This window comes from Emydura macquarii, unplaced genomic scaffold, assembly GCF_026122565.2.
Source record: "Emydura macquarii macquarii isolate MOO-44397 ecotype Brisbane River unplaced genomic scaffold, CSIRO-AGI_Emac_v2 contig_3470, whole genome shotgun sequence".
NCBI lineage: Eukaryota > Metazoa > Chordata > Testudines > Chelidae > Emydura > Emydura macquarii.
The window spans coordinates 843,130-915,218 of NW_027133607.1; the positions used below are offsets into that span (position 1 = coordinate 843,130).

A 72,089-nucleotide genomic window follows, 5' to 3' on the forward strand; every position below is an offset into this window, starting at 1 on the left:
TAGAAGGGTTAACTGTTTCCATTTGTCTCCCTGCGGCCATTAAAGCCTAATGACAATTGAAGTGTCAATGTTGTTAATTAGAGAGAAAAGGTAGGGGAGGTAATATCTTTTTATTTTATACTTTACCTCACCCACTTTGTCTCTCGAATGGCTTGTCTTCATGTACAAATCTACAGCAGCACAGCTGCATCACTGTAGCACCTTTATGAAGAAGTTACTACACCAATGAGAGACCTTCTCCTGTTGGCGTGGTTAATCTACCTCCGAGAGGTGGTATCTATGTCGGTGGGAGAAGCTCTCCTGTCAAAATAGTGCTGTCTACCTGAGGATCAGGTCAGTAAAACTGTCATTCAAGGATGTGGATTTTTGACATCCTTGGGCGACATAGTTATACCAAGAGTCCTGTAGCACCTTAAAGACTAACAAATTTCTGTGGGCATAAGCTTTCGTAGGCTGCAACCCACTTCGTCAGAGGTATAGGAGGTATAGATACGTAGGTTGCAGCACATGAAAGCTCATGCCCGCAGAAATTTGTTAGTCTTTAAGGTGCTACAGAACTCTCGTTGTTTTTGCTGTATACAGACTAACACGGCTACCCCTCTGGATAGTTATACCAATATAGGTCGGTACTGTAGATCTGCCCTAATATCCTGGGACCAACACAGCTATAACTACACAGCATAGTGTTGTTTTGTTTTAGGAGAAACATTTATTTATGGCTTGTCTACAGGAGAAAGATTTACTAGTTATACCACTATAACCACTGACATCGTCCCTACCAGATGCACACACTTAGGCCTTCTCTACACTAGCATTTATGCCGGTAAAACGTTTGCTGCTCAGGCACACCCCCTGAGCGACGTTAGTTTTGCCAGCATAAGTGCTAGTGTGGACAGCCCTGTGTCAGTGGGACTTGCTCTCCACTGACATAGCTACCGCCGCTTGTTTGGGTGATTTTATTATATCGGCGGGAGAGCTCACTCCCGTTGACGTATGGCTACACCAGCGCTCTGACAGCAGCACAGCTGTACCAACATAGCTGTGCCACTGCAAGTTTTAAGTATAGACTAGCCCTTATTCTGGTATAAAAGTGGCTTTTTAGGCTTAACTTAGGCCAGGTCTACACTATAAACTTTTGCCAGTATAATAATGTTGGTTAGGAGTGTGAATTTTTATGATCTTTTTATACCAACAACAATCATAGTGTAAATGCAATTATACAGGCAAAAATACATTTGCTAGCTTATTTTGTTTGGGGATTATGTTGCTCTGCACCCCCATGTTCATCTGTATAGTATAATTGTGTATGGTTTAATGCAAAGTATGTTGTGTAAGATGTTTTTTGGAATGCTCATGACATACTGAGCATTATTGTTATAGTAATGTTTGTAGCAATGTCATGTGTATGGTAATGAGGCTTTGCTATGTAATATTCCCAAATATGTATCCTCATGGCTTGAAACATATCCAGGCAACTCTCCAGGAGCAGAGGGGCAGTTCACATCTCGTCAAGGCTTGTATAGGACAAATTCAGTTCAGCTTTCCAGGAGCAAAGGACTGGCCTACACATCAACAGAGATTTAATGGGACTCTCAAGTGAGCCATCCCTCTTCCCTTGGCCAGCTTGGAACCACGATGAGGTAATGCTCACTGACTCAGAACATGGATGAAACCATACAAGGACATTGTTTGTCACTTGACCGTGGGGAGGGAATGAGGGCAAAGCCGGAGAGGGGAGAAGGAACATTTTAAAAAGTGGAGACATTTGCCATGAAATCTTCCACCTCCATCTACAAACACTGCCAAGCAACTGAAGTGCTGACCAAAGGGGAGAACCTGGTTGAAGGGAAACCAGCCAGCCTGTGGTGAGAGTTGCTTAAGTTTGTAAGGTTGCTGAAAGTGTTAATCTTAGCTTAGAATGCATTTTGCTTTTGTTTCCTCTTAACCAAATCTGACTTGCTATCCTTTGACTTATAATCACTTAAAATCCTTCTGTAGTTAATGAATTTGTTTGTTTTATCTAAAGCAGTGCACTTGGTTTTAAGTGTGTGGGAGACTTCACTGGGAATAACAAGGATGATGCGTAAAAAATTCTTTGTTAAACTGAGGAACTTATATGAGCTTACATTGTTCAGTGGGCAGCACTGAATATTGTAAAATGGAAGTTTCTAGGGTTGCGTCTGGGACTGGGAGTATTCGCTGGGGTCATTCTGTTGTATAATCCAAAGAGTGGCCGACTAGAAACACTCACTCAGTTAGGAGTATCTTGCTTGCTGCAGGCTGTGTGTGAACAGCCCAGGCATGGGGGTTCTCACAACAGAGGGTAAGGCGGGCTCCAGGAGTGGGGTGATCCAGCCATTCACCAGTCCAGATTGCACTAGGGGAACCTCACAGGGATATTGATGTAAGAAAGCACATTTTTGCTGGGAGAAGGTGCATCTACGCTACACTGGCAAACTTTTTCTAGTATAAACTAAGCCTTAGACCTTTTCTCAAGTGATAAACTGGAGGAATGTGTTCCAATGTTACCTTCCTAAAGGTATCGCTACACTTCAATGTAAGCCCAGGATTAGTGGGACGTGAGTCAGCTGACCTGTGTTAGGCAACCCTGGAGTTCAGCATCTATATGGTATTTAAACCCTACATTAAGACTTTTCTAACCCGTGCTTGAACTTAGGGCTCTAGCGTCCACACTGAAGTGCCCAGACCTGAGTCCAAGTAACCATAAGCCAGAGTCCTTAGTGCCCCTCCCCCAAAAAATATGGTTGCTGTAGCATAGGATCATGGGAAAACTTTACTGCCTGTCCTGCACGTTACAGGTTTGCTCTCCATTGCAAACTCAGGAGGCTCTCTGATAGAATCATAGGACTGGAAGGGACCTTGAGAGCTCATCTAGTTCAGTCCACTGCACTTATGGCAGGACTAAGTATTATCTGGACCACCCCTGACAGGTGTTTGTCCAACCTGCTCTTAAAAATCTCCAGCGATGGAGATTCCACAACATCCCTAGGCAATTTATTCCAGGGCTTAACTACCTAGACTGTTAGGAAGTTTTTCATAATATCCAAACTAAACTGCCCTTTCTGCAATTTAAGCCCATTGCTTCTTGTCCTGTCCTCTGAGGTTAAGGAGAAAAAATTTTCTCCCTCCTCCTTGTAACGACCTTTTATGTACTTGAAAACTGTTATCGTGCCCCCTCTCAGTCTTCTCTTCTCCAGATTAAACAAACCCAGTTTTTTCACTCATTCCTCATGGGTCATGTTTTCTAGACCTTTAATCATTTTTGTTACTCTCCTCTGCACTTTCTCCCATTTGTCCACATCTCTCCTGAAATGTGGTGCCCAGAACTGGACACAGTACTCTAATTGAGGCCATGTCAGTGGAAGAATTACTCTGTGTCTTGCTTACAGCACTCCTGCTAATACATCCCAGAATGATGTTTGGGTTTGTTTTGGTTTTTTTTGCAACAGTGTTACAAGTGTTGACTGATATTTAGCTTGTGATCCATTATGACCCCCAGATTCCTTGCTTCTGTACTTTTTTCCATTTCCCATTTTGTATGTGTGCAACTGAGTGTGATTACAGATTGGTGATCAGAAGAGAATGGGTTAACCAGACCTGAGCTGCTGCTGTTTGCCAAGTGGGGCAGCTTCTGTTTTCAATAGTGTGGCTTGAAGATTGTTGGGCTAGAGAAGATTAAGGAAATAGTCCCCCAGAATTGTGGGATACTTCCAGATGACTCCCAGGACCCAAGTCAAGTGGGGCTGTGGCTAACCTACAAAGTAACAGGGCTCAGACCTTGGGTCCCAGCTTGACTCATACATATCCTTGTCCAGCTGAGGGTAAGCCGGGAGGGGGTTGATTTTTTTCACATTCCAAGCCAACAGTGCCATGCTGGCAAAACTTTGCAGTGCAGACTGGGCCCTAGTGTACCCTTGGCTTTAGTAGACTGTGTCCAAGATTTACATAACCCAGTCCTTTCCAGTCCGTATTATGCATTGCACACAGAATATTACACATTCTAAGCCTGTTGCCACTGGATCCCTGTAGGTAGTATAGCGAAGTGAGAATCCTGAATTGCTTCAACCTCTGTCAGTGGACTTTCACTCCTCTTTATCTTGAAGTTCCACTCTTTCTAATCAGGGTCCAACATGCTACTTGTTTTGGAATGCAGCTTTTGGCACTGATCTGGCAAGCAGCATTCCAAGTGTATTACGAAGGCCAATTTCTATACAGCCTTCCACTTTATTGCGCTTTATAAATATTAAGAATATGAATTAATATATATGTTAAGGAATTTCATAAGCTACACTGGTGTAAGTCCTGCCTTGTCCCAGCGTATCGTGTCTAAAGTCGAATCAACACACAGTTATGTACCGGTATAACTATTTTGGGTCGGGGTGTGATTATGATGGAAATAGTTATACCGGGACAACCCCTAATGTGAATGATATTATACTGGTATTGCTTATTCCCCGTCCTGTATAGGAACACTTATAACAGTATATTGGTACCACTGCACCTTCATAGTGAGATAACTGCATCCAGGTTAGGGGTTGTATGGCTTTAGCTCTATCTGTATATAGTCTGTGTATGGACGAAGCCTATATTATGGGTTTGCTCATCTCTGTAGTTAGGGGTTAATTTCCCTGGTGCAGACAGGGCCTACGGCCTTGTCTATGCAGGGAATATTATTGGTATAATTATACCAGTATAATTACACTGCTATAATTATATCCGTCTATGTCAGGCCATGCCTACACGACCACTTATGCCAGCAAAATTTATGTCACTCAGGGATGTAGAAAAACCACACCCCTGAACAACAGACGTTTTGCTTGCATAACTGGTAGTGTGCACAGCGCTATGTCAGCGGGAGAGCTTCTCTCACCAACTTAGCTACCGCCACTCATTGAGGTGGTTTTATTATGTCGATGGGAGAGTGCTCTCCCATTGGCATAGAGTGGCGACACAAGCGATCTTTACAGTGGCACAGCTGCCTCAGTACAGCTGTGCTGCTGTAAGCTTGCTAGTGTAGACATAGCCTCAGTGTGCACACTCTTATTCCAGAGCGACACAAATTAAACCAGAAAAAAAGGACTCTTATTCTGGAATAAGAATTATGCCGGTAGAACTATAGTGGTGGAATTATACCAGTATAATTATGCCGGTATCATTCTTCATGTAAACATGCCCTGAGACCAAAATTTTCAAGTGTTCATCCATCAATTCCGTAATGTGTAGAGTGGACAGACTGCTGCTCCCACGCAGAGTCCCACTGACGTCTGTGAGGCTCTGTGCAAATGCAGCAGTCAGCCCACATGTTAGAGATTGGCCTAGTAACAGATGCTTCACTTTTGGGTGCCCAACTTGAGACACCTCAGGCCTAACTTTCAGAGGTACTGAGAACCTGCAGCTCCCTTTGATTTAACTTCACCACAGGGGAAAAACACCCACCACAACATCCACTCTCATCACTTCTGATTTTGCAGTGTCTTAGCCTCCCTCCCCCGTCTCCACCAGGCAAAAGGAAAAGTCAATATGAATTGACAACCAGCTTTGGCTTCCCAGAATTCTCTGGGAGAGCGTCTGTAGACTCATGTTCAGGGCTGGAGTTCTGCTCTGTTGACATGGGCCCTCCCTTTCGGGTTATGTAATCACCGATTAGTCACATAAAGCATTCATTCTAGTCAGTTTGAGTTGGCCTTGTTTCATTTCCAAGAAAAAAAAAAAAGCTACAAAAATGTAGCAGCCCAAGTTTCACATAATTGCACCAGGGTCTGACTAGGACTATGTCACTCAGCAACAAAGCCAGGAGAAAATAACTCTGCAGGCTTGGCCCATCAGTTGGACTCTCCATTCCTGAGCTCCCATTGTTTGAAATGCAGCACTGTGTGACTGCTGTTTTTTTCCACCCCATATGCTGCCGGACTTCTAGTAATATTCCACTGACATCTCAGGCTATACCAGGCCCCTGGTACATACTGGGCTCCTGATAGTACAGCAGATGCATTCTATCTTGACCTCTCTGAAAAGGTTCCGCAGGGGTCAGGCAGCTAAATGGCTTAGTTGGTGACATCTGTGAATGAAAAAGGTGTTTGCTGTTACATTCATTGCGTTTTATGCAACAGGGATTGTGAGCTTGGAACTAGAGCCGCCCATCTGAGTAGTAATGTGTAGAATGACAGGAAAATTTCACTGGGCCTTGCACATCTTTGAGGAACAAAATCCATTTCCTATATTCATGCTAGTGTCTTGTAGCTCACAGAGTGCTGGCTGGATCATTGATATTGAGCTGCACACACAAACTCATCTTTTATAAGAGCCAAGGTAGAAAAAAAATGGAAGTGTCTTTGTACTAAGCTGCATTCTTTTTTGTGTTTGCACAGAAATGATGAAGATAGGCTGATAATTCTTCCTCTTTATAGGGTGAACTCCTGATCGCAATGAAGTCAAACCCAAAAATACTATTGACATCAATGGGCCATGATTTCACCCATGACATCTAAAGTTATCACTGTGTGCCACCATTTACCCTAGGATCACTTCACACGATACTTATGCAGTTTTGTAACATAGCTGAGGTATGTAGAGGATCAAAAAGGATCACATTACCCACCATGAAATGCAACCACCTCTGATATGGAAGATGACAACTGTTTTGACTGCTAAGCTGTTGTATCTCTCATGTGTCCATGTCCCATTACGCTGAATGTTTCTCATTATTCTAGCATCCAAAGCTTCTTAAGTATGTTATCATAATATATCACCTCACATTTACTATAATACAGGTTAATGAAGGATGGATAAAGGGAAGAAAGCAATCTGTGGAAAAGAACTTCATACACCAACTAATAAAGCATTGGTCCAGGGTCCTTCAGATACTGTGTTTGTTACAGCTAGTAAATTGTCATAGTTACATACAGCTCACATCAGTGTAGCCTCTAAGTGGTTATTGATCTAAATTGAATCCTAGAGAGAACTGATAGAACTGAATCCCAGATTAATCAGGCTGGCCTAAGTGCAGAGGGGCTGGAACTCGGGGTGCTGGGGGGGCTGCTGCTCCCCCCGGTTTGAAGTGGTTTCCATTATATACGGGGTTTGCAGTTTGGTTCAATGGCTCTCCGCACCCCCACTATGAAAATTGTTCCAGCACCCCTGCTACGGGGGGTCTCCCTAGTGGACTTCATGGAGTCTTCGGCTTTTCTTTGTTATGGGAAGCTCTGCTTTGTGGAGCGAGAAGGATTGATTTTTTTTTCCTTTTGAAGTGTTCTGGTTCTGGTAGGAAAGCTTTTTCCAAAAGGAAAGACTTGCAGCTAAATTGGTCAAACTGGATCGTTTTAATCCCCTCTGGAAATTCAGTCAGGGTGTTCCAAAAATATTTTAGTAGCTGGTATCTCCTGCAGCAGCCTTTCTTCTCCATTAGAAGGCTGACACACATGAACCCATGACTTGGCTTTTGTGCCCACAAACTCCCACTTGCTACAGGGAATAGCAGAGAGGGGTAACAGTTAGGAGATTTGGAAGTCAAATGAGATATGTAGGTGTTAAGTGTGTGACATGTGCCTTGGCCTGTTAGAGGTAATCATTAGCATTTAAAATGATAGAATCATAGAATATTAGGGTTGGAAAGGACCTCAGGAGGTCATCTAGTCCAACCCCCTACTCAAAGAAGGACCAACCCCAAATAAATCATCCCAGACAGGGCTTTGCCAAGCCAGGCACAGAAGCTGGCACAGTTCCACACCTCCCTCCAGGAGGACAAACAAGGGGAGTTCCAGGCCATTGCCAATGAGGTAAGCTAGTGGCCAAGGTCACACTCCAGGCAGCAGTCGATGCAGCAGACACAGCAGCATGGGTTCTTGCCTCAGGGGTTCTGCTGTCATTGCTGCCAATTTGCTAACTCGACGGGCCGACGTAACAGCCACTAAGAAAATCACCTTCATCGAGAGGTGAGTGAGTGAACGAACAGGCCAGAGACTCAAAGGATGGTTTGGGCAGTGGCTCTCCCTTCCCAAAGTGGTAGTGGCAGCAGTCCATTGTAAAGCGGAGGAATCTGCGATGGGTGGGATGGATGTCCACATGGAAGTAGACACCTTTCTTGTCAGGAGCCGCGAACCATGCTCTGGGGAATAGAGAAGCAACGATTTTGGGAAAAGTAACCATGTGGAAAGGGAATTTGCAGATAAACTGGTTCAGTGCCCAGAGATCCACATTGGGGTGAAGGTCTCCTCCCTTTTTTGATATAAGTAAGTAGGGGGAGTAGAAGACATGGCCCTGATATTGGCATGGGGCCCGCTCTATGGATCCTTTGTTGAGGAGTGTGAAGGCCTCTTGCTGGAGGAGGTCCAGTTATGTCAGGCATGTTCATTTGCCGCATGGAGGGCGGCATGGGGGAAACGTATGGAATGCTATAAAATATCCATTGGGAACGATGTCTAGCACCCAATGATTGGTGATAATCTTGCTCCAGTTATGAGTGAAAAGAGCAAGATGGCCCCCAAAGACAAGTGCGGTAACTTGGGAAGTATAGGGGCTCGGTTCATGGTTCTCAATGTAAGAGTCAAAAGGGGCAACTGGAGGGACGTTGTTGGGAAGTGGACGCAGTGGAAGTGGAGGCAGCCGAGAACCTGGGTTGTTGTGATCATTGCTGGTGGCGCATTTGGTCCTGCTGGCATGGTGGGTAGGGTTGGTGGGTCCGTCGAGTGGGATAGCATGGCCTGAAAGATGGTCTGTTCTGATATTGGGCGGGGTCTGGGGTTTGGAGGCCCAGTAACCAGAGTGTGGCCCGCAAGTCCTTACGGGAGTGTAGGTTCTCATCTGTCTTGTCACTAAATAATTTGTTGTTATCAAACAGGAGGTCTTCCAGAGTGGTTTGCACCTCCAAGGAGAATCCTGAGGTTTGGAGCCAGGAATCTCATCAAATCATAACTCCTGAGGTAAGAACCCACACCGCTGTGTCTGCTGCGTCGACTGCTGCCTGGAGTGTGACCTTGGCCACTAGCTTACCCTCACTGGCAATGGCTTAGAACTCCACTTGTTTGTCCTCCGGGAGGGAGGTGTGGAACTGTGCCAGCTTCATATATGACTTAGTCGTATTTTGCCAGTATGGCCTGATAACTGGCTATGTGGAACTGTAGGCCTCCAGAGGAATATACCTTCTGTTCAATGAGATCCAATATTTTGGCTGCCCAATCTGGTGGGGTGGACCAGAAGTGCCGTTGTCTAGATTCATGGCCACCTGCATCACTAGAGAGTTGGACTGTGGGTGGGTAAAGAGAAAGTCCGTGTCCGTGGCTGGGACGAAGTAGCGTCTTTCAGCATGCTTTGGTGTGGGGCCACAAGACACTGGCACATGCCAAATTGTCTGGGCTGGCTGCAGTATTGCCTTGTGTATGGGGACCGCTATCTGGGGCAGTCCTGCCGGCTGTAAAATATCTCAGAACTCTTCCTGGGGGTCATTCACAGCTTCTGCCATGAGATTGAGGGTTGTGGCCATATGGCATAAAAGGTCTTGATATTGCTCCTGGCCATCTGGTGGGTAGAGCGCCGGGGGAATGAGGGCCTCGTCTGGAGAAGATGATGCTTTGGTTGGTACTGGTGGTTCTACAGGCTCCGTCAGTTCTGCTGGTGCCAGGACCAGAACAGTCCCATGCAGATTTTCGTATACTGAGGGAGTAAAATCCAAGGAGGGGCCATATTGGGGTGGTGGTGCTGTTCTGCCATGATATGGATTCCAATGATGCCAATAGGGCCAGCTATGCTGGGGTACTGGAACCATTGCTCTGCTGGGGGAGCGTACGATGGTTGGGCCAAGCGGTGATGGTACCATGGGCTGTGTGTTAGTGAGAAGGATGGTCCTGGGTCCGAAGACCACTCAGAGTCTGAGTGTTGCTACGGGAAGGTTGGAGCCATCGGGACTGGCGAAGCTGAAGCCATCTGCCTCGGTTCTCTGGGTCTTCTCTGCGGTGTTGCCATTAAGAGTAGAGGTTATCCACCAGAGACAGAGGCCACGCAACGTCCAGCACTCCATACTGTGGCGTGTTCCAACTCTGGCCATGCAACAGTAAGCGGAAACTGAGGGGCATCAACCCACGCAGCCTCATAAGCCCTCAGACGCAACCACGTGGATCACGCACACGTGGGTCGACGGAGACTACTACAAATGGTTCCGGCTTCGGTGCATAATGCACATGTGCATCCTTGCATGGAATCCACATAGGGAGCAGCACTCAAAGAAGAAACACCTCTTGCGCATAATTGGCATATAAAAAGCCAGTGGAATGTGTTACCTCTATCATCTGTAATGTGATTTACAGCAAGGGGAATTTTCTCTTATCTCTCATGACGTCTGAAGCAAAGCCCATGAATTTACTCCTGGGGTTCACAGTATCAGCACTTACTCTTCACTGTACAGAACATATTCCAAGCTCAGTCTCACTAGAAAATCTCTCCTACCATAAATAGAAAACTCCATTAATGGTGAATGGCTCTGTGGATGTGGGGAAAGCGGTGGATGTGATATACCTTGACTTTAGCAAAGCTTTTGATACGGTCTCTCACAGTATTCTTATCAGCAAGTTAAAGAAGTATGGGTTGGATGAATGGACTATAAAATGGGTAGAGAACTGGCTAGAGCATAGGGCTCAATGAGTAGCGATCAATGGCTCCATGTCTAGCTGGCAGCCGGTCACAAGCGGAGTGCCCCAGGGGCCAGTCCTGGGGCCGGCTTTGTTCAACATCTTCATTAATGATCTAGAGGATGGGGTAGATTGCACCCTCAGCAAGTTTGCAGATGACACTAAGCTAGGGGAGTGGTAGATACCCTGGAAGGTAGGGATAGGATACAGAAGGACCTAAACAAACTGGAGGATTGGGCCAAAAGAAATCGATGAGGTTCTACAAGGACAAGTGCAGAGTCCTGCACTTTGGACGGAAGACTCCCATACACAGCTACAGACTGGGGACCGATGAGCTAGGCAGCAGTTCTGCAGAAAAGGACCTCAGGGTTACAGTAGATAAGAAGCTGGATATGAGTCAGCAGTGTGCCCTGGTTGCCAAGAAGGCTAATAGCATATTGGGCTGCATTAGTAGGAGAATTGCCAGCAGATCGCGAGAAGTGATTATTCCCCTCTATTTGGCATTGGTGAGGCCGCTTTGGAGTATTGTGTCCAGTTTTGGGCCCCCCACTACAAAAAGGATGTGGACAAGTTGGAGAGAGTCCAGCGGAGGGCAACAAAAATGATTTTAGGGGGCTGGAGCACAAGACTTATGAGGAGAGGCTGAGGGAACTAGGCTTGTTTAGTCTGCAGAAGAGAAGAATGAGGGGAGATTTGATAGCAGCCTTTAACTACCTGAAAGGGGGTTCCAGTGAGGATGGAGCTAGGCTGTTCTCAGTGGTGGCAGATGACAGAACAAGGGGCAACGGTCTCAAATTGCAGTGGGAAGATCTAGGTTGGACATTAGGAAAAAGTTTTTCACTAGGAGGGCACTGGAATGGATTACCTAGAGAAGTGGTGGAATCTCCATCTTTAGAGGTTTTTAAGCTGCAGCTTGATAAAACCCTCACTGGGATTATTTAGTTGAGGTTAGTCCTGCTTTGAGCAGTGGGTTGGACTAGATGACCTCCTGAGGTCCCTTCCAACTCTATGATTCTATGAAAACTAAACCAAATCAGGTTTATCCCCATTTCAGAAGACAGGAAATGTTCAGAATTAATTAAGTTTGTCAGAAAGCCTAAGGACCAGGTTGATGATCCAGGCCCCCCTGGCAGTAACTTGTGTATTGGAAATAGAAATGTGCTGATGATTGTTTCCTAATAATCTCTCTCTGTTCCCCTCTGTGTCACTGCATTTCAGAAACACCAACACAATGGGTGGTTTATCTGCATTGCCCAATCAGGGTAAACAATTCACTCCTGAGATAGCCTTGTCACATGGGAGCCCAAGTTTTCAGGCTGCTGTTTCCTTCTAGGCAGGCAGTAAAGAATAAAGGTTAGAGAGAGTTAAATATTAGAGAGGAAGGATAGTCCAGTGGTTAAAGGACTTGGGAGACCAGGGTTCAGTGCTCTGCTCCCCAGACTTCCTATGGGCCCTTGGGCAAGTCACTTTCTGCCTTCGTTCCCCAACTGCCTCAGTTTCCCATCTTTAAAATGGGGATAACAGCACTGCCCTGCCTTGCAGGGTTGTTGACTATTAATGCATTAAAGACTGTGAGGTGCTCAGCTACTAAGTAATGGGGGGCTACATAAACATCTTAGATAAATAAAACTTACAAAAGCGGCTTCTTTATGAGGTTCTCAAAGTACTTTAGAACATGACTTGAGCATCCCAAAGCCTTAGGTGGGTAATTAAATAGTTCCATTTTACAGATGGGAAAACTGAGGCACAGAGCGGTTAAGTGATTTGCCCAAGGTTGCACAGGAAGTGAGGGACAGAGCTGAGAGTAGGGCTAAGGCTGCGTCTATTAGCCCAGAGTTGCTAAGCAGAGGCCTCCTTAGGAACAACAGGAACACTGCATTATGTGTGGTAATCACAAGGAGAAGAGGAGACAGCGTGCATAGGACTGAAATGAACTGTGGCTTAACAAGCTTCTAGCATTCAATATGCCAGCTAAATTTGGATGTTCAATAACAGCATTTGGTGTCTCAGTGCTGCTTGCTGCCTGTATTGGCAGAAACCTGTACTCGCTGACTAGCCAACTGCACAAATCGAATACAGCCACACTTTTAGTGGGGATCGTCTACGCTTCTGATGTGGGCCGTGCAAGTGCCTAGGACTAGATGACTTAGGAATGTACTTTCAAATGGGACTTACCCCCCACTAAAAAATACCCTATGGAACATACGTTGACCTAGCGAGGCTCGGTGTGTGAGGTAATATATTTTATTGGACCCAGTTCTGTTGGTGAGAGAGACAAGCTGACGCAGAGTTGAAGAAGAGCGCTGTGTTAGCTCATAGAGCTTGTCTCTGTCACCATCAGAAGTGGGCCCACTAAAAGATATTACTCTCCCACCTTGTCTCTCGCATAGCCTGGGACCAGCATAGCTACAGCAACACTGCAAACATATATTGGTCCGACACTAATTGTATTTCCTCAGTAGACCAGCACTGAGGTGTCTGTGTGAGCCTCTCTTGTTACCTCAAAAAGAAAATGTCTGCGCATCCCTTATCCTTCTTCACTGCAATGACTGAAACAGAACCAGTGGGCCAAAGTAAGTGCTTCCTTCACATACTGGCTTGGGCATGTCACCCCTTCCTGAAAGTCACAAACACAGTCCAGCCCCTACAGATACAAACATAAAACTGAGCTGTTTTCATATCATTTAAACAGTGGCTGTTAGTTTATGTCACTATTTCAGAATCTACAGTTCCCCTCAGAGATACAGGCGTAGCACATAGCTGGGATAGGAAAGTGAAGCTGCTCTGGGTCGGCTACCAACCTGTCTCTTGCTACTCGCAGCATCCGTTTAATCTTCAACCACTGTAGGTGCCTTTGTGCTGCTCTTTATTTTATAGGTAGTTAAGTGGGAGGAGGTAGCCGTGACCTGATGGAAAGTCTGAAGACTGGGGCGTAAACTGCTGATCCTATTACCAAAAATAACCTTTCCTTCCAGTTCCCTAGAGGTAACAACGCATCTGACAATTCAGTCTGTGTTAGCCTGGGGCACGCCAGCTGCCTGGGGACGGCACTTCCTAAAGCAAGAGGAGTCACCCTCAGCTCGGAAGGGAGAGCCCAGTTCTGAGAAATGCTTTAAAAATGCCACGAGGACAAGGGTGTGATCAGTTTGGCAGGGCCTGGGTTTGACTCCCTCAATATGAAGAGAGACCCTCCTTACACCAGGGAAAGAGGAAGAAACCATGCCTATCCGGAGCCAGTTCTGTGAGCAAAACACACTAGAGCCTATGACTAATACATAGTGTAGGAAATGCTTTAAAAATGAGGCTTTGTCAAGAATACTAAACAAAGGGCCAAATTCATAGGGGATGCGAGAGGAGATGTAAATTAGACTCTTTTGCACTCAGCTAGATTATTATTTTTTTAATCAAAATAGTTCAACTAGCACAACCTCTAGAATGGATGCAGTTATAGTAGTGCAAAGCGGTTTAGATCAGTGCAGCTTATTCTGTAAATATGCAGGAATAAGCTATACCGGTATAACTGTGTGCACAAAAATTATACTGTCTCGACAAGCCCTTAGTAAGTGGGTCTGTGTAATGTTTAAATAGGTGTAAGTAAAATGCGAAGAAGGTGGAAGATATGGTAGAAGCTCCTTTAATTCACACTTCCTTGCTGTACTCCTGTCCGAGTCTCACCAACTTAGGCCTGGTCTACACTTAGAACTAATACCAGCATAGCTATGTCAGTCAGGGATGTGAAAAAACCCACACCTCCTAGTGACATAGCTATGCCGACACAATCCCCAGCTGTAGAAGCAGCTATCTCGACAGAAGAGAACTTCTGTTGGCACAGCTAACATCATGTGGGGAAAGGCTGTTCCTATACTGGCAGAAGGCTGCCTCCTTCTGTTGGCATATGGTGCGTCTACACTAAGGGTATGTCTTCACTGACGGCGGCAAATTCGCCAACTGTCAGATTGATCTAAACAGATCGATTGAGAGGTCAGTGAAGACCTGCTCAATCGATCCAGAAGTCGACGCATTAAAATCACCCCCTCAAGTGGCACAGCTCAGTGAAGACGCCATGTTGAAGAGGAGTTACGAAGTCAACGGGAGTTACGCAAGCTACTCTGTGTAGCTAGCGGAACTCCTGTTGACTGCTGCTGAATTTGAAGGTAAGTGTAGACCAGGCCTAAGAGGCTATGCCGCCATAGACTCCGTAGTGTAGACAGCCTTAGATTCCTTATCAGTATAAGGCCTTGTCTACACTGGGTGTTTAGTCACCTGTGTAGTTGCAACATTGCAACTTCCTAGTGTAGACAAGATTTACACCTGTGCATCGTGCTCTATGCAGTTTCAAACAGGCTAAGCTGGACTGGCGCCAATATTGCTGAATCAGTGTAAACAGAGCTTATGTTAACAGTTGGCACCAGTGCAGAGTCGAGGCAGGACTAGAATCCCAGAAGAGACAACGTGGACCAAATTCAGAGTTGATGCATCAGGAGAGGCTGTAAGATACACATTGGTAAGCAGGAGTGAGTCTAAGGTGTTGTAACATACACATTTGGGTCAGGCAGAAAGCAATGTAGACTCTTCACTGAACTTGTCCCACAATTTCACTTCTCCTGCCAACCGATCCCTTCTTTTATAGGACAACACATACATCACCCAAACCACCTGTAGGGGGCTAGGCATGAAAAACACAAGGCATTATCCCGCCACGGGTGGTGTTGCAGCAAGAAATATACTTGAGGATTCTGAAGCTAAACACTTTATTTTGTAGATGTCTCCTGGACAAGGCATGAGCAATGGCTCAAAGCAGTTCTTGAGCGCTTCTGAAGCTTGCTACTCTGTTTGATCCGGGGGTAGTGTATTTCCCATAATATCCTGGTTCTTTCTCTGCTAACCGTAATGGTGATTTTAATGAGACGCCCTAGGAATGTGTTTTGCAATTTCCACCTGGGTGAATTCAGTTATGAGACGCTTCTAGGCGTGCTGTAAATTAGTCATGCTGTTTGTGTTTCTAGCATCAGAAAGCATCAGCCAGCATTGCTGTGCTGAAAATACCTTCTCCATTTCATTCCTCCTAGATGATGAGTCAGGGCAATTCTCAGTGTAGGAAGAAGCCGTGTATTGTGAAGGTAAGAAGACCCCAGTGATTCTGGCTTCTCTGGGACTTTATGCCTACGCAACCATCATACAGGCAATCAAAAGCATTAAAACTTTTTCCTGCTGTTGTAGCAGGCTCATCTAAGGCCATTTGTGTACAGCCCGATAAGCACGCCTGGTGTTTAGAGACCCTGCTCCCGTAATGATTTCTGTGCAGGCAGACACCCTGAGGTGCAGAGCCTATTAGCATTAATGAGGCTCAGTAGGAACTGCAGCCTCTAGGGAACTCGTTGCTGGAGCAGAATGAGAGAGAATAAAATTAGGGCTAGCAGTCTCCTGCTTGCCACTTTCTTTCATGGAGCACATGATTTCTGTACTTGGATGCTCTCTTGGAATGTAGGGCTTGTAATCAAATCTCCCATCTTGATAATGTTTATAGCGTAGGGCGGGAATAAAATGTTTCAAGGATTCTGATTCATTCTCAGTGCAGTCAAACAATACACCTAGTGTTGTGAAACTGAATCATGCGCCATTTATCCAGTACATTATACAATGCAGCCTGCAAAGGGGAGTCATGGTCTCACTGTTCAAAGGTTTTGTGTCATACATTTTTACATTTACTGCATAACATTAATGTGACCTCCCCCCCCATTGTTTGAGACGTTACAAAGTAATCTGCATACATTGCTACAGGAGACAGTAGCAGGAAACTGTCCTGGGTTAGTAAAATCAGTCTGATGACCTCATAGGTTGTTCACTGTCTAATTTAATTTAGGGCCTAAACCACTTTCATTGAAGACAATTGAATTCCCACTGGCCATAGTAGTGCATGATAGAGCCATTCTACCATATCACCATTGTGCTTGACACTTCATGGTATCCCTCTCCTGCCCAAAAATGCAGGCCCTTGTCTGGAGTTGCTTGCAACATCAATTAAACATAAGCAAAATGGGACAATGAAGGACCATAAGTACGTTTTACTGCTGAAATCCTTGTTATGGACTCAATGCACTAATTCCTCTCTGAATTGCTTTATTGTGCTGGGGTGTGTTTGAAATGATGACTGGGGTGGAAGCTAGCAGTGGAAGACTCAGTAAAGTGAGGAAGATAGTTTGGACTATACTGCTATAAGTGGAATGCAGTTTACAAGATTGCAGAGCTCAAAATTACCCTAAGCAGTCATTCTAAACCAGCAAATGCCCACTGGAGATCAGTGAGGCTATGCTAGATGCAACAGCTGAATGCCCAGCTTACTATTTGTCTGCTTTCGGGGGACAAGCTACTCAAACAGATTGTTGCTGTGTTTGTTTTTCCTCACTAATATCTAGCGTGACATTGAATTTTTCTACTTTAAACGGTCATTTTTTCCCATGGCCTGACAACCGCTTTGCTAGCAAGAAGCACCTATGATTCATTTATTTCTTTAAGCTTTTTTTTTTTTTTTTTTTTTTTTTTGGGGGGGGGGGGGGGGAAGGAGGAAAGAGTCGACATGGGATAGCAAAAATAGCAGAGGTGCTGGTGTGATTTTTTTTATAGCAGGTACTTAATATTGCTGCCCCTTTTTGACCCAAGAAGATAATCAAATTTCAGGGTGCAAGGGATGTTCCACTTAGCAGTAAAAGTTGATGGAGTTTGTATTCTCTTTGATGCCATTTTGTTGTTTGTAGGTTCTTATAAAAGTCCTGCTTCTCTGAACACAGGAGGAACCAAGAACAAAATAGGCAGGTTAAGCTAATAGGAGCAAGCTTCATTAGCCAATGGCCCCAAAAGCTCTCTCGCGCTAGCTTTTGCAAGCTCACACTGTGCTCACAAGCTACTGATTGGCTTTCTCACTCAGTTCGAGCTTTTCCAAGCTCACACTGTGCTCACAAGCTACTGATTGGCTTTCTCACTCAGTTCATGTCTGTTGCCAGTTTGTGTGTTCTCTTACAACACCCCACACCCTCGCTCACAGTACCCAGTGGAAGGCTCTGGGCCACTTGGTGCTAGTTTCTGGGTAGACTCTACTAAACTCTGTCCGTCCGCCCCCCAAACTATCTTAAATGAAGGCCATGTTCACCTCTCAATCTGAGGTTTAAGGCAACTGTAACAAGTTTTCACCCAGTTTCTTACATATTGAATCTCTTCACATGACATTTCAGGCTACAATGACATTCTCAGAGGAAAACTTTGTCAATTTAAAATGCCAGCAGAACTCTGAGCTGCTGCTTTCGACACCACCACCCAATGATTATACTGATTTAGAGACAGTAACTGTGCTGGGAAAGGGAGGTGGGGTAAAGAGAATTACCACAGACGGGCTTGTACTCCACATTAAAATAAAGTGCTGATTCAAAATGGTTTAAGAAAAATGTTAACAATTTGGTCAAAAAAAAAAGTTTAAACAAACAGGTAGTAAAGTGACAGTATACTGTGGGAAAATAATGCCTTCATCAGTAACTAGCACCCAAACAAACAGTAGTTAAGTAGATTGCAAACCTACTGATGCGTGAAACATTCTTCTCCTTCCCATACTGGCATCACCTTTTTTTCATTTGATAAGAAGAAGAAAACAAGCCCCAGGACTGAACTAAGCACTGAACATAGGAGGGTTGATTCTCATTTACATTGCTCTGGCAGTGTAAAGGGGTTGTAGAGGATAAGGGCTGCTCTCCACCACCATGCTAGGGCAGCCCACCTACATTGCTCAGAGCTGTGAAAAGGTTCATGCCGTGTGATGTAGTTAAGCTGACCTAAGACTGGGTCTAGACACCGCTAGGTTGACCTAGTTACTGCCTCTTGGAGAGGTGGATTTACTACAGTGATGGAAGAATCTCTCCCCTCACTGTAGCAATTGTCTACTCTGTGCCACTGTAGCGTTTTTAGTGTAGACCTGGCCGGAGTTAAATTGATGACAGTTTTAAACCCCCATTACCCTGCTGGACTTAAGCCTTGTCAACATACAAAAGTTGTATCACTCTAAAGAAGCTTGTAGCAGGGTAGCGATTCTCTCACAGGAAAAGGAATAAGCTCTACTGCTGTAAGCATTTTTATACCAGTGTAACTTTGAAAAAGACAACCAACACCCACCACTAATCAGAATAGCTAGCCCGTTACAAACTGTACACGGGCTAGACCTTAAAGCTTAAGTCCACCTAGCTACACTGCTCAGGGATTTGAAAAATTCACATCTCTGTTAAGTCCCACTGTAGACACTGGAAAATTGACAGAAGAACTCTTCTGTCCACCTAGCTACTGCCTCTCGGAAAGGTGGATTTACCACAGGGCCAGAAGAACCCCGTCCGACACTGCGGTAACAGCCTACAGTACAGCAGCACAGCTGTGTCACTGTAGCATTACTAGTGTTCATGCCCTCTAAGGATTAGCTCCATTAAAACTTGGTGCGTAGCCTGGGCTTTCAATAGGCTTCTACCATCATACAATTATAATGCTAAGGCTGAAATAAATGCATAAGCCCCTTGGTGTAGACTGAGCCCTGGTCTACCCTCACCTGGAAATTCGGCGGCAGTTGACAGGAGTTATGCAAGCTACACATTCCCATCGGCACTATGCCACGTGAGGGGGTGGATTTACTGCGTCGACTTCCTGATCGATTGAGCGGGTCTATACTGACTGCTCAATCGATCCTGAAAGATCAATCTGACGGTGGCGACTTTGCTGCTGTCAGTATAGACATACTCTGAGGCACCCAAGTAAGTGGCCTGATTTTCAGTCGCACTGTAAACCAGCAGCTCCCATGAGCTTTGATGGGTGCTGCAGATGCATGGCACCCGTGCAAATGACACAACTGGCTTAGGCATCTAAACATGGTGTTGCGGGCCTCACTTTAGGCCCCCAAATTTGACAGTCCTGGCTTACGGCATCAACCTGAAAAAGCAATTTCAAACGCAAGCTTCAGGTTTAAGCCATAACACAAACAGTACCTTGTTTTTTTAAAAGAAGGTGAGTTTAATCCTTTTATTCAACCACAGCAGCTCTAACCTGTGCTGGAGATGCAACTTTAAAGTTTTGTGAGAAAATTCTCATTTTCATTCCTGCATTTATCGATATAAGAGTATCCAAGAGAAAGGGAAGAGGAGCAGCACGTACACACAGAAAAAGCCACTAGGAAGAGCCCAGGGCATGTTATTGTATAAATTTGCCATACAGGATCTCACTGTCCTGCCTGAGGAGAAAAATGAAGACGCCCTCTTCTAGGCATACTCCTCTAGTGCCTCCAGGATTATGCTGGCTTCCTACAATACAAGCAGCACGTCCCTGCAGGCCTGGGGATGTTGAGAAGAGTTTATACATACAGAAAATAGTATCAACCCCCCTCTTTAGGAAGTTACTACAATAGCAAAGTGGCAAAGAAAATTATCCAAAAGGCCAGAGTGTAAATATAGCCTTATGAAATGAGTGCTACATTTTTACTGCACCGCATTGTTTTCTGTACATTTGTGGATCTCTGAGTACTAGAATTGGGATCAGATAGGGAAAGGTTCATTCAGGTTCCCAGCTGTATAAGGCCTGGTCTATACTTAAAAGTTAGATCAACCTAGCTCCTTAGCCCGGGGGTAGATGCAGCCAAGTCCACAGAAGAATTCTTCTGTCAACCTCGCTACCATCCTGTGGAGAGGTGGATTAACTACCCTGATAGAGAAACCCCTTTCATTGCTATAGGATGGGTCTACAGCCTGGGTGGCGCAGCTGCGGTGTTGTAGCTGTGACACTGTTGCCCCTGTAGCATAGACATGCCCTCAGTCTCTTCATCTTAGAAAGAAAGGAGTCATGTGTTGCTGAATAATAAAGGAAGAGTTTGAATGAAAAACTCCACTTTCCATCCACTACTGGGTGTTGGGTTTATCTTAGGTAGTTTAATCAGCTGATTCATTATAGTTTTCAGAGCAGTTATTTATGTAAGACAAATTACCATTTTAAAACAAAATCCACAACATTTACATACATATAGTGACATGATACACAACACAGTTTGCATTAATATACAGGTTATTTCATTAGCAGCTATAATCTTAACTTCACATATAATACATGGCTTTACTTTCTACAGTTTCAGGCACACTGGAAAGGTTTTACCAAAGGGACAATGGGTGTGTTAGCATATGAAAATAAATACACCGGGCCACACCCTCAGTTGGTCTATCTTTAGAATTACAAAAATTCATACTAGCCGAGGAGTCAACCTTAACTGAATAATGAAAGGACAAAGTAACACAAGATTTTGCAATCTCTTATACCTTGAAAATATTAAAAACCTTATCCATTTTTGAATGTAATGATTTTACTAAGATACTGCAATTCAGCTTCACTCAATAAAATACTTGGGTAACAAATTGTGTTTTTAAATTAAGATGGTGATCTCACCTGGTAAGAAAAAAAATTAAATGAGCATGATCAATACTTGTTACTGTTGAGAGAAATGTGATTCAACGTGAAGACGGGTTTATAATGCTTGGCATTCATAGTGTTTCTTTACTAGGATTCAAAAGCTAGATGCATAAAAGCTGTGGGACACTTTATTTGATTTGCTTGTAGAGTATTTGAAAAAAAAATGGTTAAGATGATAAAGTTTAATGCATTAGCAATGCATTATTACCCTCACTTATGCCCCTATTCAGGACAGCACGTAAGCATTTACTTAAGTCCCTAGCACATGCTTCAATAGTATCCTGAGCTGGGGCCAGATTTTCAGATCCAGCAGAGCACTTAAATACATGCTGAAAGTTCAGTAGTCTCATTTGCTTCAGTGGATCTAGCCATGTATTGAACTAGGCACCTGCTTAAGTATTTTGCTTGCTTGAGGAATGGTCACTTTTTATTTCAAAATTACTGGACACTTACATGCAGCATCTGTTGCAACAGGGAAAGTGATCTTTTAAATCGAAGCATTAAAAGTCTGAAAAAACCAGTCCCTCATTTAAATAATAAAACCAGCCAGATTCCGTAACATATGCCATTAATTATAAAAACTGATTAAATAATATTTTTTTAAAAAAAGGATTTTATAACTTATGAGGCAGGTAAACGATTATAAAAAGATTTTCCTTCACAAAAGCTTCATTTATAAATTCTACTCAGCAAGTTTAAAGCAACACTTTCTATCACAGGAAATACATAAACATGTTTATCACAGTTGTCAGAGCTTTTATAATAGAGGGTGTGTTTGTCTCTTTTGTAACCACTCCTCTTATTTTCCAAGATTTATAACTCAGCCATTTAAAAAAGGAAAATAATTGCTACAGACTATAAAAAAGAGTGAGAGAGTTTGTTTTTCCCTTTAAAAAGTGAAAAGTTTTGAGTCTTACAAATGTACAAAAATAAAGATGAATAAATGGATTCAGCTTTGTTATTAGATTTCAAACTAGCTTCTAAAGTATTTTGGGATATGAATGGAAGGAGAAAATGAGTTATTTTGTTTAGGAAGAGTAACTGTCACATGGGACATAAATCCCTTCTAACGTTTAAAAATAAATATTTTCAGACCACCTTTAAACTCTACCTGCTGGGCACAGGAAGATGGCAGCTGGACAGAGTTTTGGAAGTCTACATGTGCTGGTAACTCCCTTCATTCTGTTCAATTGTACAAGGATTCTGGTTATAACTTTGGTGGTGGTGCATTAGCAGGGCAGGATCAAATGGACTGATTTTTGCAAAAAAAGGTACATCTCTGAATTGGGAATTATTAGGGCTCAGCACTCTGAGGAGGATCATAGGATAGACTCAGAAAAAACTCACATTCAGTTAATAAAAATAACAGTTCTGAGCCACAGCTGCTCAGTGGAGCAGAACTATCATTTCAGAGCAGCAAGGTTTCCTCCCCTGCACTCTTGTTTAAAGTAAGACATTAAACATAAGGCTCTCACACTCTGGGTACAAAGTTAACGTGTTCCTATGGCTTCTCTGGCAGTCATTTCTGGTATATAAAAGGTTTAGTTCACTGATTGTCAAGTTACTCTTTGGTTGTCAGTGGACTATGACGACACTCTGCAGGTATCCTTGAGAGCTCGCAGGAGCCTTTCACTGTACACACAGTAGGTCACTAAATGCTCAAGAGGCAACTGCTTAGGAGGAGAGGTGACATCCAATTAAATGGCAGAACAACGCTGTTACCCACTACAAGCTTGGGCCTCTGTGTCCAAAAGAAGGCCAACTGGGAAGCCACCCTCTGTACAGAATCACAAGTCAGAGACGTGTTTGGGTTGAGATTTTGGACAGAGTGAGAAGGAAGATTCCATCATCTGTTATGCATTGATGAGGGCAAAGCTGGATAATAAAATACGATAAGGAAAGAAAGGTCATGGCATTTTCTCACACAGGTCAAAGACTTCAGTTTTAATGCATCCTGACATTCCGTGTGTGTCTCTCTACTTTTTGGCTTCAGAATGGTACAGCATAAGGATAATCCTCCATTTGCCAGCTACATACAATAAAATAAAAAAAATACTGCACAGAACACTTCATTAACACAATGCCCTCTGCTACAGCCAGGACTTTCAAAAGAAAAAAGCCTTCACAAGTCACTGAACACCACACGGGCAAGTTGGTGGGATGTAGTGTTGAACCCACTGCAGACTCAATGGATGCCACTTTTGGTGTGAAGACAATAAGTACCTGTGTTGTACATTATTTAGTACCTCCTTGGATTGCAGGAGCAGAGATCTGCACTTTGTTCTCCCAGTTTCCTTTGAAACCCAATCCCGTTTTGACTCTTCCAACCCAAAGCCAATCCATTCATTTGGCCACAGGTGTCAGGATGGCCCCCTCAGATTTTCACATAGTCTCTTTCAGCAGCCCCAGTTTCCGAAGAGCCTCTTTCCTGGCTTCTTCCGTTGAGCCACGGCCAGAAAACTGTACGGTTATCCCTTGAGGTCGAAATCCTGAAGGTCTAGGCAGGGAGCCTGACCTCTTTCTCATATCCAGATTTAAGTCAGACTGCCCACGGTCATAAAAACTTTTGGAAGTGTTCTGTCGAGCAATCTTGTCACTGGTCAGAGCTGTGTCTGGTTTGATCGTCACTGTTTTGCTCACAGGAAGGAAAGGGCTGGGGTTGCATTTTAAGATCGCGTGGATATTTTGATATCCATTAGGAACAGTTTCTCCCTGTTCTGCCTGCAAGTCCTGTGTCTTCTGTGTGTTTGGGGCATGATATTGTTGGACCAGACTTGGCTTTTCCTTCATCAGGCCTAGTTTTGTCAGGGCCTCGTATCGTGTTTGCTCAGAAGTTAGATCTCTCAAGGAGGAGCTTCTGTTGCGAACCAAAAGCTCGTTCTTCTGCAGCCTCTCTTCTATTTCAGCTGTCCCAAAGGCTGCTCCATTCATGTTGGCCAGCACCTGAGCTTTGCGCTCCTGCACATTGACTGCTGCCTTAAAGATAGTTTGGTTGAATTCTTTCCCGCCTGTATTGGTTATGTTAATATTACTTGGAAACCGCTGGGACTTGGGTGTAGGCAGCAGAGGGTGCTTAGGGGCTGGGAAATAGTCTTCATTGTTCACTGAGGCTTTCCTCCTCTCCACAGGCTTCCCCTCCTTGGGGGAAGTGGGAGCCCATGGCTTGGTCTCTGTTTGCTTCTCGGACATTTTCTGAGCCATGACAAGTGGAGTGGGGATGGAGCCAAGAAGCTTGGGGTGCTGCGCTGGGACTGGAAGAGGAACTTTGTCATCGCTCATCAGTGGAGGTGCTGAAGGGTGGCTTGGAAGATGGTCAATAGGTGGAATCTTCTCCGGCAGCTCATTGCACTCTGGCTTAGGACCATCCATTCTCCTGGCAGCCTCTGATGCTTTAAAAAAATAAATTAAAAAACATCAGAATCTCATTACATCCTTGCACAGTGCAGAACACAAGGCTTCCATTCACTAGTATTGGCTTCCACCATCACAACTCCCCCACCCCCATCTTTTCACTTGAATAAGAAGTTGGAACTTTACTTTGTTGCCTAACGAGACACGAAGCTACTTATGTCTCCACTTAGACGCTGTCTGGGATGCGTTTGATACAATCCTTCCTTCTGCTCAGCCATTATTCCCATATCTGCTAGATATATGGGCAGTGTTTCAGTAGCCTTCTCCTCTTCCTCTATTACTTTCATTTGTGCCCTTTCTTAGGTACTGTGGCCAGAGGTGAAAGAAACATGTTTAAAATTCAAGTGGTTCATTTGTTAATGGGCAAGTCGTCGTCTTGTGCAGAGAGTCTGGGCAAACTGGCTGTGTGGAGAGATCAGGAGGCCACGCTCCAAGGGCACCACCTCCCCCACATAGTGGGGTTTGGTTAGTGAAGTCATATTCCTCTAGTCCCTCACAATGGCTCCACTACCGTCAATTCACAAGATGACGGTCTATAGGAGGGTAGGCTAGGGGTGGATAAAGGAAGGGGTGCACAAACAAGTATACTTGTTATAGTCGTTGTGCATTTCACTGCTGTTGCTCATTGGAACAGCTTCATGATACTTGTATTTTGTTAGCGATCTGATGTTTTTGGGAGGGGGAGGGACAGAAGAATAATTGTCATAATTCAGCACCATATGAACAAAATGAAGAAAACTATTGTTGAGCAACTAAGCCACGTGGGTGGTACTGATACCCCCCAACAGGGAGGTATATGGTGGAAGTCTGTTTCTTAAGAAGTAGGATACAACCAATCCAGAATGAGAGGCATGTCAGTACTGAAAAAACTTAGAACTTCTGTATCCTGAATAATAACAGATTTGCTTCAATGTACATACACTAGAAGCTGTCACACTTTACCTGGTACTACTACTCTGTTAGGAGTACACCCGTGATCACTGTTCTCTGGGGTTGATTGCACCAAGTCAATGATATCTTCAGACTCTGAGTGGCTGGAAGTATTTTCTTCTGTTAATCTTGGGGAGTGACAGGGGATGCTGTTGTCATGTAGGACCTGTTCCTCCAACTCATCTTCCAAAGCATCAATAGTTTCTTCAAAAAACAGGAGAACATCCTTCTCCTCATGGGTTAGGTATTGCAGACTTTCATCATCCTATAGAGAAGAGAGAGTCTTAAGTGAATACAACAACAAATGCTAGTTGTCCAGGATTTTGCAGAGACTGGATGACACTGTGAAAATAGGATGCAAATGCAGCACCTGTTTTAAAGAAAAGGAAAGAAGCATGATCCTAAACAATTACTATCTCATCAGAAACTTCCAGCCTTAATAAACTGAACTGCTGAGAGGGGGGGAATCTAAAACAGCTACAACAAACACCACGAGCATATTTAGGTAGTATGGGTTGATAGAGCATAAATTTGGATTGGAAAGGTTTTGCTTTTTCAACAGAACTACAAAATTATTAGAAACTAAGGATGAAGTAGCTGCTGCTATAATACCCAATTGTAGCAGATCGTGTAAAAATATATATATTTTTAATCACTTGCTCTGGTTGGTTTGCACAGCAACATTTGTGCTGATTGAGAATGGATACAAAAGATGAATAGCCATTATGATCATTTTGTTTTCACAAATGTTCAGTGACTGAGTGTCCAATGCGAGACAGATTAAAGGCGCCTGATTTTCAGAAGAGCTAATACCTGCCCCTTTTTCGTGTGTCATATTGTGCTTCCAAAATAGTCATTTAGGTCACTGTATCAAATTGGGGGACAAGACAATTGGGATACAGCGATGTGCAGAGACCGAGATCCAGGATAAATCATCTACAAATTAATACTATGGATGAAGGGGAATTTGATAGTGCATTGGTTGGTTTTTTTGGGTTTTTGTTTTTAAAAGGAATACAGAAATTTAGAATCAATATCAAGAAATGCTTTCTGACAGTAGAGGAGCCTGCATCAAGTGGTTTTCTCCAGCAGGGAACAATCCTGCATGAGTGGGGAAATAGACTGGATGATCCAAGAAGTCATTTTCTATCTTAGTCTTCTATGATTCACGGCTCTTGACTAACCTGATCCAGACAATATTGCTATAAGCAGCAATGTACAAACCCTTCTCTGACTCCTACCTCATGAATGCACCCTCTTTTCCACAAGTAGAAGGATGACAAATAGTGACTAGTAAGGAGTTTCGTTATGAGACAATTGATGCGGGAAAGATATTCCGCAATGGCTTCGCAGACTGTGTGTTCAAGCACCGTTCTAGTATTGATCAGAGGCAAGTGTAGGCGTGCTTCCTTTTCTAGATTTCACTTCTCTCATACAGTATGTACATGTGGGAATAGCGAGCAGCTGCTGGCTGCATATAGGGAACCAGGCATGGAGTCAAGATACAAGTTCCATTCCCATATCTGCTTTTAGCTTGTTGCATTGCCTTACAAATGCGCTCTACCAGTGCAAAACCCTAGAGGAGACACAGCTTACACCAAGGCAGCGCAACTTGTGCCAAACCAGAGTAAGCTGTGCTGGTGCAAGTCAAACTGCGTTGGCGTAAAAAGGTGTTTGCCAAGAGTTTGCCCTGACGCACATATACCATTGGCTAAAATCCTGGTGCAAGCAACATCTTTGCCTTTGTGCTGCCATCATTAAAATGGGGACAATGCTGCTTACTTACCTTTGCAAAACACTGAGGTCTATAGATGAAAAGCACTTGGTGATTAGCAATAAGCCTTTAAGCACTCAGCATGGTGTGGGTGGATCTGCAATTTAAATAACCACCATGTGGGTGTGAAAGTAAATGCTCTAGGGCTCACAATTAGCCTTACAGTCCCAAGCGGCCAATGGAATGCTTTACGTTCTAGTTTCAAAGACCACCTTTGGGTCTTTAGGCTGTTTACAAGTGGGTTTTTTGCTCTGGTCTGTATCGGTTTAGTTACAATCTGTACAAGTTCTCTAATAAATACAAGAGAAGTCTTGGAGAAATCTGAAGTTGTTTTTGCTAACACACGAGGTCTGAGATGTTGCTGCATTCTCCAAGATCCAGATTTACTGCTGGCAGGGTAAATGTTGCCTGATGGGTGGGAGCAAAGCATGGAGGTTCTGGCACCCATGCAAGGACATCAATTTTATAACCAGAAGTGCACTCCAGACTGAGTGACTTGATCTAGTGTCAGCAACTGCTGTGTGTCACATTGTCTGGAGTGGCTCACAACTGAGGCTAGGTCTTTTGCCACCGTCAGATCAATTTATCCAGTTCGATTGGGCGGCAGTGAAGACACGCTCAATCGATCTGGAAGTCAATCTAATAAAACCACTTCCCCAAAAAGCCTAGCGCTGTGTTGACGGGTGCACATTTCCCGTCAGTGCAGTGTAGTGGAGACGGGTGTGTTAAAGGGAAGTCACAAAGTCAACGGGAGTTACGCTAGCTACTCTGCATCACTTGCATACCTCCCGTCAACTGCTGCCGAATTTCGCCGGCAGTGTAGACCAGGCCTGTGAGAACCTCTCTCAGGGCAGACTGTCAAAAAGAGGGCAGACCCCCCCAACCTGGTGGTATGTTCTATAATAAGATTTTTACCAAGTCAGTAACAATGTGAACTCCTGGATCACTAAACCCGTCTTACCATGGAATCACAGACCGTCCCCTTAAACTCTCCAGTCTCTCTTGCCACTCAGACACACTGGACTTTGTGATAATAGTCACTTAAACCCCAAATCACATCAGATTCCTCCCAGTCCCAAGAGACTAGTCACTTATCCCAGAATTTACACCAAAGACTATACCTGTAGCCAATCTGGTAATAAACTATCTAAAGATTTACGAACTAGGAAAAAGAAATTGAGATATTTACAGGTTAAAGCAAGCAAACGTATACACAAATGAGTTGCAATATAAATCCTCTTAGTGATCTGTCAGTTCAAAGAGTCTTTCAGGGCAGAACCAGGAGATAACCCATGGGGATATCTGGCTTCAGTTTGGTGTCACCGGCCACTTGAGAGTTCAAACAGCAAAGAGATGGACAATTTTCATGTGTTTTTGTTGTATTGCCTTCATTCAGCCGTCAAGTCCAAAAAGCAGAGATTGTCAAAGTGTGGGGGGATGTTGGAGGAATATTGTGGGGAGGGGAGGGTGTGCAGGAGCTCTCCTCCCACCACTGGGCTAAGAGCGGGGAGGCCCGCCCCACCTTAGGGCTCCCAGGTTGGAAGCCCTGCCACCCTGGGCTGAGAGTGAGAAGCCCTGCCGCCCCAGGCTCCCAGCTGGATCTCCCACAGGGCTCCCAGTGGGAAGCTCCATAGTTAGCTGTCTGGGGCTGACAGAGGAAGCGCCACCACCAGGGGCTGACAAAAGGTGCCTCTCCGCCAGCCAATCATTTCTACAGCAACAACTATCTTTCCCTTTCCATGTGCTGTCCTTCCAACAAGCAGTTGTGTAGTGCTTATTCCACTGGTGAGTTTGATCTTTTTTCTTATTGTATGGTGAAAAATGGATCAGTACTTATTGCCAAAAGATGGTCATGTTCCAAAATGAAAGCCAGAAGCTGAAATAGCTAAAGTTGATACAGAGAAAAGAAAATGCAAAAACAAGAAAACATGATGAAGCATATTTGGATTTTGGTTGCACTTCCATTGCAGTTACTGGAGAAATTAGGCCTCAATGTGTAGCATGCACAGTAACTTTAGCAAACGATAGCCTGATGCCAACAAAATTAAGATGCTATTTAGAAACAAAACGTGGTGGTCTGGTAGGAAAGAACAGATTTTTTTCACACGAAGGAGACAAGAAATTAACAACCAACCACACAAAAAAAAAAAAAAAAAAAAAAAGTGATATCCACCCTTGCCAGTGCTTTAAAAGCAACATATCAAGTTGCATACCACACCGCCAAGAATAAAAAGCCTTACACCTGATTCTCCCAGCTGCAATTGACATTTGCGGGACAATGGTTGGTGACGGTGCAGCAGAGAAGTTAAAGATGATCCCGGTGTCAGACAGCACAGTCGGCCGCTGAATCTCTGACATGTCAGAAAATAGCAAGAGACAGCTCAATTGTGGACTCATTGTATGACACACCAAGAAGCCCTTGCAACTCGACACATGGATCGGGAACTTACAGATGTTCTGAGTTCTGCTATTAAAATCGTGAACTTTATCAAGACACCACCCACAAAGGCATGTGACTCGGCAATGTTTTGCGAAGAAATGGGAGCAGAGCATGATGCTTTGTTGTTTCACACGGAAGTCGGGTGGCTATCTAGGGGGAAAGTGTTGCAACACATTTATGAACTGAGAAATGAACTTTTTCTATTGGATTTGAATTTCTGCAATGCAGACATTATGTGATCTCCACTAGCCTGTGCTTTTGGCTTACCTTGCTGATATTTTTGACACACTGAATTCTCTAAATGTTTCATTGCAAGGAATGGAAAGTACTATTTTTTACCTGCATAACAAGATATCGGTATTCAAGAGAAAGCTAGATCTCTGGAAAACAAAGATTGAAACTGGTTTAAGCATTCCATTCCTGTTGTTAACTGACACTATCGAGGAAACACAACCTGATCTATTGAGTGCTGTGTGGCCAATTAAGAATCACTTGACTTCTCTCATAGCCAGTTTGGATAAATATTTTCCTGAAGGAAATGCATCTCTGAATGACTGGATTGTCCAACCTTTAGTAGCTGAGACAGTGACTTTGTCCCATCTCTCAACTGACATTCAGGAGAAGCTGATTGAACTTCAGAATGATAGGACACTAGAAATTCAATTTAAACAGTCTTTGGGGAATTTTTGGTTGAAAGTTGGCTCAGAATATCCAGCTTTGTCACAGTGTGCAATCAAAGCTCTTTTACCATTTGGTTCATTTTATTTGTGTGAGATCAGATTCTCTGCGCTGGCAGTGCTAAAGACGAAGTACCGTTAGAGACTGGAAGTGGAGGACAATCTCTGAGTGTTGGTTTCAAAAATCTCCCACAATTTGAACTATCTGCAGAGAAACAGACACACCCTTCACAGTAAGTATCTGTATATTTGAAACGTACAGGTGTAGGCAATTTAATAAAAGTTCTATTAGCCTACTCATAAACCTAAGAGACCTTATCAAGCATACTTTTGCATATGTCTATTTTTGTCTAGGTTGAGGTGAGGGGCATGACAAAAATTGTAATTCAGGGGGAGGAGGTGCTCAGCTCAAAACCTTTGAAAACCACTGCCATAAAAAATGAGCTTCCTTGTACATTTCCAAGGCGTGATAGGGCCATTAACCAATCCATTGTACCGTGATGTTCCTTGATGGCCTATCTGATTTTGATAGTTCATCTGGACGGGTGGGAGGGGGGCACACTTCCCATTTGAGTTCACAAGTTCAGAACAAGCATTTTCAATGTTATAAAGCAAAACTTACATATTTTCTTGTAGCCTGAAATACAGATATTACAAATAAGATTATTGAATGTTTGTAAATTGCTGCATGCAATAGAGTCTGAACACTAAATACATTCTTAAGACTAATACCTACAGAGCAACACTTACACAAGTGAACTGATCTGGTCTCCAGCTCTGAGTCTGTCAGTTCTTAGCTAATGCCAGCTGCCTTAGCAAGAGCTGGCACCTGGCCTGCCAGCGTCACACTGTAGTTAAGTGTTTCCATTCTAGCCCGATTTTCAGTTGCTTGTCTGAAGCACTGATTTCTTGGGCTGATATTTTCAAAGGTTTGTTTCCGCCTTATGGAAGGATTAGGTTTTAAGTTTGAGCACAATTTTTTCAGCTGCAGTTTAAAAACAAAAAAAAAAAAGTGAAAGTCTCCCATTTAAAAACAAAATATAACCACCCCTCCCAAAAAAAGCTGTGGCCTCCCCCCCCAAAAAAAGCCATCCATTGAGCTAAAATACTTGGTGGCTGGGAAAAAAAACTGAACAGGGAAATAGCCCTCACTGTGTAATATGTTAACCCTGCAATGCATGATCGAGGCCTTAGTATATGAATATTGGTTTGTTTTTGACAGAGGCCAGGTCTACACTAAAATATTAAGTCAACTCAGCTACATCGCTCAGAGGTGTGAAAAATCCACACCCCGAGTGACATGGTTGAGCTGACCTAATCCCTGCTATAAAGAATGCTAGGTCAACAGAAAAATTCTTCTGTCGACCTAATTACCACCTCTCAAGAAGGTGGATTAAATACAGAGATGGGAGAACCCTTCCCATCACTGTAAGTGAGTGGCTACAACTGAAGGGATACAGGAGCGCAGCTGTAGTGGTTTAAGTGTGGATAAAGCCAGAGTTAAGGATTTTGCATGCATTCTCGCCATGCTCATGCAGCTACCACACTTGCTTAGCTCACTTTGCTGAGAATTTCAAACAGGTGCACCTAAGGTGATGTGAGGGCTCTGCAGAAGCCTTTGGCTCAGTGAGTTTGCATGATGCAGGAAGCACACTGATTCTATGGTGCACCACCTGAGATGGGCAAGTGTGCCAGCTGTGCACAGCCAACCTAGAGAAACAGTCCAGCATACTCCAACAATGCTACTGCAGAGTTTGGGCAATTCTTTTATTTAAAGGGGAAAAGGGTCTGAAGTGGGCCATCATCTGAATGATTAGTTGTGGGGCAAACTCCACACCTACAATTGAAAGTATTTTCCTCTACTCCTGCAATTTCACAGCCATTATTTTCTTTCCTCAACCATATGTCTCTCTCTGCAATGGTCAGCCATGTAGTCAGTTTCTCATGGAAATTATGAGAAAGCAACTACTTAGGAAGGATGGTCTTTTGGTTAGGGCACAGAGATGGGGTTCAGGATACCCCAAAGTCCAGATTCCAGCCTGGCCACAGGCACACTGTGCCTTAAGTTTCCCCATCTATAAATTGGAGATAATATTTCCCTGTTGCAGAAGTATCATTAGGATAAATCATTCGTGTTCAAGCTGCTCAGATACTATGGTGATAATATACACATGCCAGTACTGAAGGACAACAATGCTCATAGCGCAGTGACAGCTTGTGACTAATGGCTATTGCTTACATTATCTGTCCCTGTACTTCCATGGTGTAATTTAAGGAATTACAAGCACAACTGCTCTAAGAGCACTGCTGTCCTGCAGAATAGTCTTCCGCATTCTTCAAATTAGAATGAAAGCTTCAGAAAAGAAGGGGAGGAATTTTATTACAGTAGGTGTGGGTCATGCCAACTATACCTAAGGTTACAAAACCTGTTTCCATTATAACCTTATTTTTCACATAGCCCATATCTCAAAACATTCACCTCTTTTGGGGTTTGTTTGCCAGGCTTCCTCTGTGCCTGAAAAGTAATTTGTTTTTGGAAAGTTTGGGTAGAATCCTGTCAAGTCCCTGGGATACTGGAAAGCGGAGAAGGGGAAAAAAAAAGTGGATTTTCCTGCTCTAAGAAAAAGCTACTGTCACTGGAGGGCTGAAATGTGAAAACTGCAATATGCAGAGTCTTAAAGCTGTTGCTTGTGAAGGAAGAAGTTTGGATTACAAACAAAAAAAGCTGGGCATGCTCAGTTGGCATCTAATATATTATAACAGAGTGAGCTACTGGAATAATTTCTGTAAAGGAAAGTTTGTGTTCCAGTGAACAAGTTTTCTTCTTCCCTGTCCAGAAAAGTTACTTTAATATTAATGACTGGAGAAAATTGCAGCCATGGAACCAACATTGCATAACCCATGGTTTTATGAAATCTGAAAATTTTGCTATATTGTAAGTTTAAGAAAGTAAAGTTTAAATGGATGGGGAAGGGGAAATTCTGTGTTTAATGTGCTTGATTTCTGTTCATAATGGAAGTACACTTAAGTAACAATGTTTTTGGAGGTCAAATAAGGCCCAGTGCCTTGTGCAACCCCTCTGTTTTAAACAGGGACAAAGGTCTGATCTACTGGGCCCTTTACGATAGGGGACTTAATGCTAAACAACAAAAATGAAAGTAACTGTTAGTAGAATTAAAGAGATGCTTCAGAACAAGAACGATCAGTAATTTGCATGTATGATTGTGTGATGAGATGCTCTATCCACACATAGGACCATGGACAAACAGGTATTTTATGAAGAATAGAAACAATGGAAAAATTCAGTGATTGAGGATCATCTCAATATTCCGAAAGTAGTCATTATAGGACCAGTTAATCTTACGTAACATACTACCTACATTCAGCATGGTCAAAAGCGTTATGGTGTATTGTGATCATTCACTGTAAATTCATAACGAGGGAATAGTTATGGCTGAGTAGTCAAGTCTGCATTTCCCAAACACCCTTAACTTCTAAAACTTTACCGCCATGCAATGGCCTGGGTTTAACGGAGAAGTTGGAGGAGGCTGAGTGCAGCTAAGATTAAGTGGGTACTTGTGCAAAAGGAAGGCCCGAGATTGCATATATGGAATTGGTTCACACCCTCTGATGTTACAATACAAGAATAGTAATGGGGAGGAATGCAGCTGCACCCTACCCAGTGTCAGAGGCAGCCATGGGTCTCTTATCTATAAGAGAGAAGTTGATTAACCATTCAGGCCCCTAACACTATTTCTTCCCCCACTGGATAGTTCATCACAGCACCAATTTAGAGTAGGCTTGTTCTGAACCAGGCTAACCACAGTGCAGGCCTCCAACATGCTCGTCTGTGTGCCTGCAGTGCCAACAGCTACCACAGCGCTCAACAGTGCAAATAGTCATTGTCTTGCTGCCAGCCCCTGGGTCACCAGTCCTTGTTAGGTGGGATGTCTAGCTGTAGTCTGCGGCTTCTTTGTCCTGCGCACAATGGAGCCGGCTATTTTGCCTACATTAACTTCTCCTAGGAAGTTGATACAGTGACAAATGTGGCAATTTACTGCCATGTCCTTGAAAAACTTTATTAAACTAAGTTTAAGTATCTTTGGACTCCAGGGTATTAAATGCAACACTTGCAAGCCCTGGGAAGTGGTATGAATGTCAAGAGGAATGTACCGAACAACGGGCCAGCCAAGAAAGGATTTTTGGACAGCGTGAAGTGGTTTGACTGGGGAATCTCTAGGGGGAGGTGAATGCAAATTCCCATCCTCCGTTATGAAAACCCCAGCCTTTTGAAGCAACACCCTGAGTAGGGGACAATTATCTGCTGATTTTCTGTTCCCGGACTCTGAAGAGCAAAGGCCCAGGCTGCATGAAGGAAAGACTAACCTATGCACGGTTAAGCTTATTCTGAGCTGAGACAGTTCTGAATCTGTAGCCACATAAAAATCCCTTGCTAGGACTGACTCCTACCAGAGAACATGTGGGCATTGGGGCTGGGGCCAGTAATCTCTGGTAAATTTACTGGCATGCACGTAGGTTTTTTTTATCGTTTGCAAGGTGTTCTCTGTAATGCTTTCACCTTAAGAACGGGTGCTGTCTTAGAAAGCTGTGGTGACATAAAATTGCTTGCAGTTACGTTGTTCGTAGCCTTCAAAAAGCAAGCAAAGGGCAGACGTTGGCCTGTTTAGGCAAGACCGCCTTGCCGGGAACCGTGCAGCCTAGAAATACACCAGTCAGGAGGGAAAGAGACACGGGCCTCCACCCATGAGATAACAGCTGGGAGTCAGAAGCCTAAAAGGGGCTGCTTTTGGTGGACCACAGAGTGGGAATACAGGGGCAGTGGCCCTGAACCTGACAGCGCAGGGATCTCCCCCCCAAAGGCCACTTTCTAAGAAAGAGCTGCGACCTGGCCAAAGGTAGCAGTGAAGGCAGTCGTGCCCATTGGGAGCAACAAATAGTCAAACTCAGACTTGGAAAAACTCTGCTTTTCCCCCGTGTCTCTAAAAGCCTGGCCAAGCAGAGCCTTTAAGAGATTAAAGGACTGATGATGCAATATAATAAGGCCTGTGACAATAGATCAGATCAGATCAGATGCAGGAAAACCTGCTCATCTTATGAATTCAACACAGTGCTCAGGGTTTTTCCTTCAGTGTAGCTCAAGGTGCTGTTCAACAGCACGTAAACATGAGGGAGAAGGATGAAAGCACAGGCTCCACTTTCCCAGTAGAGGTCAGGAGTAAGAAACCAGGCAGTAAACTCCAGCACATGATGGGATCCCAGGACCTTTTCGGAGCGGTTGAGGTGGAAAGATGTCAGAGGAAGTGGCTCAACAATGGGAAGACATGGGGCTCCTGTACACCAACTATGTTGCCCTGGTTTATTTGTACTGATGGGGTAGATTTTCAGGCTGAGGGTCTGAGCAACAATTTTCTTGGTTCTAAGGAGGGCAAAGTGAGCAGAGACAGCCATGGGTCAAGCATGGGTAGAGAGGATGAAGACAGATCATCTGATCCCGGCTAGATTAGTTGGGCGAGGACCTGGCCTTAAGATGTCTCCATGCAGTGTTCAGGATTCTGTTGGTGCTACATAAGTAATCTGGAGCAGTGCCAGTCCCTCTGCAGAGACTGGACCAGAGCTGAGGAGGAATCTGGCAACATGGATGAACTAGGAGGGAACTGAAGACAGAAGCCATCAGAAGGGTGGACTGATAGTAGAATACTAATAGTACTCGGAGTTAAATTAGTCCATAGAACAGATGCTTTTCAGCTTGCCTGCTCAAGGTACCCTGCTTGTAAATTTCAACCACTTGATCAAATGCCCAAATGACATGATCATTTGGTCACAACCTATTTCCAAAATAATGGCAGCTAACACTGGCACCCCACCTAGAACCCTTGCATTTTTTTATGTAGGAAGGCTACATACACTGCCCAAGAGCAGTAAGCGTTTAACAGCGCACAGGGTAATCAGCACAGTTGGCATTCATCTCAGTAGCTCTTACTTGCGTTTGAGACATTAGTAAAATCTCTTAATACGGTAATGCAGTGCAGCACAACTCAGTTACGATATGCTTGAGCTCTCTGTATGGTTTCAGAGAGTGAACTACTGCACTGTTATGCTATTCCCACTTAGCAACTACAGTCTTTCAGTTGCTCACAGCTGAATCTAGAAGCAGTATTGTTGCAGGATTTAAGCACTGAAAAGGGAGGCCTTGCTGCTTATGCTCACAGATCTTTGTGTGTTGTCTTAAACTGCTGATTCATAACCACATGGCTCGAAAAAGCCAAGGATCTCATTTCATCCTCAGTGTAATTCAAATACATTCTTAAACTGCTCAGCCTGGATTTAACTCCACTTGTTTTATCAGCTATGTAAAAGAGAGCTGGCTAAGAACAGAAGCCCTTGCTCTAGGTAAATTTAGAGCATGCTCCCTTTCAAGAATGATTAGGAATCCGGATTCTTGAATAGAACTGAGCATTTTTGTTTGCCCACCCTTTTAGAGCCATGCAAGCCATGAAGAAGGCACACTCATCATTCACTCCATTGAGACCGCTTTTGTTGATCTGAATGTTCAACGTTTGCTGAGTCAAAGAGATATGTTTAGACACTGGCAGAATGTCACTTTCACACACAGACCTGTGTGCAAACTTCCTTCCTTGAATAATGTGACTTTTTACAGCTCTAAAGTAAATGGACATGAGCTAGATCACTTTTAAATTAAACTTAGCACAGTAAACCAAAATGTACATTATTTGTTAGAAAAATTCCACTCCAAACATACATGAATACTGGTACCGTTAAAATCGGCTTTTTCTATTCAACATAAGACTATGCTGTGCTTTAAAGAATGCATTCATTGTATCTAAATGTATTAATTCACAGCATTAAGATGCAGATAGCTGAACCACATTTCCAAGCCTTCCTCTACTAAATATGCTAAGTGACAATAGACGGCTGGCAAGAATTAGTTCTTAGACTTTGGCACATGACACGGGCGTTGTGTACACTGAGAATTTAAGTCTCTCCCTCCAGCTCTCGCACTGGTACAGTTTCACAGTTGCAGTGCTCGCGTAGATAGTTTGCGGTCTGCTTTGTAGTAGCTAAAAATTGCAATGCCAAGTGAAAAGCAGGGATGGGTCGCTGATATTTGTAGAGATTATTTTAATGTAGTGATGAAATGCTTTGATAGTGTGTTAATGTGGACTGTAAGGAAAGTCGAACATGCTGTCAGTGCGTCTCTCCCCCCACGCCTGCTCCCCTCCAGAAAACCTTTACAAAACACCACATGTAAGGTCACTATTATTTAGCCTCACTTTGTAAATGAGGAAACAAAGACAAGAGGTTTAAGTGACTGGCTTAAAGGCCATAAAAGGAACTTGCACTGTCTGGAAGGAAGGTGCATCCCTCTTTTGTTGTCAGCAATCCCTTGGGTTCAAGGATGACCTCTTTCGCAGCTTTTATTTTATATAGGTCCTTTGGTGACTGAGGAGTCTCATCCCTGAGCTGCAGACTTGTTGGCCCACATTGCATGTGGTATTGGAAGTTTTCTGCAGCGAGGGCAAGGTGGTGATTTTCTTCAAAAGTGGTCATTCCTTCTCTGACAAGTCTTCACCAGTTAGCGAAGTCAATGTTACACCTCTTGATGTTTGTCTTGAAGGTGTCTTTAAAGTGTTCCTTTTGGCTTCCCCATTTCCTTTGCCAAGCAATTGTTTTGGGTCGGTGAACATCAGGCATGTGCATACGATGCCCGCTCCCCCTCAGCTGGTGCTGGATAATCAGGGCCTCAGCACTGAAGACGTTGGCCTCTGTGAGGACGCTAACATCAGTGCAGCAATCCTCCCACTTTATGTTGACGATCTTCTGGAGAAAGTGCTGGTGCTCCAAGTTTTTCAGGTGTTTTCTGTAGGTCACCCAAGTCATGCAGCCAGAGAGGAGACGTGGGATTACCACTGCTTTATAAACCAAAAGTCTAGTGTGTGTTCTGATGTCGTGATTGTTGAACACCCGGCAAGACAGTCTGACGAAGGCAAAGGCTGGCTCAGCGGATTCTGTGCTGAATCTATGTCTATGTTTGCCCCTTGTGAGAGATGGCTGCCAAGACAGACAAAGTGTTCTACATTTTCCAGTTCCTCTCTGTCAACATAGATCTTCCTTGCTGGGGTCTGATGATTAACTGGGAGCAGGCTGGTGGAGAACTTTTGTTTTGCTGATGTTCAGGGTTAGCCCTAGGCTTTTGTAAGCTTCAGAGAATCAGGTGAGGGCTGTTTTTAGGTCTTCCTTTGAGTGGGCAAGTACAGAAAAATCTGCGCACTGGAGTTCGGTTGTTGTTGACGCTAATGTTACTTTAGCTCTGGCATGGAGGCAAGAGAGGTTGAAGAGGCTGCCATCTGTCCGATATTAGATGCCAATGCCCTGTGGCAGACAGACAGTCTTGGATTAGCATATTCATAGCTGCTAGGAAAATGGAGAAGAGAACGGGTGCCAGGACACAACCTTGCTACTTTATGCCAGTTAGTTTGACAAAGGGCTCAGGGGTAGAGCCGCTGAACAGCTGGTGGCAGTCATCCGGTGGTGAATTTGCTCAGGCAGCCCAACTTCGACATGATTTTCCACAGAGCTCCATGGTTGAGAGTCGAAGACTTTGGTCAGATCAATGAAGCTCCTGGTGGTGTTCTTGACCTCTCTCCTGATTTGGCCTGGCTGCAAAAAATCACATCAGTGGTGCCTCGTGAAGTTCTGAAGCCACACTGGGACTCTGGGAGTGCTTCCTCTGCAAGAGGGAGCAAACAATTCAGTAAGATGCTAGCAAGACTCTTCCTGGCGATGGAGAGGAGGGCAATGCCTCGATAGTTGCCACAGTCGGCCCTCTCTCTCTTTTTAAAAATGGAGACAAAGTCAGTGAGGATTTCTTCAGTGTGCCAATTTTGAGCAGCAGCAAATGGAGCTTGTTTGTCAGTGTTTCTCCCTCCACTTTTAGTACTTCAGCTAGTATGCCATCAGGACCTGATGCGGTATTGTTCTTCATTTGCTTAATTGCTTTACGGACCTCCTCAGATGTTGGTGGGTTGGTGCAAGTTTCCCAAACTGGACGCTGGAAGGATGGAGTCGATGGTGTCATCAGTCACAGTCGATTAAGGTCTTTATAATGCAAACAAACACTGGAGCAAGCAGTAGATTGTCACATTACTGACTTGACTCCTCATTATGCTGGAATGTGTAACGCTGCACTTTGAGTCAAGATCTAGTGGAATAGGTTCCAGTAAGTTTAAGCACTGGTTGATCTTCTCTGTCAACCTCATCTCCTGTGATGGAAGAGTTACCTTTTTCTCTATTTAGTAGATTGCAAAAGCTCTATTTTTATGTACTGGTGATTGAGAATTCAACTATCAGCATATGGAAGAAGCATATTAGAAGGATTCTGATCTTCATTCTTGGGGAAATCTTTAAAGCATGGAATAGACATACAGCACAGGCTAGCAATATAATGGATTTATTTTATTTGGTCTGATTGTGAAGAGGGGGGAAAAACCCCCCAAAAACTTAGAAGCACTAAAAGACCAGATTCCTACTGAGCCAGACCCATACTCCAATCAGGCAAGACCTCCCTTGATTGCCCCTCTACAGACCATCCTCTCATTTACTCAAGGTTTAATTGCAGCATTCTTGAGGACAGAATGCCAGCAGTTGCCTATTGCCCATTAGATTGAAATATAGGTGGTGGATTCCCATTCACTTCCACTAAAAGCTAAAAGAACAGGATTTCTTTTCCTAATGTAAGAGGCCTATACCGCTGCAACTTTTCCTTAGGTGCTAGTTGCTTTATCTGCTATGCCACCTATTTATTAACATCTATTTAAAGAGTTACTGTTGCCGACATTTAGGAGACTTGTTGCACTACAATTAAACTTTCCTACTGTCCTGGATAAAAAAGCAACACACAAACTACCCAGCACGGCCTATAGAAAAGACACTAAACGTCTTCATGAGCTTGGTCAGCTGAGAGATGCAGGACACTGGTGAAAGTCCTCCATCCATAGCCAGCTTTTATTCCTGCTAGGTTGGGTACAAAAAACCCTCCCCTTGTTACATACTGGAACTTCAAGGCAGAATTCCAACCCTAAGATGTAGGCATATCACATGCTGAGGCCCACTTACATGAAGGTCACGTAAGCCTGTGTCACTTCTTGACATCGAGGATTAGACGTGACTCTATGAACACCTGTTGAGTTTAATTTCCCAAAAGCTGTCAAATTTTGGATGCCCAGTCCGAGACCTGCCACTGTGGGTACTCAGTGCTTTTGAGAGGCAGACTACTTCTGATATTTAGCCTTAAGGACTTATAGTGGGAAGTGCATTTCTTCAATATAAGGAATTATAGCAACATAACTTTTCTAAAGTATTTTTATAGCCCTCGCCCCCCATTACCAGAGTGTCTGGATGGCTCCCAATCTTCAGCATGTTTATCCTCAAAACAGGTCCTGTAAGGTAGAGAAGGGCTGTGTCTTCCTTTGACAGATGAGGATCTGAGGCACAGAGACTAAGTAACTTGCCCTGGGTCACACAGTGAGTTTATGGCAGAACAGGGAATTGAATCCAAGTCTCCAGCGACCTCAGCTGGCACTGACGTCCAACTTTTGTCAGCATATTTGGACTATCACTGCAAGTGGAGACTGACGTGTGCCTAGTTTATTTCTGATCAGTTACTAATCCTATTTGCGCACTAGGCGGCAATAAGTCGCCACCACTGTATCCGAATATTGCATATCCTCCACAGAAGACATTCGCCATTTTCCCCGGACCCTTTCATTTTCGCCTAAGGTGGGGTGGGAAACAGTCATGGAACTGTGTTAAAACAGGAGTGCACAGCAGTCTAGTACCACTTGGGGTTCTCTTAAAAGAAGAAAAGAGAGCAGCAAAGATGACAACAGTACATTAACAGAGCTGTTAATTCTGAAGTTAAAACAGGAACAAAACTTCACACAGGAACTTTTGAGAGAGATTTCCCCCAATTTGTTGCCCAGCTCTAATTACGAGGAAATGTAGAGTATTTCCACCTCTGTCTGAGGGAAGGTTGACAGCTGCTAACAGGTATGATGTATTTTCACTATTTAATCATAAGTGGAGGGGGAAAGCAAAACCAATTTTGTTTTCACAGCATCAACAGGGAAGAGAGTGTCAGGAAGATACAGAGACAAACAAATTCAGTGTGCCATGCAATCAACAGATACATTCTTCTATTTAGGAGGATTTTTTTTATTTGCCCAGGTCATTGCCTTCTCAGTGGCAATGATTCCCAGCCCTTCCTGTGACAACGTTCACTTTATTATTCAAGCAGTCTGAGTCATTCTAATCGGAAGAGCAAGACTCCTGCCTCTCATGTTCAGTGATTACTCATGTGCCATTTTAATGGGCACATACAAGAATTTATTTGAAGACAGCTACGTTTATGGTGATGTATTTATTACACACCAAATTATATTAAGGCTGAGTGAGCGGTAGAACCTATATGCAGCTGGTGGCAACTAAGTGCCTAATCTAATAGGAAACAGAACACAGGAGATATCTACAATCAAGCACTAAGTACCTTACTGATGGCTATTCTCAAAGCTGCCCTGCTTTGGAAGAGGGTAAACATCTCCAATTTCCTTTGTTCAAAAGGACTTGTCTGTCAATTGTGATTCCAAATCAGTGGTGGTAAAATGTGTGTGAACGGAGTCAGAGAGTTTGCAATGTGATTTGATCTGACTATCAAAGTAGCCTTTGTTATTCCAGCTTTGTGAATGAAATAAAATAAGGCGTTCCACCAAGCTGGCCTGTCTCATAGGCAGAAAGTCAAACTAAAGGAGCAAAATGGTTACTTCCCGCCTTAAAATGTATGTAGAGCTAAAGTCACAATCAATAATACAGGACTTGAGTCAGTTGAGCTCAACGTCTACACAACGTAAAGAAATCTAAGATGGGCTAGCTAGGTCACTTCGCTAGATTAAGCACTTACCAAAGTAAAATTCTTGCACCGAGATTGGCTGCTTCGACTCTCCAAGTTCCCACTTCTCTCAAAGCTCTCAAGTCTGCACTTTGGTGAGATTTCAGATGCCATTTCTGAAACGTCTGACATCAAATTTCTAGGCATCCCACCCCAAAGAAAGATCGTTCCAAAGCCAGTTTATCATGCAGTGTAGGAAGCAGTCAATGCCTTATGTGGGATGCTGCCACGTTCATCTCTGAAAAGTAGAAGAGAATTGTGTTAGTTTAGATTTGATTTTTGAAATATTTAAAGGCCAGAGAGGGTGAACAATGAAGATCGAGGAAGTCTATAATCAGGAAAACCTTTAACCACTTTGCAGGAGACCAGAGTATATCCATCAACCAAGGGCATCTTACAATGCCATTCTAATCTAAAAGGCAACTTTAAGACACATGAAATAGAGGGGCTCCATATCCATCACAGTGACTTCCAGATTAGATGGCCTCTGTTTATCTGGGCGGATGTTACAGAACTACGAGTCCTATACACTCAGTCTGGGATCTGAGAATCAGGCTGGGTTTTCCATTGTTAGTACAGTAGAAACTCAGAGTTATGAACTGACCAGTCAACCCCACACCTGATCTGGAACTGGAAGTACGCAGTCAGGCAGCACCAGAGACCAAGAAGGAAATACAGTACAGTACAATACTGTGTTAAATGTAAACTACCACAAAAATAAAGGGAAAGCAACATTTTTTTTCTGCATAGTAAAGTTTCAAAAGTTGTGGTAAGTCAATGTTCAGTTGGAAACTTCTGAAGGAACAATCATAACATTTTGTTTAGAGATACGAATATTTCAGTTATGAACAACCCCCATTCCCGAGGGGTTCATAACTCTGAGGTTCTGCTGTATTATCACATATCATTACTACTGGTAATCAGATTCAGAATGACAAATTATTACGCGTTCAGTGACTTCTCTGCAACCCCATTACCTCCAATAGGCTTGAAGGGAACAATTGTTTTCTTTAAGATTCATAAGAGGAATGGAATCTAGTTCCATCTCTTAGCTCTGCAGGGCTGACTCATTTGTCAATCATGTGAACAGATCCTATCCTGCTCACATTCAAGGAATGGAGTAAGCAAGGTGCCATTTTTACATTCACATTTTAGAGTGAAACTTTAAACCTCAGAGAGCTTCTGGTTCTAACAATTTCATTCACGGTCATGCAGAAAGATGCTTATTCCTTTGAACAAACAAGGTATATTGGAATAAAAACACATACACAAGTATTTACTGACACGTAAGAGCTTTCAAACCATCCCAGGTTTCAGTTCCACAGTATCTGGCTGATAAGTATAACAAGCTGTAATGCTTTGAAGGAACCTAACCCCAATCTTTTCTTCAGTCCCAGACATTAACGTGACGATAAGAGCATCCTCAAGAGACAGCCTTCACTAACAGCTTGAGTTACTTCCCCACCCTACCTGCCCATTTCCTCTCTCCACTCAAACATCCAGATGTATCTAATAGCACGACTGAGGAATAAAAATCACTCACTTTTCTGTTGCTCCGTCTTTTTCCACCACACGTTTCCCAGTTACAGATAACATTTAAATATTCTATACAGTGGTAACAATTCCTCAGTACTCTGGGGTCATGGACTGGTGTTTAGTGCCAACAAGTCACATTTGTTACTGTTGAACCTCAGGGCCCATTGAGAACGGGGCCCCATTACGCTGGGCACAGAACAGACAGACAGCCCCTGACCCGAAGAACTTAGTCTCATTGTTTGACTCCTTAGAGGCAAAAAGAGTGGGAAGTGGGGAGTCCCATTTGCACTTCCACTTCAAATGGATTATTTCTCCTTTCTCCTCACCAATGCCAGCCTGGCTCTCAGAAATCAAAGCCTTTGGTTTTTTTGCCTCTTGGTCAGCTGATTAGCATTTCACAACAGTGCAACAGCATCTATCAATACTCTGCAACAATTTCGTTCTCCTGATGTCTTCCTCCTCACAGAGTGCTATGATGTTACCAGAGGCATGTATAAACATTGTCTCAGCTATGCCATCACACTAACATTTGTGTTGTGGGAAGACTCCCACGCAATGTAGCTGGGCTGCAATTCAGGAAATCCTAGGAGTATAATCCAAACTAAACAGAGCAGTGGATTTCCACCCCGCTGAACCATGCTAAAGTATGAAAGAACTGCTCTTGCAAGCAACAATAAATTTAACAGTTATAATTTACTCTGGAGACTTTTTTAAACCTATCCATTGGAATGAACACTTCCTACTTGGCCACCTTCTTCTGCCCACCTCTTACTGTACTGCAATCTATAGATCCAACGCATTGGCTTTCAATTACAGCTTTTTTGTAGCAACGCGTATGTAAGTACATGTCCACAATTACTCTTTCACGCATGTGTACTATGAAAATGATGACCAAAGATTACGAGGCAGGCATGTTTTACGAGGCAGGCTGAAATGAGAATGCCAGCAGTGGCAGCAGAGATACGCAGTGGTGAAAGTATGTCAAATTCACGCAAGCAGCATGAAGGAAGAATGCATCCTGTGCCATTCCCTGGATTTCCCAGCTCCATCTTCAAAGCAAGCACTCAGAAACAGTACGAGACTCTTCACATGGCAGCAGCATTTGTTATAAGGTAACATAAGGTAAGGTTAAAATCTTGGCCCTGTTGAAGTCCATGGGAAACTCCCATTGACTTCAGGGGGGCATGGATTTCACCCATTATCTTTAAAGACACTGCTTACAAGTAGGGGTGGTTTTCAAAGGCACAAATGCCCAATTCTTACTGCAACTCCATGAGAGTGGAATGCTTACCTCCCATTTGTGCCTTTGAACACTGCCATTGTAACGTTCATGGAGGAGCCTTGGGTTGACTAGAATATACTGAAATGTCAAATTTGTTCCATCTGTTAACAGTATCTTTCAGTGAGCCCTAGGTTTTTGGGGCTCCTACCACTAAAGCTTCTTGTTGAACTTTCCATACATACACGTCCTATTTTCACAACGGTGCCCCATTTTTCAGAAAAGGTCACCAAGTTCATTGTCTATCCAGGAATTTACATGGCCCACATAACCAGGGCATCCGAGCTAAGATAAACAGCAAGAGTCCTGTGGCACCTTAAAGACTAACACATTTATTTGGGCATAAGCTTTCGTGGACAGAAACCCACGTCGTCAGATGAACTAAGATAGTTTCCAAATGTTTAAACAAACCTAGCCTAACCAGGAGGAGGGAGGGAGAACTATTTGACTCAAGAGTATTGTCCTGCTCTCACTGAAGTCAACTGCAAAACCTCAGGAGGTCCAGGACTGCAACTTCAGCGAGGTATTGTTTGCACAGGAAAAAATACCCAGATCCAGTACTAATAAGCATTTGAGAACGCTAACAACAGTAGTGCTCAGCTTCACTTCCAACTATTCCATGCTATAATTCATCTTGCATTTCAGGTTCAGAAAGGCTTCAGCTGGCTCCCAAGGAATGATTAACTATCAAGAAGAAAAAAAATCTTCATCCTCCAAGCCAACAGCAACATGTTTATGGTAGCTGTTATTCCTCTCTCTTGTAGGCCTTGTTTTGGTACCTCCCCCGCTTCACTAGCAAGTGAAAGATTTTATGACTTTGGCTACCTCTATTCTAATCTCCGAATGAGCTTCAAAATAACCAACCACCGCCTTCTTTTCCCCCCCTCCTCTATGGGATGTTCCAATAGGATTGCCTAGGTAACCAGCCAGGGTCAAAGTAAAACAACAATCCTCAGAGAGATGAAACAGCAGGTTAATAGGAAGCTGTTCCTCTTGACCTTCAAATTGCATTAAAAATGAAAGCTGTTCACAACAGGGTTTATTTCTTAGTCTACCCAACACACATTATGGACACATTACATGTGTTTAAATGCAATGCCCTTCCTAGAAAATCAATTGTGGCAAAATATAGACTGTTTGCATCACTCATCAGTGCAATATTTGGGTCATTTCAAGCCAGGCAACAGAAAACCACCTCTGAAAGCACTTACAGTTTTCCTTAGAGCAAATTTCAAGTCCCCAATTACAGAGCTCTAATTTTCTCTTTAATATTATTTGAAAGCTACACAATTCTCACATTCAACTGCAACTAACGATGTTCAGTCAGTGAATGAGGATTTCATCAATATTTTTAACTGACACTGATAATTTTAGTTTGAGTTCAGTTTTAATCTTTTCAAGATGCAATGAGTCAGCAGAGAGACTATAGAAATTATCGTAGATTCAGGAGTGGTCTTTCATTCCAGGAAGCCAGGTTTTTAGAGAATCTGTGAACTGAGATTATTCTTCTGCATGTTTCAACTTTAGCATCCAGAACATGGAGAGCTTTTATGCTAGCGGGAGCTAAGTGATGTACTTGGTAGTAAACCACAAAAGCAATTTTGTTTGAGAACTTAATAGTGAAGATCGATCCTTTCAAAATGGAAAGCCTCCTAAGATTAGAAATCAGCTGCCACCTGACCTAGCAAATGTAGGAGAGCCGCACTCCACTTACATGACCAGCATGATATATTGAAGGAAATCTGGTCATGACTCTTGGAAAGTTACCAAAATTAAAAAAAGACAATATTGCTGTACTGTTCCCCTCCCTGCATTATATATAATTTGGAAACAAGCAGCAGTGAGCTCTTTGCACCAATAACTAAATTTCCCAGCAAGACAAGATAATATTCTAGACGTCTGCAGAGTTCTAGTCCCAAATTGTATTCCTATTCTTTAAGAAAAAGTACACCATATACACATTGTTTAAAGAGTACAATTGGAACACACCAAAAAAAACCCCAAAAAAACCACACCCATGTATTTCAAGAAAAAATATTTCAGTGAAGGACAGCAAAGTCCCTGACCCGCACCCATGCGCGCCATTTAGCTCAATGGCACTACTACTAGATGTACATGAGTGTGTGCAGGATTATGATCTGAAGGCCTGATCTGAAGCCCAGTAAAGTAAATGGGAGTCTTTCCATTAATTTCAATGGGCTTTGGATCAGCCCCTTATGGTAGGTTGGGGTTGAAGGCTATCAAAACAAAGATACTTTTCAAAGTCTAGACAAGGTTTGGCCAGGCAGCATGACCATGTTATAACCTGGTTCAGCCACAACCATGTTTAAATCACCAAAGTGCATGTTTGTTCCTCTAAAGCTCAAGGATTTAATCTCCTGTACAGACATCAGAGGAGTTAAGGAAGGCAACTCCAGTCGGTATGTATCTTCCATCCGGGTGCATAAACCCATCCACACCATCAAAACATACTCTCCTATTCTGGTGATAAAATGAGCAAAGAGACAGAGGCATCCTGAATACAGGTAAAGAGAAAACAGCAATGCCATCTGCACAGAACAAACATTATGACCACATCTACATTACGGATGTGTACAATAATAGAAAATGTTAATATGGGCCTTCTCTACATTAAGGAAGAGGTCTAACACGATGCAACTGTTAACAATGTGTTTTAATTCTAGCAGACATAGTGCAAGTTCTAGAATAACCTCAATGTAGCTGCCTCCTCTTCCCTAGAGTTCACCATGACCAGACATAAGAATGGCCATACTGGGTCAGACCAATGGTCCATCTAGCCCAGTATCCTGTCTTCCAACAGTGGCCAATGCTAGGTGCTTCAGAGGGAATTAATAGAACAGGTAATCATCAAGTGTTTCATCCCATCAGCCATTCCCAGCCTCCAGCAAAAAGCAATCCCTGCCTATCCTGGCTAATAGCCATTGATGGACCTATCCTCCATGAATTGATCTAGTTCTTTTTTGAATGCAGTTATAGTCTTGGCCTTCACAACATTCTCTGGCAAGGAGTTCCACAGGTTGACCGTGCATTGTGTGAAGAAATACTTTCTTTTGTTTGTTTTAAACCTGCTGCCTATTAATTTCAGTTGGTGTCCTCTAGTTTGTGCATTAGGAAAAGGAGTAAATAACATTTCCTTATTTATTTTCTCCACACCAGTCATGATTTTATAGACCTTTATCATATCCCCCCTTAGCTGTCTCTTTTCCAAGCTGAAGAGTCCCAGGACTGGTCTACAATGCTGCCAGCAATTGATGGGAGATACTCAAGCTACATTATGTAGCTTGCATATCTCCCATTGACTTACTTATGTTGCCATACCACAGCATCTGCACTGTGCTGCATTAACGGGAGACGCCCTCCAGTCGATGCAGCTTTACTCTTTTCGGAGGAGAGGGACAGGGATTTATGACATCAACCAGAGAGCACTTCTGGGATAGATTGAGCAGGTCTCCACAGCCTGCTCAGTCGATCCCGCTGCATCAATCCATGCAGCCTCAGCAGTGTAGACATACCCTGAGTCTTATTAATCTCTCCTCATATGGAAGCTTTTCCATACCCCAGTCATTTTAGTTGCCCTTTTCTGTACCTTTTTCAATTCCAATATATCTTTTTTGAGACAGGGCGACCAGATCTGCACGCAGTATTCAAGATGTGGGAATACCTTGGATTTATAAAGAGGCAATATGATATTTTCTGTCTTATTACAGAAGCCTTTTCCTAATGATTCCCAACATTCTGTTAGCTTTTTTGACTGCTGCTGCACATTGAGTGAATATTTTCAGAGAACTGTCCACAATGACTCCACAAGTGGTAACGGCTAATTTAGACCCCACCACTTTGTACATATAGTTGGGATTATGTTTTCCAATATGCATTATTTTCCATTTAATCAGCATTGAATTTCATCTGCCATTTTGTTGCCCAGTCAGCCAGTTTTGTGAGATCCCTTTAATTCTTTCCAATCAGCTCTTGATGTAACAAGCTTGAGTAGTTTTGTATCATCTGCAAATTTTGCCACCTCACTGTTTACCCCTTTTTCCAGATAATTTATGAATATGTTGACCAAAGTAAAACTAAAACTTGCCATACCTATGTTAGGATTTTAAACTATGTTTTTTAAACACGATAGTGTATGTCTACACTAGGAAAAAAGCTAACTCAGTTCAAGTAACATGTTTTATACAGCTTGGCACCAAGTGTAGACAGGGATAAGTTGTGTTCAAACACTAAAGTCAATTGGCTCCTTAGCACCCAGCCTCGTGTCCTTGCACTGGAAGAAAAAAACCTCCTTCTGTGACATACGTTGCATCTACACTAGGTAGCTATGCTGGTGTAGGCTCTGTGGTGTAGACACAGCTTTAGACTGCAAGATCTTCAGGGAAGAAACCACGACTCCATTGGCCAAGGTTGAGAAAGTTAGAGTTTATCTACACTTGAAATGCTACAGCTGCACCGCTGTAGCACTATGTATGCTGACCGGAGGAGTTCTCCCAACAGCGTAGATAAACCACCTACGTGAGAGGTGCTCGCTAGGAGTTCTTCCATCGATCTAATCTCAGATCGAGACAAGATAGTACAAGGTCATCTTAACTACCTAGCTCAGGGGTGCAGATGTTTTAGGCCACAGAGCAAACTAGTTGGGTCAACCTAACTGTGTAGCATAGACCAGGCCTTTCACGTAACTCTATGGCATTTCTGTCTGCCTTTAGCATGATAACTTTTGATTAATTCCCCCCCCCCCCCCAAAAAAAATCCACAGGGAATGTTCTAGGCATCAATGACCAGAACCCTATTGAATTGGAGGGGGGAAAAATCAGCTCAAATAAGGTAAAATGGGGGACATGTGGATCTGCTGCCATCCAGTTAGCACAGCCACAGCTTCAAGGATCCATTCAACTGTCTATAGATCAAACCACTAGTTGACAGCATCCATTAACACCTTCCTGCACAATATCCTTACCTCATTTATGCTCATTCTCCCAACAGAGGTTAACATGTTGACCTCTTGAATGACTTCTCTCCCAGATATATGAGAGAAATTATGAGGGGGGGTGCGCTGTAGGGAGACTGGACAGAAGGGAGTATTGCACACAGCTACTGGTGTGAAAGAAGGTGGAGAAAGGGAGACAGACAGAGCCCCGGCATGGAGGGAAGGGGGTAAGGAGGAATGGGGTCACACAGAACCTCTGGCAGGGGAAGATTGAGGGAACCAGGAGGTGTGCCATACAGTGTTCCTGGCAGGGGGAGTTTTAGGGAGTCCCAGAAATACAGGAGATGGGAGGGTGGCATACAGGGAGCTTGTGAGAGGGGCAGGGGGCAGAAAATGGAGAGGGATGCAAAGACCGCTTCGTATGTGCAATGAGCTTGGCATACAGAAGCAACAAAGCGTGTAACCACTTAGTACAGCGCCTAGAGGAACGTGGCTCTGATCCTGACTTGGAACTCTGGGGGTTACCACAATGTACACAGCATTGGTACCAACCCCAAGTATTCTAATATCAAGAACCATGGCCCCCCAAATTAATGAGATGTTTAAAAAAATACATTGTGGGTTCTTAATATGTTTTTGATTTCTGAGCCATTAAAATTCATTCAGGTCACATTTTCAAGCTTTTCTCTGCAACTGAGTGCTGGAAAACTTTTTTTTTTTTTTTTTTTTTTTTTTAAATGAAAGCTGAAATTCTCACAATCACATTAATCTTCATGCTGGGCTTTAGGAACCCCAACCATCATGAGATCTGTGATTAAAAAAATCGCAGGAGTTGACAACACCACAAGAATTAGTCCTGTGTACATAAGGTCCTAAAACAGCCAAGCAAGTGAAGTGCCAATTCAGCAAAGCACTTACGCATATGCTTGAATCCAGTTGATTTCACAGGGATTTCAGCATGTGTTCAAGCACTTTGTTGAAATCAGAGCATAAAATAAATTTGGGAGAAAGGGACCTAATTTTTTTTAAAAAACCAAGAAAACCAAAAAATAACCGTTAGTTTGTGATTGCCTCTAACAACTATTCTTTGAGGGGCAACTTCAATGCATACAATGCCCTGTAGTCTTGCTTTGTTTAATATTGATGGTTAAGGTTACATCTTTGACCAAATTAATCTCAGTCTCAGGATAAAAAAAAAAAAAAAAAAAAAAAAAAAAACAACTCAATGCTGTCTTCATTTCTTAACTGGTCTTTCTGGATTTTCAAGAGCAAGCTATTTTTTTGTTGTTGAAAGAATACACTTTTGAAAATATTTGCCAAACAAAAGGAGATTGTTAAACTTCCTAGTTATAAAGGTAAAATAACCAAGCCAATCTCAATAAGAGGAAATCTTTACTGCATTCCAAGCAATTATATCCCCATCCGTATTGTTTTGACTTTGTGTTTTGGAAATACTGCCCCAAGACCCTCAGGTAAGTGAGTTATTCAGAACCCATAGTAAACTCCTGGTTACAGACTTAAACCTTTCTTCAGCAGAAGTCGAGGGTGCCCAGCACCTTGTAAAATCAGGCCCAGATTCAAGAAAGAATTGATAAGAACAGTGTTGAGAAGTGAGTTGGTTTCTGTCTTTGCCCTATCACTTGTGATTAACTGCACCAGTAATTTCCAGAATAGAGATGTTTTAGCCGGCTTATGCCATAGGAAAACAACTTTATCTACCCTAAGGCAAATAAAACAACTGGAAAAGGCATATGTGCAACATACCACGTTAAACAACCAGAGAAAGGTCTCTAAAGAGTGCTGTTAGCTCCCATGTGTTTGCAGAAATAAAATCTCTCCCAACCACACCTAAAAATAAAACCTCAGCCAGCGACAAGTAGTTACTTTACTTTAGATTAACTTCTTACGGAGGATAACGAGTCGATAAGGCTCTCACTGCCTGGCTATGGCTGAGATTTGATGGCCTGTGACTACTTAAGGGAGAACTAGATACAAAAACGAACGACTGTCTACAGTCTAGACTCATATTAAATATGCCCTAGGACTGAAGTCTCCCCAGACTTTAAACATTCTTATGCAAATTGCCAGGAGAAGAATTTTAGAGGACTTTAAAAGTTAGTTTAGATTTCTCCTCTTGTTAACTTGGTGGTGCTTAGAAGTGTGACTTATGCTTTGGAACGGCATAAAATACACACAATTTAAGGTGCTTGTTTTTCTTTAGTTAGCCAGCTTCTGTCTTGTTACAGGTGTAACATCATTGGGGTTTAGGGTCCCATAACTTTGATCCCACTGTTGTACAGATCACAGGTGAACCTAACCCAGCTTTCCACTGTACTTAGGACAGCATGAGAATTTTTGTCCCCAAAGCCTATGCAGCTGTCTATAGCATCACCATGTTGCAGTCTAGCAACTGTGTAAATTGCAAGTCACCTGTTGCATGACCTCTTGTGAATGTTGCAACTGACAAGGGAGGGTGTAAGAAGAGATGTGCAGTGCAAAGAAGTAAGAATGCTTTGCCTCAAAAAGAGCTAAGGTAAATGGCAGCAGAGATGCAATAGGTTGACATGCAAAGGGTCATCAGACTGAGGCAACAGGCTGTACTAAGGATTTGTTCCTGTGTTTTGTGAGCTTTTCTGCCATAAGGGTCAACAGTGATTATCCGGCCATCACCGGTGTAGAGCTAAGCAAAATACAGCCTACCTGGGAATGTACTGCTGAAGCCAGCTGTAAACAAGAATTCCAATTTGTTAAATACATACTGATAAAAACAGAATAGTTTTTTGGTAGAATGTGATGTTGCAGCTGGCTTTTTAAGGCTCCATTCTATTGACATAAATTTATGTCCCTTTCATTAGAGGGACACAGTCATCTTGAAATTTAATCCATTAAAAAAGTTTCGGATAACTTCACCCACCCAGTATGCCACACTACCTGAGTTCCTGGTTAATATGTCTCTCTGCAGCACCCATATAAGCAAGAAGGGAAAACACAAGGACCATACAGGGAGAACAGTGAAACTGACTATTCAGATATACGAAGAATACCCCCTCTCCTACTCAAATCTCAGATGTTACTTGTAACGCTAGTCAGTACAGCATCTCAGCCCGGATTTAAAATTGTTGTACACTTAGTTGTGAAGAGCACAAATTAGATGCTTGCTTCTTTTATCTGGAAAGATCTATTCTATTAATGAAAAGTGATTGGCACCTAGTAGTGATTTCAGATTCATCTGTGTGTAATAAGTGATATTTTCACAAGTGTTTCACTACTACTTTAGCAAGTCTTACTGTTGTCTAAAATAGAACTAAATTGCTGTTTCTGTATAGTAGCATCCAACTGCAGTGCTGCATTAGCCAGGGATCTGTACAAGAACCTTAAAATACCTTTTATTAGCCTAAGCCAGAAAATGCACAAGCTTTTAAGACCAAGACTTATTCTGTTGTATGAGGTTTTGGACAGACAAAAAAAAAACCAAAAATAAAGAAACCCAAAACTTTCCTTCGGTTACCCTCCCTTACACAAAAATCTGTTCTGCACTTTTGGTACCTCACTGCTACTACTTCACAACTGGAAAAAACACAACCTAAAAGTGAAGAATTTGATCTTGGAAAAGTCACTTTATCTTTCTCTGCCTCCGTTTCCCTTCTCAGCGGTCTCATTTATTTAGACTGTAGGCTGTTAGTATGTGTACAGCACCTAGCACAATAAGGTCCTGATTTCAGCTCTGGCCTCTAGATGTGATACAAAGGATAAATAACATCAAGGGAACTGAGTGTTTGCAATGCACTTTTAAAAGGTTCGTCAGAAGCCAGCAGTTGCGGTTTCTACTATATTAAACCCAACCTCAAGTAAATGGCTTTTCAGCTTGCTCCTTTAGGACATGATATTAAAAGACACTAATCCTCCCTCAAGCCATACGGATTCCCACTAGAGTCAAGGGATACTTGTCACATATCAGTAACAGAGGCTTAGGGCCTGATTCTGCTCCTACTGAAGTCAATTGGGATTTTGCCACTGATTCAATGGTTTAAAAAAAAAAAAAAAAAAAAAAAAAAAAAAAAGGGTGAGGGGGGGAACAAGGAAATTAGGTCAATCTCTTCCCCCATATTGATCATGCCATATGAAAGCAACTTTATCTACCCTAAGGCAAATAGAACAATTGGGAAAAGCCTATGTGCAACATACCAGAAAAGGGTCTCTACTTCCCAACACCACCAGACTAGACTATAATCCTACCCATCCAAAAATTCTTTTCACTGCTATGTAATGTATTTTAACCATTTTTTAAAAACTCTGCCATGCATTGCTTCTGGCAGTACATGTGGGCTTGTCTACACTTATGGCACAGCTATAGCGCTTAGTGAAGATACTACTTATACTGATGGGAGAAACTTCTCTGGGTTGGTACTCCACCTCCCCAAGAGGCAGTAGCTAGGTCAATGGGAGAAGCCCTCCCATCAACAGCGGGCGCTGCCTACACCGGGAGTTAGGTTGGTATAACCACATTGCTCAGGGGTGTGGGTTTTCCACACTCCCTGAGTGACGTAGTTATACCGACAGAAGTTTGTAGCGTAGAGCAGGGCTCAGTAAAGCTTGTCACACATCTGGACTAAAAGAGAGAAACTGCTCTTAACACAGCTTTAGAATACCTGAGAAACATTCAAAGCCTCTGGGGATACCGCTTGGCTTTCCTCCTGCACACAAGCATCCTCTTCCACTTGCACCTCTGCCTGGTTGCATACCGCTCTGTCATCCCGCCACCCCTATGGCTAATGCTATTGCACTGAACCACATAGACCTGTTCTGAACAAGTTCAGGAGAGAGGGCGTTTAAAAACCCAGCAGCCATCTACAGCCTTGTCTGTACTAACCCTTTCAGCGTTGCTACTGCTGGTGGGTGGGAAAACTCTCAGGGTTTTGGTTTGTTTTTTAAAGCATAAAGGCTGTATCTAACAGCGGGTGAGAGCCTGGGGAAGCACTGCCATGATCTTTGGGCCACAGACCCATCGTTACACAAACCAAATACGGAGCTCATGAGCAGGTCGTCTTGGCAATGGGAGTTGCACCTCAATAGCCGCAATTTCTTACCTCCCCCACCCCGGCTCTTCAGTGGAGGGGAAACAAACACAGCACCACAAACCGAGTCCCCGACTAGACAGGAGAAGCCAGTGTTTGCAACTGGCCGGGGAGCCGCAGTCTAAGAGGTCCTGGTTAAATGATCTTGGGCTCGCTTCCTTGGGAAACCTCCGTGGGGTTGAGCGAAGGCGAAGCTCCCGGCGGTCTGAGATTCCTAGGCAGGGGTCAGGAGGGGAAGCGGAGGAGCTCTCCGCCCCGCACGGACAGGTCGGTGGGTCAACACAGCAACAAGTGGGGGTTAGTTTTCTGCCGTTATATATCCGGGAGGAGGCACAACGCTGCCCGGCCGGAGCATCGGTGAGTGTTAGGTACGATCAAGCCACCGGGTGCCATCTCTTCCCTACCCGGGCCCCTAAGGCATTGACCCCCGGCAGAGGAGGCGGTGGGGGGACGAGGACAAGATGCAGGGGAAGGAGAGGGAGGTTGGCAGCTGCGATGCAGGCGGAGATGGGGGAGCATCTGCGAGGCAGGGGCACAGGAAGGCTGAGGGATTCCCCCCCTCCCCGGGGACCTTGCTCGCTACAGGCAGCGCCGAGCACTCAGCTGGGACCTGTCAGCACCGCAGCCCGCCCAGCGCCCGCACTCACCTGGCCGAGCCTCGCAACCCGTGGGAGCGGCTGGTACCCGCCGGCCCAGTCAGTCCGTCCGTCCGTCCGCCGGCGCCGAGCAGGTGCTGTAGGCACCCGGCGCTGGGGAAGCTCCCCGGCTGTTGCTGCTGGGACTGACTCAGGGAGGCGGCCAGCCACCCAACTCATGCGCACTGCACCGGGCCACTCCCCGCCCGCCCTGCCTCCGCAGGCCTTTAAAGAGACAGTCCGCCCCGCCGGAGCCAGCAGGGGCCGCCCGGCCAGCCCCACATCCCCGCCCGGTTCCAGCGTACCGGTTCCAGGTCGCTCACAGGCCGCCCGCCCGGCCTTGCCGCTGGGCCGGAGGTGGGGCGTGGGGTCGGTGTGCGCAGAGCGCGCCGAGGGCTGGGATGCGGTGCCATGCACGGCTGGTTGCACGCACCAGCCCTCTGGGGCACGGGCGGTTTTGTTCCCGACCGCGAGCTGGCAGGGCTTTGTAAACCCATTCAAGCCCAGGTGGGTTTTCAGCCTGTGGCCCGGGGACCCCTGGGGGTCTGCAGAGGTTATGGCTAAGGTTTCCAAAGGGGGCACCGGCCCTTCTGTTTGAAATGGTCTAGGGGTCAGCAAACGAGGAAAGGTTGAAAACCAGCGTGTTAAAACATCCCGAACACATACATAAATAAATGGGGAGGGGGGAATGTGCGTAACAGCTTGCCATGCATGGGCGTGAGAGTTCGCCAGCTCTCATGGCACATCTTGGACTTACTGGCTTCAGTTTTCAGAGCAGTGATCATCAGCGGATCAAAAACGGTGCATGCAAACCCAGGGACTCCAAGCAGTTTACAAACCAAAAGGCAGGACCCAGCAAACGCTTAAGTATGTGCATAACTTTACTCTGGGGGATAGCCCCATTGACATAAAAAAAATACACAAACCCTTACAACAAGCCTGTGTGACCAAGGGAAGTAAGTATCTTTATTATATAAAGGGGGAAAACCAGAGATGCTAAGGCCCAGATCCTCAAAGGTAGGGAGGTGCCTAGCTCCCTAGGTCTAGATGACACTCTAGTTAAAAAGCCAATACATTGGCAATATTGCTAACCCCATGCATTTCAAAATCATGATCCAGGCCTCACAAAATCATGAGATTGGGTTAAAACTCTTGATAGTTTCAAAGCAATTGATACATTTGGGGTTCTTTTTATTGTCCTGGTTTTTAAATCCATTAGGGATCACTTCTTCAAGCTTTTCTCTGCAATCAATAGGGCTAGAAACATGGTTTTTTTCGATGAAAGCTAAGAGTCTCACATAATCACATGACTCCAGTAGCTGGGGCCTAAGGATACCAAATAGCGAGAGACTTGTGGTAAAAATCACTCTACTTGTGGAACTGCACTGGTGGAAAATTCTAAGGAAAGAAATAACACCACAAACTAGTGTCTGAAAACTAGTGTCAGAGCTGGGAGCCTTTTTTTCCAGACCTTTTCTTCTAGGGCTTATGTCTGAATGAGGAAAAGAAAGCTGTTCTGTCTCCCACACTTTATCTCCATTGTGTATTTTATTACACAGTGCCGCCTATGTATCCTCCAGCTCAGTGACAAATACAATTATCTGTTTGAAGATAATGTTACTGAAATACAGCTGAGAGCTTTTTCCAACTCTAAATGCTGGTGTTTGCCCAGTCTTGCCTTTTTTAAATGGTTTGTTGCAGTTCTTTACGTAGCCCTGATTTCTAGTACAGAAAGTGGAGTTGTTATTATTTATGACATGTATTATTTTAGCACTGAAAGATCAGGACTAGAACTGGATGTAGTTTTTAGGTTGAAACTTTTTTCTGCCAAAAAAGTAGATTTGGGTTGACCAGAACATGTTGTGAATTTGTGTTGGAATTTCCTGAATTGAATCAGTTGGGGGGGAAAAAAAAGAACAAAAATATCCAAAACAATCTAAGCTTTTTAAAATATATTTCAAAACAAAATGTTTTGATTTTTTTATTCAAAGCAACTTTTCAGTTTGAATTTTACCTCAGTTTTGGGGTGGTTGTTTTTTTTTTAAAAAAAAGGTTAAAAACTCAGACAAAGTGAAATGTTTCTGCTTCACCCAAAACTCTTGTTTTTTCCAACTTTTTAAGTTTGCAGGAAAAAAATGGTTTGGGTCGATCTAAAACATTTCCCCCCCCAGTTTGGTCAGTGAGCAGTTATTCACACAGCTCTAACTAGGACTCCATTGTGCTAGGCCCTGCACATCTATAGTAAGTACATGCAATCAAAATAAGAGTTTATAATCGTAGAACTCTTACAAACTTCAGTGGGACTCTAGGTGGATTCAGGGTTCTGCTCACATAGAGCATCTTGCACGATTGGGGCCTGAACTGTGATTTATCCAAGCAGCTTGTGTGTGCATGCGTGTGCATGTTAGTGCTCCACCTCCTGTCCCGTGCATACAAGCAACATAACAACCATTTCAAACGTAGCAATACCACTTTTGTTCAAATACCATGGTGATGTACATGATATAAGATCCTAAATTGGACAGAACACACACAGGATCTATTATAGAGTACCATATAAAGTTAACAAGAGTATTGTGATAATCCAACTATTGCAGAAGTATTTATTTATGACACATTTGTGGTCATGCCAGTCATCACATTAATGGCTTTATTTTTCAAATCACATGGTAGAGATTTCAAACCATTATCTAAACTGAACTTTATACTGTACTTATGGAAATCAGTATTCTCCACCCATACCCATGATGTATTTTTTTCTGTAGTGCTTCAAAAAGAAGCAAAAGGAGACTTGTGAAAAAGGGCTAACCTCGCATCAAATAAATGGGATAACTAAAATATATGATAGGGTGGGGTGCTATGCAATTTATATCACCAGTGTTTAGGAAGTCATGCGAGCGTCAACCACTCTTGAATAAGATGATCACCCAAATTTCTGGCTATAAAAACTACTATAGCGCCCTACCTCATAATGAGTTTAGAATTTTATATAGTAGGGGGAACAGTTTTAGTGGGATGAGCAAGACACTGGGATTCTGGACTCCTATACTTTGTTCCTAGCTCTGCCAACAACTTATTACGTGGTCATAGGCCAGTGACAATCCCACATGCCAGTTATTAAACAATTATGATTAAATGTGAAATAATTAATTATTTAAATGATTAACTACTAAGGAATTATTCATTGCTACAGGACAGAGGTGCTGCCGTCTGTCGATATATACAATAGGAATGATGCCCACTTCACAGAGTGCTTTTAGATCCTGATTCAGGAAAGCACTTACAGTTTATCATGTGCTTAACTGCTCTCCTGAATCAGGACCATAATACAGTATTTGTAAAATGTTTTGAGATCCACTGATGAAAGACATTAGCTAACTGCAAAGTATCATTACTGTTGCACACTTCATGCCTCAGCCACTGAGAGTTGGCTTATTCCTAACTTTTCCCTTTCAGTGGGTGATCACACTGAGGGAAACCAGCTGCTTTCCAGACCTTTGTCAGTCCCCGGGGATGTATATAGATTCTTTGTATTTAATGATTTATACCATGCGCTTGATGGGGTCAGTGCTTTATACAACAAAACCTAGGAAGCCATACACAAAAACTGGTTCTATCTATGCTTTCTCTCACCGTATCATACATCATCTGGAAGGATGTTTTTAACTTATTTTTATTTAATCTTTCACTTTTTTTTTCTTTCCTCGTTTTTCAACATCATCTGTTAGCTTAATTGCTACATCCAAGGGGTGGATGGCGTTCTGGGAAAGCGCTCGCAAAGGGACGTGTCATACGTTCAGTCCTGAAGGTGTTGCAATGCAGTCTATTACCTGTACACTATACGCAGTAGAGCGCTCCCTCACACAGCACTCCACTAACTTGTTACACCTGTTTTAAAAAAAATGTGAAGCATGCACCTCCTTCCTGTGCCATTGCTTACTGATAAGCATGTGGTATTGACATTTCTGGTCCTTGCTCAACAAGCCATTACATCATGTGTGAGTTCTGTCCAAAAAGAAACATGACAACAACAAAACATACCTGATGATAGCATCAGAACAATGAAACCCATTCCTGCATCTGCTATCTGAGTTTTGCCTGTACCAGACTGCAGGGTTGGGTTCATAGCTGTGAGGGAGGTCGGTCATGTATTGACAGACCAAAAATCCACCTGCATCCTACACAGTAGTTGTTAGTCTGCTTTTACTGTTATAAATGCCCAAGTCTACAAGTACTGAATTGGGAAGCTAGGGTCAAGGAGAACCTAACTTGTGCGCCAACATTCCATCCCATGCTATTTTAAACTTCCTGAACTAATAACTTTCATTTGGGGTCTTTTTCGCCATATTTAGGCTGGTCTGGTTGAGTGGGTGGTATTGAGCAATTGAAAAAAATGAATGAAATGAAGGGTAGTTATTATTTATTATTACTCATTTGTATTGTGGTAGCCTCTAGGAAGCCTGATCAAGGACCAGCGTGCTAGGCGCTGTACAGACAAATAACAAAGACGAAAGTCCCTGTACTAGAGAGCTGGCAGGATGCAACAGATGAGAAAACCTGACAGATAGGACGGTTGCAGTGAGAGGATGAGATAACTATAACATGGACAGATTTAGTAAGAATAAAGCCTGAGTAACATTTTATTACTATGACTACTGACTTATTGTTACAATTACTGTGACTTATTATTATGATTTATTATTTGTATGACAGTAGCACTTAGAAGTCCCAGATAAGATTGGGGGCCCATTGTGGTAAACACTGTACCAACACAGTGCATTGACAGTCGTTTTACTACTGTATGTAATCATCCGATGTAGTATACAAGAAATATGGTCGAGCTGCTCAACAGTTCATGACAGTGTAACCCTACATGTGAACTGATTAAACAATCTCTGATTACAATTGCCCATGGAAATACAAAGATATACTTGTGGAGGGGAGAAGCCAAAGAAATATCCCTCCATTAACTATTTAGAGAGAAAGGATGGCCTTGTGGCTAAAGCAGAAGTCTGATCCTCCACAGATGTGGGTTCAGGGCCCAACTCTGCTACAGAGTGACCTTGGGCAAGTCACTTAAGGCCAGATCTTTAAAGCTATTTAGATGCCTAAATTCAACTGATTTCAATGGGAGTTAGGTTCCTGAATACCTTTGAGGATCTGGATTTAGCCTCTCTGTGCATCAGTTCTCCAGCTGTAAAATGGGCGTAATACTTCTTTCCCTATGGTTTGTCTATTTAGATTGTATCTCTTTGGAACAGGGAATGGCGCTTACTAACTGATTGTACAGAATCTGGCACATTGGGGCCCCAATCTTAGTTAGTGCCTCTAGACACTAAATGTCATTCAAATAAATAGTTACTTGTTCCCTGGCTTTTACCATTCAATAGTTATGTTTTCTGAGATTTGTATTATCATTTTTCTCTCTCTCTGTCTTTGTCATGATTATTGTTTATTTGTGTTATGTAGCTCCTAGGAACCCTAGTCACGGACCAGGACCTCATTGTGCCAGGTACTGTACAAACAACAGAACAAAAAGATAGTCCCTGTCCCAAAGAGTTCACAGTTCAGTGACATTATTTACCTCAGCAACTTTTAAATGTATATAGCTTTCTTCCCTATAAGAAATTCACAGATAAATCACTATTCAAGTAAATGTTAATCATATTAGTCCCAGAATCATAGAAAATTACGGTTGGAAGGGTCCTCAGGAGGTCATCTAGTCCAACCCCCTGCTCAAAGCAGGACCAACCCCAATTAAATCATCCAAGCCAGGGCTTTGTCAAGCCGGGCCTTAAAGACCTCTAAGGATGGAGATTCCACCACCTCCCTAAGTAACCCATTCCAATGCTTCACCACTTTCCTAGAGAAAAAGATTTTCCTAATATCCAACTTAGACCTCCCCCACTGCAACTTGAGACCATTGCTCCTTGTTCTGTCATTGGCCACCACTGAGAACAGCCTAATTCCATCCTCCTTGGAGGTAGTTGAAGCCCACTATCAAATCTCCCCTCACTCTTCTCTTCTACAGACTAAACAAGCCTAGTTCCCTCAGTCTCTCCTCATAAGTTATGTGCTTCAGTCCCCTAATCATTTTCGTTGTCCTCCGCTGGATTCTTTCCAATTTGTCCACATCCTTCCTGAAGTGGGGGGCCCAAAACTGGAAACAGTACTCAAAATGTGGCCTCACTAGTGCCAAATAGAGGGGAATAATCACTTCCCTCGATCTGCTGCCAATGCTCCTATTAATGCAGCCCAATATGCCGTTAGCTTTCTTGGCAATAAGGGCACACTGTTGACTCATATCTAGCTTCTTGGAAAGGAATGGGAAGGGAAGGAATGAAAGAACAACAATAAATCATAGAATCAAAGGGTTAGAAGGGACCGCAAGGGTCATCTAGTCCAACCCCCTGCCAAGATGCAGGATTTGTTGTGTCTAAACCATCCAAGACAGATGGCTGTCCAGCCTCCTTTTGGAAACCTTCAGTGAAGGAGCTTCCACAATACTTGAGCTATGCCTTTTTTAAAGCTACGCCAGACAAAAATATACATCTTTCTGCTAGTTGTTTAAAATAGTTTGCTGCAACAATAGAAAAAAATAGCTTTGAATTTCTTTCAAAACCCCCCCCCTTTTTTTTTTTTTTAAGGTGGAAGGCTGATTACACTGATTGGATCCAGGCTTGTTGTGCTTAAAGGCCTTATATTGCATTATTCATACTTACCTCCCTTCTCCCAAAACGGAGGACAGGGCAGCCCTTAGAAGATCCTCAAGATGGTCTTCCCCTGCCTTACTTCTCTAGACCTAAGGGTTCGGTTGCATGGCCACTGTTCTGGCTGACTAAACCTAGCCTATGATGCATTCTATTAGATGAGGTAAAATAAATACAGCCATAAATCAGCTTGTCTCTTTTTATTTCTAGGCTTCTGGTTCAACTCCTGCTCTGATCAGCAGGGACTGAAAGCTGTTGCCATCTGATGGCCGTTTGGTGGCCTGTGTAAAATGGATGTGGGAGATCTCGGTCCTGTTCCCCATGGACAACAATCCCTGTCACAAAAATCACAGCTGGCAGTAATTTGTACTATCACTGGCAAACTCGGAAGCTGTGATTGGGCTGTGAATACTGATGTGCATTGAGATGGAATCCTTTTAGATGCTGTTTGAGGGAGTCTTATGGTTGCTACCCAGGCCATTTTATAACAGATCTGTGGATAAACAGAGGGCTGCAGTCTCCAGGCTTGTCAATATGACACCCAGGGTCCATTTCAACTCCCACTGAAAGTCAATAGGAAGAATCCTATTGATTTCAGCGGAAGCTGGATCAAGCCCTAAATTCAGAGACCTAAAGAAATCCAGGGTGAAATCAATGGTTGATTTGCCATTTGTTTCAATGGGGCCAGGATTTCACACCACCTGTCCATTTTACTTTTATGATCCATTCAAATGTTCCACTCACAACTTTTGGGGTTTTCATTTTGCTTTGTTTTGTTTGTTTTTTAACAAATGAAACAGAAGGAAATACCATGACTATTGCCAGCGGACAAGGTTATTAGACGATAATCCCATCCTGGAATCCATAGCACTGTGCTTGCACTTCCTCTCTCCTAATTCCCTGGCATACAATTACAGACTAAATAAGCCATGGAAACCACAGTCTTTGTTGTGTCTTATTGCTTAATTGTTTAATGAGGTATTCGCTTTGTCTAAGTAGGAGCATTGTAATTTTGTAGCTGCTGTGGCAATAAATCCAGAGCTGCCTTTTATGCCGAATGATTTACTTGTTTTCATGCTAAAATAAGATACTATTAAAATAAACAATCACTTCCACTAGTAAATAAATCTAGGGATGTCTCTGTTCCATAAAGGAAGGGATAAATAGCTTGCAAAAAGAGGGCTTGTTTTAACTTAATTGCCTAACATTTTGGAGACTGTAGTGAGATGGTGTGGCCTCCCTCTGACCCAGAAAGGGAGGGGCAACCTTCGCCTCTCCCACCGGAAGTGGGTGGGTGGGACAGGAAGTATAAGAAGCAGGGCCTCTGGCTCAGTTGGGACTTAGACAGTGAGGAGACGACAAATGTTCCTGTTTGCGCTGAGCTGCTGTTGAACGCACTGCCTGTCCAGGAGCCTCTGCCCACCGGAGGACTGCCAGAACTGCTGCTAACCAAGTACGCCGAGGAGATTCAGGATGCCCCATGGAGCCAGGTACGCCCTAAGGCAAGAGTAGGAAGTGGCCCAGGTGCAGCTGACTCCAGTTGGTCTGCAGTGCCGCGAGAGGCAAAGTCAGCATGTTTTGGCTGGAGCCCCACTGGCCCAGTGGCAGAACACTCCGCCACTCTGAGGGCCCTGGGGTGGGATGCAGTGGAGTTGGGAGGGCCCGTATCTCTCCATCCCTTGCCCCTCCACCTCTAGGGCAGCATCCACTCCTTCTCGGAGCCCTAGACTGCTGGTGCACCACTCTTTCCTGGTCCTGTCCTGCCTAAAGACCAGGGGCGATAGACTGACCTCAGGTCACTCTGTCCCTGCCTGAGGGCTCAGAGCCTATTGACTATTAGGTGCTCTGCCCCTGCCTTGGGGCTGATACCTACAGACACTTTGAAGGGCCCAGTCCCACTTCAGGGCTGGAGCCGATAGACTATCTGGGAATTCCACTCCATTGGACTGGTCAAGACATGGATGCCTGGTTGGCTAATTCCCCTGGGACCAGGCCGTGACTCCGACAATGCAGTGAGGTTGTGTGTCCTCCCTCTGACCCAGAAGGGGAGGGACAACCGCACACTTGATCACAGAGACAGTCTTTGCTAAAGATTCAACTCCTTCACCCCTCCAGCTAAGATACGAGAACTAGCATTAGCCCTCTTCTGAGACATCCAAGAGGTGCTCCAGCAATCCCAGACCGCAAGTGACATTCCTAATATTTCTAACGGCAAAAAACCAAAAAACAAATAAAAAAGCAGGATAAAACCCAAACAATTTTCAGGTCCTTGTTATACGTTGGACAGATGCTAAAAGGATCATAAAACCCAATTTACATAAATATCTTTTAAATGCAAACTACAATGGGTATCAGGTACTGTCTGATCTAAGGATAAGAAATCCCTGTGCAGGAAGCACGCCACAAAGTGAAACGTACTCAACATAATTCATTAATTGTAATGGGAATTCCTTATTTGGTCCACCCATGTGCCCCTCTGTGTTACAAGTGCATGAACAAAATACAGTACTTGTCCAGTAGGCATACATGAGCAAAATGTATACATAATAAGCCACTGAAAGATAATGCTCCAAACTTGTCAATAAGTCCATTCACTGAAGAACCTAGTTTGCAAATACAATTGGGAAATAAAATAACAAAAGACCAGGGCAGGAATGCATTATTGCCAACCCCCAGCATTCAAAAATCAATGGTCAGGCCCACAAAAGTCATGATTGTTTTTGTTTTTAATTTGCATGATTTTCAAGCCAGACAAACAAACACTGGGTTTGGAGTTTTTTGTTGTCTTCTGGCTTTTGCACTTTCATGGGTCACATATTCCAGCATTTCTCCATAACCATGAGGGATAGGAACTTACTTTGGTGGGGAAGGGGGAAAGCTGAGATTCTGGTGTTGTCTGAACATGACTCCAGCAGCAAGGGCTTAAAGAAAAACATCAAGTATCCCAAGACATGCAAGGAGCTCAATCTCCAGGAGCTCAATCTATTTAGCTTAACAAAGAGAAGTTTAAGGGGTACCTTGATTACAGTCTGGAAGTACCTTTGTGATGAACAAATATTTAATAATGTGCTCTTCAATCTAGCAGAGAAAGGTATAACATGATCCAATGACTGGAAACTGAAAAGACAAATTTAGAGTGGAAATAAGGTATAAAAATTTGACAGTGAAGGTAATTAATCATCGGAACTATTTATCAAGGGTAATGGTGGATTCTCCATCACAGACTATTTTTAAATGAAGACTGGATATTTTTCTAAAAGATCTGTTCTAGGCATTATTTTGGAGAAGTTCTGTGGCTTGTATTACATAGGAGGTCAGACTAGAGGATCACAATGGTCCCTTCTGGCTTTAGCATTGTAGTGAGGAGGTGTGGCCTCCCTCCAAGACTGATGGGAAGGAACCACTCTCCGTCCCCCTGGTCGGTGGAGCCAGACAAGCCATGCTCTCTCCCCCAACCCCCGCTGGAAGCGGAGAGGCGGGACAGGAAGTGTAAAAAGTGGGCCAGCTGCAGGAAAGTGGGCCAGCGGTAGAAGGAAGCAAATGTCTCTCTCTCACTTGCTGTCGAACTGAGGACCCAGAGGAGGGGTCAGGACTGCCAACTGACCAGTACCTGGAGATGCTATTGGGACTACCGCTGGCCATGTACCCTGGGGAGACAGGGGTACACTCAGATGGGGGTGTAGGAAGTAGCCCAGTGACATCAGGCAATAGTCTTGTTGTGTTGCCAGAATTCAGGGTAGTTTGCTTTGGTGGGATCCCCGCTGACCCAGTGGTGGAACCATCCACCACTTTAAGGGCCCTGGGCTGGGACTTAGTGGGGCAGGGTGGGCCTAGGTCCTCATACTCTCTGTGGCTGCTCCACCCCTGGGGTGGCCACCTACACACCTTAGGCCAAGAGGCCTGTGTTTGTCTGCCGTCTGCCTAAGCCAGGAGGCCAGGTGAAAGACTGCTTGCTGCTCTGCCCTGCCCAGAGGGCCTGAGACTGCTAATTCTCCATTGAGCATTGCCTCAATAGACACACGGTAGTGATGGGGCGTGGCCTGTCTTTGAGACTGACGGGGTGGGACGGCCATGGACCATACAGGCATCTGTGAAACCAAATGGGACCTTTTTTCAAAAATGTTTTTGATTTTCATTTAAAAAAACCCACAGGCTTTCGTTTCAAAACTGAAATTTCAGTTTTAAACAAAAACTGAAATGTTTGGTATCTCTTTGCCCAAAACCAAGCAAGTTTTGGTTTTTCCAATTTTATTTTTTTGATGGAAACTCAAGTTTTGAAGATGATACAAAATGCTTTCTTTTTCATTTAAATTTTTTGGTGGGGGAAAAAATTACCCAGCCAGCTCCAGCTGTTACAGGTACCCCATTATTCGAACCCATCGCCCTTCTTTAACAATCTTTAATTCTGTCTGTTTCAAGGTTTTAACTACTTGCTTTTAAAGAACTCCTTGGTCATGTTGCAGTATTTCTGAGAGGTCTTTTAGCTTCATATAATCCTGGTCATACAGTGGAGTCTGAAATGAAAGCTTTCTTTGTCTGAACGGCAACCTTAGGGAACTATGAGTTTTAACTGCTCTGCAGCTGTGGATGTTGCTTCTGACTCCAATCTGAACCATACACTCAATTCAGGTATTTCAAGCTAAACAAAGTAAATGTGCATTTGCTGCCACTTTTAGTCAAAATGTATTTAGATAAACTTTATTATTGCTTTTGTAAAGTGCTCTTGCATAAAAGAGACCATATAAATAGATGTTGTTCTATCACTGGTATTTATATGGCCTCCATTACCATAGTGCCTCACAATCACTAATGAATCTTCCTAGCATGCCTTTGCGGTACAGAAATGCTATTATCCATATTTTACAGGAAACGAGGCACTTTTAGACTGAGGCTCAGATCTGCAAAGGTGTTTAGGCTCCTAGCCTCTAGAAAATCAATGGAAACTAGAAGCCTAAATACCATTGAGGATCCGGGTCTAAGTATCTTGCCTAAAGTCACACAGGAAGTTAGGTGCAGAACTGGGAGCTGAACCTATAACTGTTAAGTACCAAGCCTGTGGTCTCACCACTAGACCATCCTTCCTCTCCTATGCAACACTGATTTGGGAGCATCTCTTTGGAGGGTGGCTAGGACACATCTAATGAAGAATAATGCCTAAACAGAAAGAGGGCTAGAGATTGCATAGAGGGGGAAATGCCAACTGTTTCATTACTGACCCAGTGTCTGGCATGCACAGAGCAGAGTCAGACAAAATGGTAGTAAAAATGTCAGCACCTTTTCTACACTGCAACTTCCACCATATCTATTGCTAATGAAGCTGCACTATTCAGCTTCAGGAGTAGCCCCAGGACCTGCAAGGTGGCATAAAATCACCTCTGTCCCATTTCCCCGGGGCTCCCGGAGGTATGGTACAGCGTCAGATCCCATATATCATCTTCCATATGTGCATGCAGTGATGTTGAAGCTCAGACCTGAAGAAGAATTCTGCATAAGCGCGAAACCGTGTCTCTCTCACCCCTGGAAGTTGGTCCAATAAAAAATACTGCCTCGTCCACCTTGTCTCTCTACCTTCCATGCTTGTTAGAGAGTTTGTTGATTCAGGTGTGTTTGCCACATTCCAACAGGGATAGCTGAATGTTTACTTGAATTCCTATGAAGTTTCAATGGGATCCAGTATTCTTCCCTTCTTGTTCTAGCTGTAGTTTCAGTGCATTAAACTGCTGTGGAGTTCACCCTGTGAATCAGGCAAGCCCTAAACATTCCTGCCCTATATCACAAGCGTTGGAAGGTTTATGAGTTAGAATTAATACTTCTTGGAAATCTTGTTGCTTTACAAAAACTATCATCACTTTGTATTAATACTTCATTGTTTTTGTCATTGAGGCCAAGCATAAAATTCAAGACCACATTAAGAGACACTTGGCAGTGGGGTACTTTAATATTTACAATAGTCTAATGATTACAGTAGCAGACCATTACAAAGTGTTCACCTGCCCTAAGAGATCAGAATGACTCTGCAGGAAAGCTGCATCACAAATAGAACATTGTTCCTAGTGGGAAGGGACTCTACAGAATGTTTTTATTTTTCAGTAATTCCTGCTGTGCTGTGGCATTTACTACATACCTGGAGTAACACCTTAAATACCTGTTGTCACCATGCCTCATTGGGTCACAGCTGAAGATGCCAAATTCAGGACAAACTGCTGAGAAATAGGGCAGACGCACCCTAACCTGGTGTTTGTTCTCCCATTAGATTATGCCAAGACACAAACAAAAGTAACCTTCTGTCTCAACACACTAGTTAACAGGTAGTCAAAAATGCAGTCTCCTTAGGCATTCCAGCTCTTGTCTCACCATCCAGACACTGGTGATGAGGAGTGGTTACTGAAAACCAGTGTCATCAAACATAGGGTTCTTCTAATCCTAAGAGATCAGCCACATATCCAGGTCAATATATAACTTAGATCTTATCCAATAATCACACTGCTGCCAATCCTTTAATCTAAAGGTTTAATAATAAAAGGAAGAAGAGAGTTAATAATGATGAATAGAGCGTATACATAAAAGATATTTTTCAGTGTTCATAGATCAGGATTATGGCGGTGATGGAATAAACTGCTAGCTTGTAAAGTCTCTCTGGTAACTTCCAAAAGATTGGAAGGTCCTCAGTCCTTAGTTCAAAATGGTCCTTTTAGCTGTAAATCCACAGTTCAGAGAATCAGGACAGGAAAGTGGCCAAATGGAGATGATTCAGAGGTCTTTTATATCTTCTGCCATGTGCCTGGAATTTCACTGTCTCAAACGCAGCCTCTTTTTGTGGAAAGTTACTGGCCCAAGATGGATGGAGCTCAGGATCACATGAGCATATCACATGTCTTTAAATGACTTGATTACTCACAGGGGCAGCCACTGCCCATATTCTTGCTGAGGCATCCACAGGCAGAGCTATCTGGGTAGGGTGAGTTTCTTTTATGGCCAATTGTTAGAGTGAAGTGTCCTTTATGAACCATCAACACACAGCTGTATGGCCTTGATGTAAATTCTGTCTGGGAGGTGTCACCCAGGAACAAACACATTTGGGATCAAATACATAGCCAATATTCATAACTTTAGATTCAAAGATGACACGTGGAATTAATCAGGATAATCATACTTAGCGAATCCTAACTTTCTCTTGACACCTTACATGACATACTTTGTACAAGATTTGTTGCAATTGTCTAACTGTGGTAATATCAATGATCGTATTTAATCATACAGCATCACACCTGTATGCAGTGCAGTTATAGCCATGTTGTCTCAAGATTATTAGAGACAAGGTGGGTGAGGTAATTTCTTTTATTGGACCAACTTCTGTTGGTGAGAGAGACACACTTTTGAGTTTATGCAGAGCTCTTCTTCAGGTCCGGGAAATGTATTCAGAGTGTCACAGCTAAATACAAGGTGGAACAGATTGTTTAGAGTAAGTCGTTAACACATATTTCAAGGAACCATTCCAGGTGAAGTGGCTGGTTAACACTTCTTCAGTCACAGGGGAGGAAAGGAAAGGGGAACGGGAAGGCAGCTGGGTGGGGGGCGGGGTTGTTTGTAATAAACCATAAATCCAGTGTCTCTATTCTGACCATGATTTCTAGTGTCTAGCAAAACTATGAATTTAAGCTCCCCAAACTTCATAACTTTGCTAGACACTAAAAATCATGGACTGAATAGACACTGGATTTATGGCTTATTACAACAATCTGTAACCCACCAACAACCCCCTCTCCAGCTGCCTTCCCATTTCCTTTCCTCCCCTATGACTGGAGCGGGTGTCAATCGGCCACTTCACCTTGAATGGGCCCTTGAAATATGTGTTAACTACTTATGTTAAACAATCTGTTCCACCTTGTATTTGGCTGTGACACTCTGAGTACGCAATGTTTCCCAGCCCTGAAGAAGAGCTCTGCGTAAGCTCGAAAGCTTGTCTCTCTCACCAACAAAAGCTGGTCCAGTACAAGATATTAGCTCACTCACATTTGTCACCTTAAATACCTTTCACCTGTACCTTATAGACTCCAGACCAATGTGACAAGCATGTTAATAACCAAACAGTAACTAGCACTGACAAACAGTAGTAACAACATGTTGTACTTCTATTAATACATGGTTCTTATCATCCATAGATCTCAAAGTTCTTTACCAATGGGGAAACTGAGGCACATAGCTGTAAAGTGACTTGCAAAAGATCTCCCAGCAGGCCAGTTGAACGACCTAAATTTTAGTCCTGGCTCTGTAAGTCCTGAACTAGCACTTTCTCTATTAGGCCACACTATCTACCTTAAGATGAAGGGCTCAATATGCATTACAAACATTAATGAATCTCATTCATGCAATGTAGAGTGAGTAAGAATTAAGCCTATTTTACAGATGGGTAACTGAGGCACATATTGGTTTTTAGGCCAAAATTTTCCAGTGTCCACTAATTTTGCCTGGCTCAGTTTTTGCTGTGCAACTTCCCTTCCACCTGCCATCCTTATACTAGCCACTCCCACTGATGCACCAGATCATTGGTCTCGAAGGGTCTGGCTGCACTGCAGTTAAAAAATTGTCAGGTGGCCCAGGCCAGCTGGCTCTGGCCCGTAGAGCTCAGGCTAAGAGGCTGTTTAATTGCGGTGTAGATGTTCAGGCTTGGGCTGCAGCCTGAACTCTGGGACCCTCATAGCATCCTAGATCCTGGGCTCCAGCCTAAATGTCTACACCACAATTAAATAGCCTGAACCCTGCAAGCCTGTGTTAGCTGACATGGGCCAGTTGCAGGTGCCTAACTGCCGTGTAGACATACCCTTAGGGAAATTCAGGATTTCCCTAGCTTTGCTGGATGGAATGTTTCAGCTGCAGAGACACACCTGAGTGGTGGGTTGGGAATATATCCCAGTGGGTGCTGTAGGGGCACTAACAGCCCCCTCCAGATCTCTCTGGACTTTGGCAGATAGTAGCTTTTCCCTGCTCTAGAGGGCAAGGGATGACCCTGAAGATATTTTCAGCAAAGCCAGGCTTTGTGAGGTTGGATGAAAGGGGCCTCAGTAAACTAATGGGAACTGGAAGCCTTGGACAGAAAGAGAAGAACTTTTGGGTCCACCTATGCTCTTGACTACATGGATCTTTTCTCACCCTTGCTGTGCCAAGAGCTCTTGTGCTTAAATCAGCCACTGGTTCCATGAACACACACAAGTGAAAGGAAACATGAAAGATACAAGGCTGTTAGCCTGCAGTTGCTTCAAAACATGAGCTATTATTGCCCTCTGCTGGTGGTTTGTTCAATAGCTCCTTCACTTACTTAAAAATAAACGTTTCCTACTCTTGCAGCTCAAAGTAGGAATTCTGAGAATTTGTGATAAACTGGACGAATTATTTGAAGTGACACTTTTTTCTGACTTTAGTCTCTTTATCTGGTTGCATATTATCCACAAACAGTTTCTGATTGATATGAATATGTTCGTTTTTATTCTCATTTGTATTATAGTAGCACCATGGGGATCAAAGTATTGCACTATACATACATACATACATACATATAAAAAGAGGCAGTCCTT

General features: G+C 43.5%; 1 protein-coding gene across 1 annotated transcript; it reads right to left on the reverse strand.

The window, feature by feature from the left end:
- Positions 1-19,838: 19,838 nt before the first annotated feature.
- Positions 19,839-55,942, reverse strand: PROSER2 (proline and serine rich 2). The gene is made up of 4 exons (XM_067534968.1): positions 55,820-55,942; positions 42,344-42,569; positions 25,470-25,722; positions 19,839-24,505 (listed from the first exon to the last, which is right to left on the reverse strand). The coding sequence occupies exons 2-4, from the start codon at positions 42,476-42,478 to the stop codon at positions 23,499-23,501; spliced, it is 1,395 nt and encodes a 464-aa protein (XP_067391069.1). The 5' UTR covers positions 42,479-42,569; positions 55,820-55,942; the 3' UTR covers positions 19,839-23,498.
- Between the last annotated feature and the right edge of the window lie 16,147 nt (positions 55,943-72,089).

Excerpts from the sequence above, each read along its gene's own strand:
- PROSER2 (XM_067534968.1), bottom strand. The coding sequence starts at position 42,478 with ATGCCTAGAAATTTGATGTCAGACGTTTCAGAAATGGCATCTGAAATC. Across the intron at positions 25,723-42,343 it reads GGTGCAAGAATTTTACTTTG|GATGATGAAAGTCTGCAATA; the intron begins GTAAGTGCTTAA and ends TCTTCTCTATAG. Across the intron at positions 24,506-25,469 it reads TAACAGAGTAGTAGTACCAG|CATCAGAGGCTGCCAGGAGA; the intron begins GTAAAGTGTGAC and ends ATTTTTTTAAAG.